The sequence below is a fragment of the Eucalyptus grandis genome, chromosome 1, assembly GCF_016545825.1.
Source record: "Eucalyptus grandis isolate ANBG69807.140 chromosome 1, ASM1654582v1, whole genome shotgun sequence".
NCBI classification, from domain to species: Eukaryota; Viridiplantae; Streptophyta; class Magnoliopsida; order Myrtales; family Myrtaceae; genus Eucalyptus; species Eucalyptus grandis.
The window spans coordinates 9,535,687-9,604,960 of record NC_052612.1 but is presented as its reverse complement, the minus strand read 5'-3'; the positions used below and the strand labels follow the sequence as shown (position 1 = coordinate 9,604,960).

Genomic DNA, 69,274 nt, shown 5'->3' with positions numbered 1-69,274 from the left:
AACTTTAATTTGTCGGCAAAGCTCTCCAAGTTAACATTCACAGATTAGTGAAACAGTTGGATATTTTTAAAACCATCAAATAAGCACAGGCGACATTTGTAAATTATGGGTTAATACCATGAAAAATTGAAAATTAGTACATTTATGATAAATTTATCTAAAATTAATTTTTTGACCACGAAAAACTTTAAACTGGTAGATTTGTAATAAATTTACCCTCAATTAGTTTGTATCAAATTTTTATTTTCAAATTGCTAAATTATATGATACATGATAGCTAATAGGTGTACTAATTTGGGGTTTTATTCTCCATTTATCATAAATGTATAAGTTTTGTGATGTTTTGTTACATTAATCCAACTTAACGAGAGCTAACGAAAGGTAAATTTATTACAATTAAACCAATTTGAATTTTTCGTGGTCTCATAAATTATTGGAATTGCCGATGATTTTGAAACAATCAAATCAACGTTAGTGATTAACTCAAATATCCATTTGTAGTTTCATTCAAGAGTTATCAACTTAAAGCTTTGCAAATACTGTCAGTAAATTATTAAGGTAGTCAACAATTATGAAAATAATTGGTAAATTCATATACGAGTTGGAAAATCAATATTCCTCTAACTATAATAAATGAATGTCGATAAATTATGGGGACGGATGATATTGTCAAAACAATCTAGTATACGTCAGTAAATGAACTCAAATAACAATTGGTAAATATTAAGAAGATTAGTAACATGAACCAGTTGGCAAACCGTGCAAATAAATTTAACGTCTTGGCGACATTAACAATTAGAACGGCTGGTAATTTCAAACAATCAAATAAACATTGGCAAACTGATTTAAATAAGAGTTAGTAAATTCAATATGCTGGTAAGCGCACATACAAATGTTGGTAATACATTCAAATAAGAGATAGTAAAGCTGAAACTGATTGGTATATTAACACACGGAAAGTTAGGGCCTATTTGGTAACATTCCCGAGAACAACTAATTCTGTTTTTTTGTTTCCAAGAGTAAAAAAAGAACATAATTTGTTTGGTAAAATTTTTGTTTCCGAGAATAAATTTAGAATAGAATCAAGAAGAAAAAAAATGTTGCTTCTTGTTCCCGAAAACAATTCCTAGAATCAATTCTATTTTTTTTTTCTTCTCTTTTCTTCTCTTTCATTTTCTTCTTCTTCTTCTTCTTCTTCTTCTTCCTTTTTGGGTGGTTGCCGGCCTTGGCCATGGTGGGCGACCTTGCCGGAGCGTCGTCGACCTGAGCCTCGCATAGCCGCCTTGCCAATCCAGGGTGAGGTCAAGCCTCGTCCAAATCTACCGAGGTCGAGGCTCGCCTAAGCCAGGGAGCCCCTCGCCCAGCTGATCGTTGGCCATCGCTATGGCCGGCGATTGGCTACCAAGAAGGAGGGAGAAGAAGAGAAAAAGAAAAATTAAAGGAAATAGAAAAAAAATTAAGAATCATACCAAACACATTTTATTCCGAGAATAGAAATTTTGGATAATTACTAAGCTCGTTTTTTTTTTTTCAAAAATTGTTCCTAGGAATAGAATCGGAAAAATCATTTTTGATAAAAAAAAAATTGTTCCTGGAACATAATCATTACCAAACGCACCTTTAGTAATCATCCAAATCAAGGCTTGTAATTTTCTAAAGCGGTTAGTAAAATTTATTGCATCGACAACTTTAAAAATAAATATCGTTAAATTATTGAATTATTTGGTAAAATGATTGGGAATTTAAAAGATATAATTACATGAGTGGTTCTTAAATCTTGACTTAATGCACAATGTTGTTTTTAAACTTTTAATTTATTTAATATAATCCTTGAACTTTTGTTACATGTTTAATTTAATCCATTGACTATATAAAATACATTATTGTCCTTGAATTTGAATCAATGAAATGATTATATTGAACATTTTTATATAGTTCATAAACTCTTGCCTTGGAACTTCATCAATAATAGCCCTTCTCGAATTAAAATTTATGAACCATATTAATTAATTAAATTCATAGAAGACATTATACATTGGACCAAAGTTGAGGGATAATTTGTGTCATTTTTCTAATTTAAAATATTCATGTCCCACATGTAATGACATGCTGGCATTTCTTGTGTTATTATTATTATTTTTTGGTTAATATCTTGAAAAAACCTCAAATTGTTACATCCATGACAAATTTATCTCAGATTAATTTTTTAACTACCAAGAACTTCAACGATACACTCATGACAAATTTACCATAAACTAATTTTTTGATCATAAGACCATGAATGGACATAGGCTTAAAACCAGGGAAGACAAAGTCAATTTCTTGTAGGTATGCCTTCCCACTGTGGGCGAACCGCTTGTTCAAGCCCTTCAGGGACAACCTTTTAGAAGAAAATTACTTCAACCTTTAGTTCAGACACAGAGATTGTAGGATGGTAACATTTCTAACTATTCGAGCTGCATTTCTCGGAGGATCCTACTAGATTGGAGAAGAATAAGTGTTTAGAAAGATATTGAGAGTTTAACAAAACACTCACTTTATTTTAAGGGACTCTGCCCAACACATTACATCATCTTTACCTTTTATAGACATTAGGAGGTCACAAACATATAATGACCAAGCTCACGGGTCCTAAAACACACAGAGGCTTCGGAAAATCTGGTAGGGAATTATTCGAAGTGATATGAATAGTGATAGTAAACAATGATTTCCCTAGCCTATTGTTATAGTAACTACTACAGTGACTTGCTATAGTGATTTGCTACAGTTAACGATCTCATTCGTCATGAGCATTGAAGTCATATGAGTCATCAGAACTGTGCATTTCTGCCAGTAGATGTTCTTCGTATTTTTGCTCAAATCCTATAAGTGAATTTGGTGAGAGAGTTGGGTATTCCTCATGTTTGCCTCGTTTGACGAGGATGCTTCCTCATGATTCCTAAAAGACCCTGTAGTGTCGGCAGGCATGTTTGGCTGAGGCCAATTCGATAGTTGTATATAGTAGGATGTGTCCATGCTTAGAGATAATGATAAAGGTCCTTGATCATAGGGGTCTTGTGAAAGAGGACCCCCCATTGTGCATAGGGGTCTTGAGAAGACTTTGCAGGGTCATCCGTGTTTGTCATTTCTTGCTCTTGTGATGATACAACTTGTCTGAATTTCTGGAATGCTTCATTGGCTTTTGGTGTAAGGCTGTAATGATCCAATGCAATGGGTACATTATAGTTTCATACATCTTCAGGAATGGTTTTATTTTCTTGGCACAAAACTCTTTGGAGTTCTCGGTATTGGTATTCACAACAACCAACAGGTCTTGGAAAAGATTTGCAAATCCGAGCTTCTGTAAGGTTCGGTTGAGGTTTATAAGATGTCGTACCTATAATTTGTGGAGCATTAGTGATGCTGCCATTGTTTTTTACAAAAGTCTATGGACGTCAGAAGAATAAAATAATGTGGATTCCAGGGTTTGGTTGGATGGTTCTCAATTCTTGTTGTAGGAGTTGCTTCCAATGAGTGGGAGGATAATCAATTGAGGAAGGCTAAGAGATTTCTATCATTTTCCTTTTCAATGTTTCGACCAAGTCCAAATATCCTGGTGAGGTTGGCAATGAATCTTCTAGTTGGAAGTTCGGTAGTTATTAAGTACTTATTGATTAAGTACCATAATAACCATCGCAACTGATCATGGAAGTTTTCTTCCTTCAAGATTAAAGGGTGTATGAACGGATAGCTGGAATTTAATCCAAAATGATAAGAATTGAACCTCCATGGATTCTAAATAGATCTGTGTGGCATTGTCACATGAGGTCTTCTAGATTTTTAGTGAGGTTGTCATTCTGGACTTGTTCAACAATCTTCTAGAGGTATTGCTAGCATGGCCAATCTCATATTCTTTCAACTTTTCATTGTGATGAAGAGTATGTAAAGCATGTCTCATGATGTACATGTTGATTTTTACTAGTGCTTTTGGTCTTGACAAGAAGTCAGAAAGCACATTCTTCTTTCTAGCAATATGTTTGGTTTCAAATGAATATTTTGAAAACCATTCAGCCTATCGAAGCAATTGAAAGTGTGGAATATGCTTTTATTTGAATTTGGTCATCTGGGGAAAAGATGCCATGTCTAATTCCACCAGGAAGTAATGGTTGATGAGATGGAATTCAAATTTTTTTATTCTATTTTTCACTGCCAAGATTTTTTTGAAAGTGAAATGATAATGCATTTTAGCCTGAGAAAATTTTCTACTCTTGTAGGCATACAATTGTCTCTTACTATCAATTTTTTCGAATAGAATGGTTACCCAGTATTCATCACTAGCATTGGTTTGGATAATTCTCTTCCCTATTGATGGAATTTGCAATAGAGGAAGAGTCTGCATGATCTTCTTAAGTTCAGCGACTGTTTTAGTTTGAGACTTTCCCCAAGGTGGGGGATTCTTCTTCAACATTGATTATAGTGGAATCAACTGTTTTGCAATGTTAGGAATAAAATCTTTAAGATAATTAATTATCTCAAAAAATTGCTGAACTTGTTTTGTTGTGAAATTCTCCTCAGGAAACTTTAACAATTTCTGAGCAATATGCGGCCCAGAGTACATGTTCCTTTATTAAGATGTATACCGAGGAATTCAATTTCTGTCTGAGCAATATTCATCTTTCTATGAGAAAACATAATCCCATGTTACATGTTTGCAAATTGCCTAAGAAGTTGGCAGTGAGATTCCTCGTCAGGGCCGTAGAGTAGGATGCCATCAATGTATATAGCTGCACTTGACAAAATTAGTTGGAAAATTCGACACATGGCCTTTTGAAATAATGATGGAGCTACATTTAATCCAAAAGAAAGAACTTTCCATTTAAAATGTTGGTTCAGAATAAATAACTTTATTTTGGGTTTGTCTTCAAGATGAATTCCTAATTACCAAAATCCGGCATTGAGATCAAATTTGGAGTAAATATGGGTTTTTGACAATCCAATAAAAAGGGAATTTTTGGAAGGTAAAGGGAATTTGTTATCCTGGAGAAAAAGTTTAAGAGGCTAATAGTTAATTACCAATCACATCTTTCCTTTGTTTTGCTTGGCATACTTATTGACATAAAAGGCTTCACAAGCCCATTGAGAGTTTGAAATCTCAATAAGGCCTTGTTGCAATAGTTTCGAGTATTCCTTCTGAGTTGAGACTAGGTGTTTTGGCTTCATTCTCATATGACTCGCCTTGGTTGGATTGATGTCCTCATTTTTTGAAGGGAAGACGTAAAGAATTCTTGATTTTTCCATAAAGGATGAAAACATTTCTGAGAGAATTTCGAATGGGATTCAGAATAGGATTCTAACAACTTCTGCATAATCGGATCTAATAGATTCATTTGGATGAAAAAAAGTATTTGAATATTGATGAACTTAGAGAATTGGTCCTTACACTTAAGACCTTTTCTAGGAATGATACGAAACTGAGAAATCTAAGTCATGATATCCCAACCAATGATCAAGTCTTTGTTTGGGAAGATTGGATTCGAAGATTTTTGTGATTATAGAACACTGGGGAAAAACTTAACAGTTACTGGGATAGTTCCTACATCAGTAGAAAAAGTATCTCCTAAAGCAGAATTAAAATATCGAATGCAAGAAGTCCAATATTCTTTAGGAATAACTTTAGTATCTAAGATTGAAGAACTTGCACTAGTGTCTATGAGAGTAATAACAATGATAGGTTTGGCAAATTTTGAGGTGAAGATTTTCATGGGAAAATGGGGACAATGGATTTGGCTTGAAAATATGTCAGGGTCTTGTTACGATGAAGTGAGGGATATGTGAAAGAGATCTTCAAAATTTGAATTTGAATAAGTTTTACTGGGAGTTTGATAACAATAAATGACACAAAGAGTTTGTTCAGATGGTTCTTCATCTATAGAGAATAGAGATTCAACATCATCATTTTTGAGTGAAATGTATGTCTTAATATTTATGTGATTTATCAGATGATTTTGACATTTTCTTCAATTGGGGCAATTTTTGGCGAAATGACTCTTTTGGTTGTAGATGAAGTATCGAATTGATTTCTTGTGGCCTCAACGATCTTTTCTTTTGTGTAGGAATTGCCATTTCTTCTTTCTTCGGAAGTGTTTAGAGTTATGTCTGAATTTCTTTATCCAGAATTTCTTAAAGTGCTTATTTTTTCTAGAAGACTTTCACAAGAACCATCACAATCTTTCTTGGAGCATTTGATCTTTAGCTCATGGTGAGAAATAGGCTCTATCAAGTTCTCTGTTGTTCGTGAGATAAGTTTTAACCATTTGACGCTTCAAACACAAATCATCAAGGCACAAATGGATCTTTGTTGTATTTCTCCCAAAGGAATATCCATAATTCTTCTTTGTTTGCTGAGAAAAGATTTCTCAACTTGCTAGGATAACTCTTTAGGGATGGAAGTCAAAAAGATTTGCTTTAGGTTTGGATTAGCTCCAATACTATAAAAAGCTTAAGCATTTCTTGATAATGTTTATCGAGATGCTTTTTCTGGAGAGAGCAGCATTTTCTTTCAAATAATTCTCTCATTTTGAGGTCATGAAGGTCAGAGGGTTTTCCAATGAAAAAATGGTATAGGAAGGTAATGGCATGGCTAAAGTCCGGTGAAAGTAGAAATTGAACATGGTCTTGTTTTGTCACTGATTGCCACCAATGTTTGAGACTTCCTGTAAACCTCGTAACAAAACCAAAAAGGACATCATATTTATCCTGATTGGTAAGAGCTTGGCATTTAACAAAGTATAGAATTCTTCAAATTTTTCTGGTCATTTGGAATAAAGAATATCGTCAATAGTTAAAAACTGTTTGAAAGAAGTAGTCATATATTGAGAGGGATTGTTGGTCGAACAATCTTTGGTTAAGAAGGGTTGGATTCCATATCCTAGTCCGGAGGGTTGGCCATAAATATTGATAAAGTTATTGGTGCAATAGGAAAGGAATCGATGACATGGATTAAGAAGGATGAAGAGGATAAGAAGGATATTGAGTCTGACTGAGTATCCAAGCTATCCGGAAATAAGATCTAATCTTTCAAAGTGACAGGATTAGGCTGTTCCTCTTGATTACCCAAATCTCTCAGGAATGATTCCAACGGATTCAATAGCATTATTTGGTTTGGCTTTTCCTTTATAACAAGCGAGAATTCTTCAAACATCTTCTCTTTTCCCTTTTCTTTCCTTATTTGATCCAATTCTTTGAGGCAATTTCGCATTTCTACCACATTAGTCTTATTTTGTTTGATGAGGGCTTTTGTGAGAGCAACAAAGATAGACGTATTTTGAGATGGTGGAGGAGGTGAATGTTCTGCTCACAATGTAATCGGAAATGGGTTGAAATGATTGAACCTTTATTCTTCAAGGAGTTGGATTTGCTTTTTGAGCTTTATATTTCCGCCTTAGGGTTTTCAAGATGATAATATCCTAGATGTTGTCCGGATTCCAAGGCATGAAGCCTCTTTTGGAAGTCCAAAAGCATCTTCTTGGTGGTTTCATCATATCTTCGAAGATCTCGTTGCACATCCACAATTTTGGAATCGATAGTTTTGAATGCATTGTTTGTGCCAAAAGAGTCTCTAATTGCTAATTTAGGACTAGTTCAACAACAAGAGTCATTCTTTGTCTTCCATGTTTGTCCACATCAATGGGAGCAGGTATTTTGGAAACATGGCGATATTGCCTTGTGGATCGATGAATTCTTCTAGAGTAAGGAATGAAAGTTTCAAACTTTCTCGAACAAGAGGAGGAAAATCTATCTCTTGGAACATGGCGATGGAAGAACTAGATGGTGTTTCCTTGGGAGCCTCAAGTGGGTAGGAATGCTTTTTTGCCCATTTTAGGATTAGCTTATAAAACGGGAAAATGGTTGGTTTTTTCTAAGGAGGAGGTGATGTTGGTGGAGTTGGTGAAACGGAGGGTAGAGTAGTGAACTCTGGTGGTAGAGTTGGAGCATAATAAATCATAAATTGGAATTTCTCACACTCACCAAGAGTATCAACAAAGGAGTTTCCGTTTAAGTACCTTTGGTAGATAGTATCCTTTGACTTTATGTGCTTCCGTTGGGGTCTTGCATTTGGGTCTATTTCATCGGGAGAATTTGTACGATAGGAACATGGACAAAAAGAATCCTAGATGCTTGTAGTAATGGACAGGGTTTCCATTACTTTGGAAATATTGAACAAGCTTTTTGAGATTTGGCTTGGAAATTGACTTAGGAACACATGGTTCAATCATGAAGAGAGTTTAGAAGATAGAAGGACTTTCTTCTTTTCCTTATCAAATTTGATGGAAACAATGCCATCATTTTTTCTAACGAATTCGAAGTGAAGACTAAAAAGCTTGTTATTCTAATGTAGTTTTTATAGTTGGTAATTCATGTCTCTGGGAGGAGCTTGGCCAGCTTTTCCTTTGGGATTTGCCTGGGAACATGAATGCAAGATGCTTGATCATTTGCATAGAGATGAATAAAGCATCTTTATTTCCATTGTGGAAATTCAAGTCAAAAGTATGGTTTTGCACTCGATAAATCATATGGTATTGCAGTGTTGCTGCAATAGAGTCAGTAGTTTAAGGAGCTCCAGTAAGCTGGACCTGGACTTTTAGAAAGAAAAGTAACTAGGGGTTTGAAAGAACGATATTGAAGTTTGGATATGAGGTTACAAAGATTGTTTCAGCATTCAAAGTGGTTTGGACAATACCAATACAAGCATGCTGGTATTTTAGGAATCGAGTATCTAATAACGCTATTCTTGCCACGATTAGCAAGCCCTTGCGACCATGAAAAGTAAGAGCAAGACGAATAGCTCCATAATAGACATGAGAATATCCCTGTTGAGTCCATTACTTGGGAAACTCTAGAGGGATTTGAAGAGTAACAAAATACTCTTTTCAGTGGCAGGAATGAGATGTTGATCGAACTTGGAGGACTGGACATACTTTTTTACTTTCTTTGGAGTTTGGCGGATGAGTTGACGGATGGAGCAGATGGGGGAAAATGATGAGGTGGGTTTAGCAAAAGCGAAATAGGGGTTCATAAGGGGAGGTTGAGTTTCAGAGATTTTGATTTCATCGCTAAGAGAGACTTCATAAAGATAGTCAATCTTAGAAGCATTTGATATATGAAAATCTGAAAAGATTGAGGAAGATGGAGATGCGGTGAGATAAACTAGTGCTTCTAGTATTTCGGGCTTTGTCATGGTGTGAAGAGATCTTCTTAGCACTGGATTCATGTACTGAGCGCATAGAATGGATCTGGTTAGAAAGGAAACCGGGCTCTGATACCATGACCAAAAACCCTAAATTAGTACATTCTTCACAAATTTATCATTTATTAACTTCCATAAAATTTTTATGGATGATGTTATGAAATCCACAAGTGAAATTCTATAAGATAATGGTCTATTTGTGAAAAATTTAATTGTATTGCTGTGATAAATTTGATGGTACATTTATGACAAATTTGAGATTTTTCGTTATATTTACCCTATGAATTTCCACGTGGACTTGCCACGTCATTATACTACGTCACCATGTGTCATCTAGGTTCATAAATTTAACATTTTTATATTTGATAAAAGCGAATGGAATATAAATTTATCACAAATATATAATATGGGGTAAATTTATCACAAACGTATTAGTTTGGGTTATTGATAATAAAAAAATTAGTTTTGGTAAATTTATTATAGGCATATCAATTTAGAATTTTTATAGTAGTCAAAAAATTAATTTGGGCTAAAATTAGGTTTTTAATACTATTAACTGTGTTTTATTTTTAATTTTTTGAAAAAGGAAAGATTTCTCTAGAGACTTTGCGAAAGAACGTTCCATGGAACGGGAGCCGACAAACACAACGGAGGAGGGAAAACGAAGAAACCTAAAATAACTGCCGCCAAAGCAACGCTCGGAAAACTGGGGAAGTCCCAAGCGAAGCGTCTCCTACTCCTGCCAAGTACGAGGTTTCTTCTCCGAACCCAACTCGGTCGGGACTCGTAATCCAGGAAGAGCGCGAAGCGAAGCCGGGGGGGCATCGAATCGACATGGCTCTGTGGATGGAGAAGGGGTCGCAGCCCCAGACCGAGAGCGAGGTCGCCGACCTCGACGCCATCGCCGCTCTCAAAGAATCCGCCGCTCTCGAGCTGAAGGTAAATTTCTCGATGCGTGCGGCGGTTGCACTTCTCGAGTTCGTGTTTTGTTTCGCACCCATCACTCGACTCCGACGCCTTTCGCGGTCGACGGATGCTTTTGTTGAAGTGGGATTGATTGGGGCGCGAACGGTGTAGTTGCAGTCGTAAATTCGAGCGAAAGTTCAAAACTTGGCTGACTTTTGTCCTTCCTTTTTTCCTAATATTAGCCTGCTTGTGGGGTAGGAGACTGTACACTGTGGCAACTTAAATTCCCTTCTTGAGTTCGTGTCTTGTTCGCACCCATTGCTCGATTCGGATGCCTTTTGCAGTTGGTGGATGTTTTTGTTGAAGTGGGATTGATTGGAGTGCGAATGGTGTAATCCAAGTTGTCAATTTGAACGAAAGTTTGAACCTTGGCTAGCTTTTCTCTTTTCTAATGTTGGCCTGTTTGTGGGGTAGGAGACTGTACGCTGTGGCAACTTAAATTGCTTTGTCAGTTGGTGACCGTGTGAATTTCTTTTACGTTGAGTTAAATTGTCTGTGATGTTGCCACCTTCTTGATCGGAATACTAGTTGGGTTTGTGGATATGACATGCTATAATCAACCGATGGTATTGGTTGAGCTAGGGTATTAGGAACAGGAACTGTTACTGCATTCCTTATTGGGTCATCACTACAGGAACGTTGTGCTATGTCAGTGTGCCTATTCAGTTTTAAGGACTGGGTTCATGATATTGATGTAGAGCGACTTCTCTATCCATGTATGTTTTGCCGTCAAGATACAGGAGTTTAAGACATAAGTGTGCTTTTTAGGGGGTGAGTTTATTGAGGAGATGGTTGACAGGAACTAATTTGCTAATGGGCTAGTGGCACCTTGGGACTGCCAAAACATTGTCATTAGATTGATACCTTCATCCGTAGTTTAGACACTGTTGCTATTACCACATTTGAAAAGCAGTTTCTTCATGTCTGTTCCACTTGTCCATTTGCTTTGCAGGAGAAAGGTAATGAGTATGTCAAGTTGGGGAAGAAACACTATTCGGATGCTGTTGATTGTTACACGAGGGCCATTGATCAGAAAGCTCTGAGTGACTCTGAGAATTCAGTTCTTTTTGCAAATCGTGCACATGTCAATCTGCTTCTTGGAAATTATAGGCGTGCTTTAACAGATGCCGAGGAGGCAATTAATCTGTGCCCAACAAATGTTAAGGTAAGTCCTTTGCAGTTATAGTCCAGGAATGTTTACTTTGTGGATCTTAAGACATGATGTGCACACTGTAGGCTTTTTATCGGGCTGCCAAAGCATCTCTGTCACTGAATCTGTTGAATGAAGCCAAACTGTATTGTGAAAATGGACTCAAGAAGGATCCGAGTAATGAAGAACTAAAAAAACTTGCAAGGAAAGTTGAGTCCAACATAATGGAGCGCCAAAGCCATGAAGCCGAAGTTTCCAACGCAGTGACAGTAGCTAAGGTAGGCAATTCAAATGTCTTCATCTGTACTTGTTCTGGGAAAATCTTCATTTTTCTACTGAGTGTTTTACTTTATGTCTTTAACCTCTATGTCTTGGTCTTGGAGAAATTCTTAGGGACTTGTTTCTGCAATTGAGGCACGCAAATTGAAGATGGGGAAGGCAATGTATCGAGAGCTTACTGGCCTGAAAAAGCCTGTGCTAGATAAAGATAACATTCTTCACTGGCCAGTTCTCCTTTTGTATGCAGAGGTCATGTCCAGTGACTTCATCGAGGACTTCTGTGAGACTGACATGTTCTCAGCTCATCTTGACTTAATATCCTTAAATGTTACATGCTTTTTTACTTGACAGTTTGTTAACTTGATTTGTCATCATGTGGCAAAGTCTATATTCATGATCAGTTGCATGTTTGAGATAACTGCATTTTATTTCCATCACATGATTTCTCATTTGGATTCTGATGCTAACACGGGCAACCACCTCTGAACTTCCTGCATCTGTTCTTTTGGTCTTCTGGACCATTTTTGGCAATGCATCCACAAAGAGATTTTTCACATAGGATAATGAGTTAGGATTCCTCCATTTACTCTTGATCATGGTACAGTACTATCTAAAACACATAAGCACTTGATAAGAATCTGTTATGTGATGGAGAAAAGACTTTGCAGAATGCTCAGTCATAGTACAGTTGTGGTGATTTTTCTTTGGGATAGCACTTTAAATGGAGTAGACAATGGTGTATTATTACACTAGATTCTTAGAAATAGCAATTTAAAATGGTCAGTAGTTGATACGGGCATCAAATGCCTAAGGGTATTATTGATCTCATAAATCTTTTGGATATAAGCTCCCAGTGTCTTGAGATCAGGCACCTTTCCAAGCTGAACTTGTCATGAAGCCTTGTCAGATCAGGAACCTCTTTAATGCCCTTCATATTATTTTCTTCTGAGTCAGTGTCCCTTGTGACTAATTGGTCTTTGGTGATAACTGATCATGGAAGAGGGTAAAGAAAGATGGAAAAGAGAAGGTTGCTCTCATCCCTTTAACATTATAAAAAGTACTTGACCTTCTTACCAAGAATTCCATCGAATTTAAAGAGAAAACAGGAGAATTTATCATGGATTGGACAGCAGTCTGAATCAAGTCACATCTGTGACAAATTTCTTAGCTGTGACTGATCTATAACCGGTTCTTAATGTACAATTAACATAATAAGGTTGCAACATGGGAGATTTTAGTGTTGCAACTGTCCTCCTACAATCAGAGGTTCTATTTCCCCTTGTCACCCCTATTTGCCAATTAGAATTTTGGGATGTGAGCACTTCCTTCATTGAATGTTTCCTTAACATTTGAACATCTTCTCAGAGGATTCTCCTCCATTGCCATGGGATACAGAAATTAAGTACACCCGTGATGCTATTGAGTTGTACTATGAGGTGAGCTGCTAGAGATTTTATGGTTAAGGTTGATACTTGTTTATCTTGTGTCTCTCGTGAGTAATCTTGCCATCTAGGTCAAAATGCTTTTTTCATTGTTTATGTAGATTGATTCTCTACATCTCTGATACTTTATGTCGGTCATGTTATTGGTGGATTACTTCTGAGCACATTGCAAGTTTCCATTTTTAGAGGTTTGATCCTAGGTAGATGCTGGGAGACAGCAAAATTTCCACTACACTGTATCTTCACACTTGGGCAGAAGTATTGGCAATAGTATACTGCAGACATATTGGAGGAGATTCTTCCATTTGTATCTTTTCCTTGAGAAACGACGTGCTGCCTTTAACTTTATTTCGGAAGTTCAATACAAGAGACTGACTTTGGTCTGCAGGCTAGTTCTGGAACTTGTTTGTCAACTGCAAAACTCCTCCAATATTTTTTAGAAGGTACTGCGGGTGCTAATGTGGAACTTCCACATGAAGATGAAAACGCTGCAGGCAGTTCTTCTAGCAACACTATCTCTGCTGGTAGAGCTTCTCTTCGCTGAAACTTTCCTGTAGTGGTGCTCTTATTTTTCCTATTAGATTAGTTTGCTTTGTAACACTTGACTTGAACTTGTCTCTTACTATTGGACTTTAAGAGTCTTTTAATTTCCCTATGGAAATATTTGGTACAAAATAACAAAACAACCTCCAATGAGGTTTTCAGATGCTTGGCTAGCATGAAAGGTTTTCATCAAAGAATAATTTGAGGGTTTTCGTCTAAACATCTAGAAGGCCAGGGTCAACTGATTGTGTGGGTCTTTCCATTGGTTATGCTGTTTATGAACATTGAGCATCAATAGTTTTGGACGACTTGTGAAGATGAAGCCATATTTATCATATTGGACTTTGTTTGCTGATGGTTGAAAGTGGTTGCATCTCATTCTTTTCATGCTTGTTGATTCATTGAAGGGGGAAGCTTGTATAGTCAGATTAACTGAACTTGTTTGGGTCATTTACTCTCACTATTGAAGTTATATTTTCTCCTGAACCTTTATGGAGTTAATGGTAATAGTCTGTTAGCAGAAGTGTATCATCTGATAATCTGATCTTGGTGGCTATGCTCATGTTTGAAGTGATCTTTTCTCATGATTTGTTGAGTGTTATTTAGGAATGTAGTCTCAAGTTCATCTTTCTTTATGGAAAGGCAGCTCTAGATAGTCCATCCTTTTCTCTCATGTTCCTTGTGTGGAGAAAATTTCAGTTGAAAGAAGTAGAGCAAGTTTATACATTTTATGCAATGCTCAATTCCCATCTAATCTCTGGGCATATTTTCAGGTGATGACTTTGCCAGTAAGTGGATCAGAGTTAACGAGAAGAGAACACTCCATGATGTTTTGAGAGAGTCTAGATTCATTATTCCGGGAATTCCAGGTGTGTTTGTATGACCTGTTGTTTCAGAGTTTAGTTTTCTGACAGAAACGGGATAAAATATGAAAAGAATCTAGATTACATAAAATGACTTGCAATGTTTGTAATATTTCTACCATCATCTGTACTTCACCTTACCTATTGTGAAATCTTTCATTTGATTACATCTTGTTATTGCTTCCTGATTAAATGTGGTGGCGACTATGCAGTGTTCTTCGTTGTTTCCAGAAGGTCCAGCTTCTATCAAGTGTTCAAATCTGGAAAGTGGAGTCCACAATGATGTTAGGTGACCATGCTTGTTGTCTCTTCAATGGAAACGTTCTTTCCTTTTTTTTTTCAATTTACGGAAATGAGTGTGAGCACCGCCATTTCTCATTTAATTTATTCATAGAGGAGAGGAACATTTTTAATATACTAGCCGGAGCAACATAGATCACATCAATGTTTCTAGTGTTCCCTATAATTTGCATCATGTAAACTATGGATGACCTTTTACGTTACTACCAACTTCCCAAGAGTGAATAATTTCTTTGGAAAGGTGTGAAGGATATAAAATTTAGGCGACAATGGCAAATCGTCGGCTCTTGTACATTTATGCATCGAATTGAGCCAGGCCCAAACAATATCACAAGATCGGGTCTATCTATATTGCCACTTTCTGTTCTCTAGCCATTGCTTCTTTTACTACTTTGTCCGTGTTTGGAATGGCTGTACATACTAAAAATCGGCGCCTGCAAAGTCAAGAGATTGCATCCCAAAAATATGGAGGGCCTTATATTTTGGACATAAAATGGGGGTCGCTTATGCAATCCTTGGTCCTTGCTGTATCATTGGAAGCGCTTGTGTTATTGGTGATTCAGCAATCGATGACTTAGGATGATATACGTTAGAAGCATCTTCGCATCATAAATTCTCCATTAGAAGGTAGGAAGCAGTCTGATCTCTATCCCTCAACAGTAGGCAGCCTAGGCAAATTTTGGAAGGCATTCTGGAGAGAGTACAGAATGCGAAATATACCAAGCTCTTGTACTCGTGGACAAGATGCTCAACATGGAGGAAAGGCTATTAGACAAATGGCAGATATATATCGGCAAAATTGCACGCAATGCCCAGGACAGGTTCCCAGTCTATCAAATGTGAACAATCACAGTGTTTATTACGATGAAGTTGGACCTAAGATGTCATATCCTACCATCAGATATTTGAATACAACGCTCTCCTCCAGTTCTCCTACCATCAAATACATTAAAATAAGTTCGCCTTAGCGCATCCACGGCATGTTAGCTCTATTTTAACTTGCTCTGAGCTCACAAGGAGATGTCCTTCCCAAAAAGTCCTGCAATTCCTTTCCCAGGATCACTTTGCTTCACAATCGACTCCCCAACTAGTACCTGCAAAAGTAATTCTAAAGTCCATCAAATCACCTGCAACTCATCTGAATACATCTATAGGTTAACATGCTCCCCAATGATGGAGTTAATCTCATCATCCTCCCTTCAATAAAATGCAAGCAGGTTTAACTCTTAATACCATCAGATTGATCTTGATCCATCAAAAGTACAACCCAAATAAGATGGTAGACCAAATGGAAAAAAAGAAAAGAAATTATCACTTGGGATTGGGGCTACAAATGATACTGACTTGCCCATGAAAAGTTCTTCCTGCTTAAACAGCAAAACACATATTTTGAGCGGGAATGAAGAAAATGCAAAGCAATACAGTGCTTACTGCCTTCACACCGGCTTCTTGTACATAGGCAATGTCATCAGGAGTAAACAGTCCAGATTCCCCAACAACCTTAAGGTTCATAATTATTGAAAAAGAAAATAGTTAGAGAGGTTTAAGATCAGGCAAGAAGCCATTATGACATATAATACTTCCACCAATACAGAAGGAGACCAGAGGGGATCTACTCTTTCTGCTTTGTAGCATAAAAGAAAGATTAGTAGGGGCTGCCTTACAATTATATCCTTCTGACGGATTAACTGGCCACGTTCTCCAAGAAGAAGCTTCTTTGTGTTGCTAATATCCACCTCAAATGTTTCTGCAAAAAAAGAGGTTAAATCAGTCATAATGACTAAAACGTGCAGGTGGTCTCATCGAATTCTACACCCTTCCAATATGATCTCATCAAATTTAACACTATCCATCCCTGTAGTAATGTCTAAATCCTGATTCACTTCTCATGGTGACTATAAATCGCATTCAAGAGGTGATATAATATTGCAGCTGAAGGACATTGCTCTCTGTCCATTCAACAGTGTGATCACGTCCTTTCTTCTTTCTCCTTGCTAGAATCAATTACTTTGTACTTTTCTTTTTTTGTGGCACTGGCTGTCCTCAAAATTCCAAGCTTATTCATTGGTTTTACCATCAATGATTTAATTGAAAATAATAAATGGAAACTAACTAGTGCAAAATTGTTCTACCTTGATACTCGCATCATGTAAAATTGACTAACTAGTTAAAAAGCTAAGTCATCAAATATAAGAAAAGCCTACCCAGATTGCGGTTGTTGATGCCAATAAGCTCGACTCCCTCTATTCCAAGGACGCGATCCATTTCCCGCTCATCATGCACCTGGAAATAAATGCAATTCTCATCAGAAAATTAGTTTGACCACGCCAGAGTCCAACTGAACCACCTGAATTAAAGGTCCAAGGGCGATGATCACACTAATGCCTGTGTTACAAGGTATGGGACATAGATCACAAAGGACTAATAAAAAAGAATATCACAGAAGTTCCAATCACAATTAAAAGAGATGACTATAACAAGGCATAGGCCTTCTGGCTACATTATACATCACAGATTTTCCTAAAAGCTTCGCAAACTTTTGAAGGATTTGGTACAACAAGAAGTAGAAATCTAATTTATGAATGACATCACGAATTTTCCTAAGCTAACTTGCAACCAGAAAAGCAGGACTAGTTTCAAATGACATAAGCCAACTCTGAACCAGAAGAGCAAAACCAGCTCGAAATGAGATAAAGCCAACTCTCAACCAGGACAGCAAAGCAAGCTTGAAACGAGAAAAATTACAAGTAGTGAAAGGTATACAAGAAAGAGAGTTATTCAAACCTCAACAAGAGCAGCCAAGCCAAGCATCTTACAAATCTTAATCATGTATCTGATGTCAAGGTCAGGCAGCACAGCTGCAATCAAAAGAATGGCGTCTGCACCTTTTACTCGAGCATAGTAAATCTGCCATGCATCTACTATAAACTCTTTGCACAGGAGAGGGCACTGCATAGATTTCATTTTGTTAAGAGGATAAGCAAAAATGAACTTCATACTGATGTAGCCATTCAAGAAGATAGCTTATCTCCAGGGACAAACCTTTACTCCTGCTCTCCTTATTGCTTCTAAATTATCAAAGCTCCCCTGCATTGGCCAAATTAAAATGAATGGGCATATATCAGCCACTGCCGTCATATTGCTAATACTTATGAACATTAAAATGCTACATCCAAAGACGTTCACCAACATGTTTACCTTAAAATATTTCTCATCAGTCAAAACACTTAGACATGCTGCCCCTCCTTTTTCATAAGCTTGAGCGATTTCAACCTGAAAAAAACATTAGCCAAAAATAAATTGTTTCAAGAGATACTAACACTCCCTACTATTCATCAAACTTCAGAGCTAGATTGCTGCCACAGCTTACAAGACACCATCAAAGTCAACAACAATCAAGTCCTTTCCCATTAAGTGGGATTGGTCGCAATGATTCTTCTCCAATCAAGGTATGTCTGTGCCAAATTCTCTGTTGCACAGCTGAAGTCAAGTATTCTGGGGAAAATTCTCATGAAAACAATGGTAGACCCTATATTGTCTTAGCTATGAATAGTGGATACAAACCAAGGCTGCCCAAAGCCTAAATAGGTGATAGATATCTGTAACTGGAACTGTGACATTCTCTTATAAAGAGATGAGGACATATCCATTGTCACCTAGCATGCATTGTTACATTGGTATGATTTCAAGTAGGGTTACTTACAATACCGTAAATAGGATAGGGATGTCGTCCATACAACAGAATATACAACTTACAGGATCAAAATCTTCCCTCAGTATTCCTCTACTTGGAGAAGCTTTTTTAACTTCAGCAATCAAACCTGGAAGTCCTGTTCGCTCATGAGCAGCTTTAAGAGCTCCAACAAAATCTCTAGTCTCAGAAGCATTTTGAAGGGCTTTCCTAAGCACCACCAGATCTTGCTTTTCCTTCAACTGAAATTAAAAGCATAAGAAACAACCAATCACAATGAGTCACAAATATTGCCTGCTTGATATACGACAAGAAAATTTATAGTGACTTACCCGGAAGACTTCCTTTTCCTTATGCCATACGATCTCCTCCAGAATATTTCGAGGAGTGTTGCCTTCATTTTGCAATCGAAACTCAAAAGGCCCAACATAGTGCAAGGGAGGTCCAGTTGGTGGCCTTCTTCTAATCCTGATCCCTTGGCTAGCAGCTACTTCATCTTGGTACATCCCTAGTTCCCAGTCCTTGGCATTAAGAGAATTTTCTTGTGATTCATTAGCAGATACAACTGTAGCAGATATATCACTGGTCTCTGACTGCATAGAAAAACAGTATATGCCTTGGCTGATGAATGTTACCATAGAAGTTAATAAGATCAATGATTTGGGAAAGATGATATGCAAATGACATAAAACTGAAGCACGAGTTCAGTGAAGATCTTCAATCTTTGTCACTTCTATATTGAACACAAGCCAGAAAATGAGATACGTGGTAAATATAGTACTTTTAATAAACAGCTGATGATCACGAAACTGAGGAAAAGATTGTTGCCTTTAAATGAAGTATGTCGGGCTTGCTATTTAAGTCGAATGGTTGTAATTTTTCTCATAGCAATTCATTACTGAATCAAGTTCTTGATATGTATCATAGTGCAGACATGAATGAGATTTTGTAATGTCAATTCACCAAGACAAGATAATGGAGCACAAACTCTCTACCAACAGCAATTTTTTTTCCCAAACCTTGCTCCCATTGGCTCTCCCTAAATTCGAGAAATTGAGAGGAAAAGTTCTTGTTTCTGAAAGTCATTAAGCAGGTAAAGCCAAGTTGAAGATAATGTTTATGTAATTCTAGTAATGGAAACAACAGAGTTGGAAGAGAATGGCAACCTGTTGAGCTCGAATACAGCTGACGGAGAGCTTTCTTTCCTTGGCATGAAGGTCCATTGCAGCAATTGGAAGTAATCTACAGATTGATGACTTCGCGGGCCTGTGCATGAGGGAAGGTACACCATAAAATGGAACCCCAGCCGTTGCTCGAAAAGAAACTAACCCCTCCATCTCCTTCTTGATTTGGCTTTCTACCTTTACTTTCCAATGACTTTATTGTTTGATTTTGGGCCTCGGCAAAACTAACTTCTGCCATACAGAAATGAAGAGAAAATAGAAAATTTCATTCTATCTATACAACCATATAGTAGGAAGGACTTAAATTATAGTACAATATTGTACTTCTGGCACAACATTATTTTCTTTCCATGCATAGGTTTAATGTATGACATGTAAATTCAGTTCATACCCGAGTACACATGCAACTAAAAAAGTTTTCACAGGTTTAGTATGAGATCACACAGTATTAGACTGAGCTGCAACCTCTTGGATGCTATTCAATATGAACTAAGTAGTATAGATCGGCACCATAAAAGTTATGACAATAGGGTAATTTATGAGTTGCATGATTAAAAAGCTTCTAGTGAATGCAAGGCTCGTACCCACTTAGAAGGTTCTCTGTGGTGGCAAATGGGTAGGTCCTATAAGCATGTGACTGAAATAACCCATTTTACTCACATCTACATATTATCAAGCAAAAACAACCTGCAGACCCCTATCAAAACCAACCCCATCCAACCCAAAGCCACCCGATTCGCTCACATTTTGAGCATTTGAGCATATCATCACGCCAACCTCTTATGCTATTGCACTGTCTTACAGATTATGAGTGTAGAAACTATATCCAGGAAACCACCTTTCCATTGGAACTTGAACCAAACATTCGGCGTGCACACTCAATTTTCTTGCATTCGCAAAGTCACCCTTTAATCCAATGAGCAACTAACGCACCATCAACTGACATTAAATTCACTCAAGCTCACTCAATCAATCATCAACCAGCAACGGTCACGGAATACTAATTCGACTGCTAAATGCACTTTAGATTCAAAAGAGCCATTTCCACCACCACTTTTGTGCTACTGGTAGCTAAACTGCAATTACCAGCCATTTTTACCATTAAAGTTTTGACCTTTAACCATGCCCAGGAGATTCCGATCAATTACACGCGCAGAGGATAAGCTCGCATACATCAATCAGAACCTATGCCTCTTCTTTCAAGAAACCCAAAAGAGACAACAAAAAGAAAACCCAATTGGAATGAAAACTTTTTAAGAACCAAAGCACCATAGACTCACCCTTAAGACAACTGCAGATTCTGCAAATTCAAGCAAGAATTGCCAAGTCTCAACGTTTGACGCAATTCTTCACGAGACAAGCAGGCGCTCTTCAATGCGGAAGATGGGCGTTCTCCAGCGACGGCGGGGGAGTTTCGGATGGGATGCTGCGACAAGTGGAGGGAGGGAAGAGAGCTGCAAAGATTATTACAAGAAGTTGTCTCTTTGTAGCTCTCATTCCATGTCAAAAACAGGCATTCATCTTCAATTGGGAAAAATTACAGGGCAGGAAAATGAAGAGGAATTAGCAAAATGGGAATAGAGAATCCTCCAGTAGGCGAAACTTATAATTACCCCCAAAAAAAAAAAAAACTCTTCAAATTTACCACATACGTGCTAATTTAATTTTAAACTTTCAGTTATACCAATTTAGTTATGAATTTATTAAAATTTAGCCAATTTTAGCTAAAAAAGAGATTAACAATCTTACGTAGCATGACAAATTTTGATATAGATAATTTTTTAAAATACTTTTTTTTTTTCGATTTTTTATTTAAATTTCTTTTTAATTGATATAATTAGAAATTAGCAAAATGAGAAACAAGAATCCAACAATAAATGAAATGGATAATTCCCAAAAAACTTCTTCAAACTTACTACAATTGTTAATTTAATTCTTACTCTTTCAACTATACTAATTTAATATTAATCTTTTCAAATTTTGCCGTTTTTGCTATAGTATGCTACAATACCAAATGGTATTACTATAGTGCGCTATAGTAACATGAACAATGCCAAACAATACCAAACAATTATACCGGGCAAAAAGGAAGGAAGGAGAGAGCTTTAGGGATTCATAGTAAAATATATAATATCATTTTCTAGGGAGGGTGTGGATAAAAAATAATCAAGAGTTCAAGGGTATGATGTATCTCTTGTTGGAGTTCTCCATGGATCACGTGATGGTGAAGTTGGATTTTGCAAAGATGTTTGTGACTCAGAATTGTCCTCTATGTCAGTTCTATAGTATTTATTTGACCAATTTTGATCAAAAACATTAATGTGGATAGTGATTGTTTTATGTGGTACAACTAATATGGATACGAATAATTTTTTAAATATTTTTTCAAACTATATTTTTAAAGTTGTTTGTAACTATTATAATGAGAAACTAGCAAAATGGGAAACATGAATCCTACAATAAACAAAATGGATAATTACCCAAAAAATCTCTTCAAACTCTTTATGTTTGTGTTAATTTAGTTTTAAAATTTTCAATTATACCAATTTAATCATCACCTTTATCACCACACTGAGTGCACGAAGGGGAGAAATTCGAATCCCCAACACGTCGCAAGTGGACTTACCCGCTTCACAGGGGTGGTGAGTTCCTCCGTGGGTCTCAGGATTTGCCCGGTATTTGTGGACTTACGGGTTTCGCAAGATCATTAAAAAATAAAATTAATCATCACCTTTTCAAATTTTGTCGATTAGGTTTATTAAAAAAATTTAATGTAAACATTGATCGTCTTATATAATATAATTAACCCTAATGTAGATAATTTTTAAATATTTCTTTCAATTTTTGTTATATATATTTTTAATCGTAGCTGTCGATGGTTGATAGAGCTTGCTGGACGCTAACAACAGTTTGCCTCACCCAACACCCAAATCTAGGCGAGCTAGGTAAGGCCTTGACCCTTGCTAGAGTCTAATACCCTGGTTGGCCACTAGTGAAAGAAAATAGAAAAAGAAGAAAAGGTGAAGAATAAAATTTAGAAATATTAAAAAATTTCCACATTAATAACGATTATGTTATATAAGATAACTAGCATATTCATTAGTATTTTCTATCAAAATTGGCTAAATTAACTTAATTGGTAAAATGTGAAAATGTTGAAGGCTAAATTGACATAGTTAAAAATTTTGGATCGAATTGGTATAAGTGCAATATGTTTATAACATTTTTTGGTAATTATCCCGTAAATGAAGAGTAAGAAAATGAGAATTTGTGGATATATTTTTTGGTTCTAGTAGCTTTTTAAATTCTTAACTTTTATTTGGGTGACGTTATGGATGTTACATTCTTATTTTGTTATTTGGAATAGATTAACAACAGAGATTGGAATTTTGAAATATCAGAATCAAAATTTTGTTATTTGTTATTTTGTTATTTTGTTACATCTTTTTTCAGAATCAAAGGTATGCTTTTCTTGTTTGTTGCTTATTTTCGTGGAACATGCATCGATCATTCTTTCTCTTTTCGTTTTAAAATTCTAAAGAAAATGTATTGCCGAATATAATATAATAAGATGTTTTCTCACTTCAATTTCGAGTTTGTAGTGAAGCAATAACCTTGCACAATATTCTTAGCCATTACTTTGAATCGAATGCAACGTGTCATGTCCTACCTTGTATGCATGCTTTTCGAATTGTATCTCAACGAGAAGACTCGACCTTTCATAAGACTTGGCATTTCTATTATTTTTGAATTCTCTTGAATTATGTTCGACACAATAGGTTGAATGTAATGGACTAAGATAATATGAAAATAGAATCATGATAATGTGAACCAAAAATTTCATTGATGGTATTTTATAAAACAAGAATAATTTCATTTGATGGGAGTGAAAATTTGGGGTGGAACTATATTTTTATACACAATTTACATAATTAATAACATAAAAAATCTATAAAATCTATAACAACTACGGAAGACATTAATTACCTCATCAAGTATTAAATTCAGTAGGGATTAAAAGTCTAATTTGTTGTGGAGTCCTGGACACGCGGGCACACGTGTCAATAATCAGTGCCATGCCAACTTGGCAATGTCTGGCAATTTTGGAATGGAAAACTGCTGAAAGGACTTAAATTGCATCAGAAGATTAATAAGTCGAGCAAAAATGTAATTAAACCAAGCGTGCGGGACTGAAAGTAAACTCTCGTAAAGTTATGGGACCAAAAATGCAAATTCCAACAATCTTAAATAGGGGTGTGCAACGGATCCGTCCGAGGCGCTGGCTAGACCAGGACCGAACCGGTTGGTTTTGGGTGGTTCTCACGGTTGGTAGTCCGGTCCCCGGTTCCTAATCTTGGAACCGGTGGCCGGTTGGTCGATTTCCGATTTCAAGGTGGAACTGGACCGAACCGCACCGATTGGATCGAATCAAATTTTTTTATATATAATTTATATATATAGAATTAATAAAACATATAAACATGATAACTTATTACAATCAAAATTGTAATTTGAGGTAGCGACCTCTTATGTGGCCAAGAGACCATTAAAATCCTTTTTGTTACTCTTTTATTTATAGAAAAAAATCTCCTTGTTAGTTTTGACGTGGGACTGAGACCTCAAGAGATCCGGTGAATCACACAAATGGAGTTTAAATATTTTGCACGTGTGATTAGTTTTGTTGAATTGTCAGGAATCGGTGGATTGATCGGCCAGAGCAGCCAATCATTTCTTTAGTTCTTTAGTGCAAAAAAGTAGAGTCGATTTTTTGGACGGGATAGGACCGGTCCGGTTTCGATCTAGGTCAAACGGTCCGGTCCACGGTTCGCAATTTTGGAACCGGTGCTCCCAGTCCGGTTCCTGGTTCCAAGGTGGAACCGGACCGAACCGGGAGCCGATCAGCCCTGATCTTAAATCCTATCGTCTTCTTCACCTTGTCGCAATCTCTCTCCCACTCTCTCTCTCTCTTCTTTCTCTCTCTACTGTAAATTCTATCCTTTGCATTCTATCCACCGTCGGGAAACGTGGGTCAAGCTCTCTCTTCAAAGTCGATACTTTCGGCGAATGGCGAGCTCGAGTCGCCTGAACGCTTCGAACCGTCGTGGCGGGCTCGCCGTTTCGGCCTCCTTCGCTTTGCTGTGAGCCTTGAAGTGTGAACTTTCCGGCGGCGGCGGCGGCGGCCATGGACGTCTCTGAAGCTCTGCCTCGCCCCAACCTTCGCCACCTCTTCTCTCCCAACCCGTCTCCCCTGCTCTGCTCGTAAGTGTCGAAGCTTCGTTCTTGAGTTTTTCTGGTGCTAGCGCCACTGGGTGGAGTGTGGATGGCGCGAGAGGTCGTCCATCGTTAGCTGTTTAGTCCAAGTTCAATTGGGTCTTCTACCGTGACGTGTTTGAGCCTTTTGCTGATGCTCTTTTTCTCTAAAATGCTATGCCTTTTGGCCACTCTAGATGTTTAGGAAGCCACACGGTTCAGCACAGAGCGACCCTATTCTTTCTCGTTTTGCTTTGATGGTTACGGAATTCGTCGAATGAGGAATTTTTCCGTTCGAGCTTCTGATATGAGGGAGCCTTTAGTGTTGTCCGAGCTTCTGATATGAGGGAGCCTTTAGTGTTGTCCGCGGTTGCCGCTATATACTTCCATGGCTTTGACTGACATTTGCAATGGGGTATAATGCTAATTACAAATTGAGGGTGGCATTTCATTTCGAAGAAATACTTTATGAGGAGCCCGTGATGGTTCCCTTGAGAAGATGATTTCGGGATGCTTTCATGGGGAACATCCTCGAGATCATACTTTCTTTGGATTTTAACTGTGGAATAAGCATGGGATTTGTATGAGATGGTAGTTGGAAGGATTGTGGAAAGTGTTTTGTTTGCTAAAAGGATATCCTTTTCCCTCAAAATGTGAATTTTCTGCCGTGTGCTTAATTTTTTTTGGCAAGTGCTATGTGTGCGTGTGTGGATGTTTTGTGGGCGCATGTGCAGGCACTTGTTAACAGTTTTGAAGCCATTGATGTTGGATTAATGCTGAACTAGGTCTATGTGCTGGCATCCGCAATATGAGAATGTTCTGGGACATACTATTCGCACAGGAAATAACAGTTTCTGTATGAGATCAGCTATAATGCATACAAGGAGAGGTAAAGTGCCATTCACATTCTTTGCTTTTCTTTTTTGCCTTTTGGTGCTGGATATTTGTAAATCTAATCTAACAAATAGTATGTTTGAGCGTTAGCAATCTATTAGATACAAGTGCTATTGTTCTTCTCTTTTTCATTAAGATGATTGCTTATGGCTAAGTATTTGGTGTTCTCTGGTGTCCATAGAGAAGAACCTTATGAATGGTACATTTGGAAGGAAGACCTCTTGTTCTTTTCGAAGTGGTGTCAGTTTTGCTCACTAGAGACATGGAAGAAATGCGGGTGTGAGCGTCCTTGATTCTGTGTAATGATAAATTGTGATCTCATAAGTTTTTATCAATCTAAGCAATTTAAAGTAGCTTTGTCCCGTTGTACCACCTTCTAAACTTCAAAATTTTCTCGACCTTGCATTTGTGGTCTATGTAGGATCTCGTGATGATTACTGTCTGCTCTAAATGTTAGTATCTAGGTAATTAGAGTTACTATAACTAAGTTACTTTGCATAATGAAAAAATTACTACCACACGAAGATAATGTTATTGGATACTTGGGCATGTTCGCTTGTGTTAAACTTAGTGGAATAATTTATCCTTTGAGAGCCTTGTTTACTAGAAAAAACTTATTAATGAAAATTGCAGGTGAAAAAGTTGCTGTTAGCTATATAGTTTCCAAGATGACATAAATGGACTTCATCTTTTAAATCTAGAGATACAACTTTCCCGATCATTTTATTTAGCTGTTTGGGACGAATACTTTAAAGACTGAGGCAGGTCTATCTCATTCCAAAATCCAGGGAAGTCCTCTATTACTTCTGAGAGCTACTGCAAGGTGGTTTGGACTGTCGAAGCGGAAGTAGCGGATGATCAACTTCTGTATCTAGCTGGTGATCTTATGGAACTAGGCTGCTGGGAACCCCAAATGGCAATACCAATGTCTCCAACTCAACACGCCAACTTATGGAAGGTTGAAGTCAAGGTAACTGTCTCTAGATAGGAAACAATGAAATTTGTTGGCAAGTGTCGAAATTGAAAGTGTTGCCTGCTTAACAATATAGAATCATAATTCTCTTTCTAAGTGCCTTGAGTGATCTGCCTTCACCTTTCAAGTTACATCTGGTGAGTTAATTGGTCTCTTGAGAGTGAGTGATGATTGATAAAGGTTAAGGATGTAGTTGTTTTGGGGGCTTTTCTTCTTGTGCTTAATTTAACTATGTTCATTTTATTCATACTTTGGTGGCTGAAAATTGGATTGAAACAGCAAACTTTCTATCTGTCAAAATCGATAGCTCGGACTTTTCTAAGTAATAACAGTTAAATCTTTTTTCATCAGATTGCCTGCGGGGTTAGTTTTAAGTATAACTATTTCAAGAAAGGAGCATCGTGGCCTCCTTATGATACCATTTGGCGGCCTGGGCCTGAATTTTCTCTCGTCATCCCTCAACATTATGAACAAGATAAGAATATTGTGGTGAGGGATTCATGGAAGGAGCTCCAAACCGGAAGTAGGATATCCTCAGCTCAATTATGGGGCTCATGGATAGAGGAAATTTACTTGCCAATTGAGCCTTTGACATCAGCAGTACCAAGAGGTATTATCGTTTTCTTGAATGCATTGTTACTGTAGTACTTCCTTATGATGCTTCTGAACACTCAAATGCTTACAGTGGCTTATCAGATGAAGATGAAATTGTCAGATGCCTAGGAACTGATCTACTAGAGGCAGGAAGATCCTTAGATGCAGAGGTCAATAATGAGAGTTACACCAATAATGAACACATGATAAGTGATAAGCAGAAGGATTATGGTTCTGCTACATTTATCTCTGAAAGACAGCAAGCTATCGAGGAGCCCTGGCTCATCTCGACTCTTCCTAGTCATATATCAAAGGACGTGGATTTTGACATACCTACAGAGAGTGGCAATGGGGAAGATGAGTTTACTCAAACAGATTCTGAAAATCAGCGTTATCAAGATGCTGGTGAGTTGTTGGCCGAAGAAGGAAAGCATCTAGTTTCAGTTGAGGATTCTATTTCTACTGTTATATTAATCAATTCCTCAATATGCACAATGCAAAGAATTGCAGTATTGGAAGAAGGGAAGCTAGTTGAGTTACTTCTGGAGCCTGTTAAAACTGATGTACAATGTGATAGCGTGTATCTAGGTATTGTCATGAAACTTGTTCCACATATGGGTGGTGCTTTTGTCAACATCAGCAACTCGAGACACTCCCTTATGGATATCAGGCATAACAGAGAACCTTTTGTATTTCCTCCATTTCATCAACAAATGAGGAAAACAAAACCAAATGGCTCAGAGAATGGAGCTTTTGAAGGTCATCCACTTAATCACGGAGATGTCCATGCGTTAGATAATGTTGAAAGTATTGATGATGTCACAGAGATTTTGTCTCAGGCTTCAGGAAAAGCTGTGCATGATGACTATGAGGAAAATGAATATGAGGATGATTTTGATGCTACGGAAACCTTGAAAGGATTTTTGAATGGTAGTCTGTTGCATACAAATGAAGTTGGTGTTGCTGCTGGTATAGAGGACGATGTTGGTGGAATCAACAACAATCAACAAGGTGAGTCTCTTAAGGGTTTTCTTCCTATGGAAATGGCAATTGCCACTAACTCTGAGAGATCTAAACTTAAAGATGCAAAGGATGCTACTCTTACATCTGCTGGGGATAATAAGTGGAGTAAGGTCCGGAAGGGCACCAAAATTATTGTTCAAGTAGTCAAAGAAGGACTAGGCACAAAGGGTCCCATGTTGACCGCATATCCTAAACTGAGGAGTAGATTCTGGGTGGGTTCTCCATCATATTTCTTTTAGTCTTAATAGACTCCATTGAGCTATTGTTTTGCAATACCTAATTTGCTTCAACCTCTATCGGTTTGCAGATATTGATGACTCGGTGCGATAGGATTGGAGTGTCAAAAAAGATTAGTGGGATGGAACGTACTCGATTAAAAGTCATAGCAAAGACTTTGCAGCCCCAAGGTTTCGGTTTGACTGTGAGGACTGTTGCTGCTGGTCATACTTTAGAGGAATTGCAGAAGGATTTGGAAGGTTTGCTTTCGACCTGGAAAAACATAATGGAACATGCAAAATCTGCTGCTCTTGCTTCAGATGAAGGTGTTGAAGGAGCTGTTCCTTGCATTTTGCATAGGGCTATGGGTCAAACACTCTCAGTTGTCCAGGACTATTTTAACAAGAAGGTCACTGCCCTTGGCACTTGTATTTTTTAAATTACGATTTGTGGACGTTATTTTAATCTAATTGCATAAATCATACTAATTATGGCAATATTACTGATCCACTTTTAGGTGACAAAAATGGTGGTCGACTCTCCAAGAACTTTTCATGAGGTATTGCTGAGTAGTTGCGAAGCATGTCTTTGGTGAAAAACATGTGCTTTTTCTTTATTGGGCTGCTAATTGGATGGAATAGCAGGGTATTTTTCCCTGTTTCTGTGAGGTTCTGAATATGGGGAAAATATATGTGATTGCTCCTTCATATATTGATCGAGCACATCTCCTGATATCATTTGGAAGCAACCTGATCCATATTGATATTGTTATGAACATATTAGTGGTTAAGATATCTCTATGCTATGAGATTTTTTATGATGAATTACTGAGTGAAACACCATCTGTACTGCTGTTTTATGTGGAGCTGAGATGATGGTCGAAAAGCAATATGTGGCAACTTATTTTACCAGTTGGTTCAACTGCTTTGTTTATATGGTTGCAACTTATTTTACCAGTTGTTTCCTGCGATGAGGATAGCCTTTGCTATGCAGTAAGTAGTATGGACTTTCACTAACCTAAAAAGTGTAAGCTGTTTTGTGTACTTTCAGGTTACCAACTATCTTCAAGAAATAGCTCCAGATCTTTGTGACAGAGTTGAGTTATATGATAAAAGAATTCCTCTTTTTGATGAATTCAACATCGAAGGGGAGATTGATAATATCCTGAATAAAAGGTGAGGTCTATCCCAACGTTACCTGATTCAGGATTTTGATATACCTTTTTTTTTTTTTTTTTTTTTTTTTTTTAAATTATTACCTTAAGTGGTTGATATACACTAGTATAACCAAAGATGTGTTGTAAGGCAGTATAAATTTATTGCATGAGCGAAATTCTGCAGATAGAGTTTTCTCCAACTATTTGGTAGGAGAGAGACAATTGCATTTTTGGATGATTTGGAGGATTGCAATTTGGTAAAGAGTAGGAAAAGAGGAAGATGCTGTCAGCTATATCTGTTACGTTTCTATGGGATAATCGGAGGGAGGGAAATCAGGGGCTTTTGAGAAACAAGAATCTGAGTTTTCAAGTGCAATTAAAATTAGATGCAATATTATCTTTGTGTATTACTGTTTACAACATATATATGTTAAAAATATAAAATACAACTACTCCATTGGACTCAGGAGCTGCTCGAGTCAAGTATTGTCGATATGTGAGCTTGACTTGGTTTGATACTTGAGGCACTTTGATCATGATGACAAATTGAGTCAAACTCAGTTTTTCAGTGTCAATGAGTTGAGCTCCGGCTCATTTGCACTGTTGATGCATTGGCCTTTGTCAATCACATCTTGCATGGCCACTACATTGTTTATCTTCTTAAAGAGGTTATCGATCAGCTGACGTGTAAGGACACTTGTAGTGCCATCACTTTTGTACAACTCTCACTTTGGCGTCATAAATTTTTTGAGTGATTATTTAAGTGTTATAACTTTTAAAAGCAGATCAATTAAGTTACATTAGCAATTTTCTGCCCAAAATTTTATGGGGTATTCATTTTTTAGTGGGCGACATTAAATGATTTAATATTAGATTAATGCCATGTAGGATGGCCAAAGAAACTGCCTATATAATTTAAGTGATCGATTTATTAAAGTCATGATGCTTAAATGGTCACTCGAAAGATAATGGCAACAAAGTAAGCTTCAGATGAAAGTTATGGCTTTTAGTGTCCTTTTCCCATCAGTTGACTGTTGGGGGGAAAAACTAGGAATTGGTAGCAGACTCGATTTCAAACTCAAATAAGATGTTGGTGTGTCCATTAAAAATAAAAGCTTAAAGTATTAGGAAAGCCAACAATAAACGTATATCAATAATATACAGGCAGAGTCGAAGGATAGGAAAGAAAGTCCAAAGATGTATGCTCAGAGTGTCATTATTTCCCCATCGAATGCATTTATACCATGAGCAATCTATTTCATGGAGAGAAAAATCACTTATGATAATCTTCCTCTTTTATGTATTCATTATTGTGTATATCATTTGCAGCCTTAAAGATATTAAACTCAATACTCATGCTTGGTTAAACTTGCTGCACTTTCTTACAATCTCAGGGTTCCACTTGCTAATGGAGGTTCCCTGGTTATTGAACAAACTGAGGCTTTAGTCTCTATTGATGTGAATGGCGGTCATGGGATGTTTGGACAGGGAAACTCGCAAGAAAAGGCAATTCTTGATGTAAACCTTGCAGCAGCTAGACAGGTGCTTTGGATACTCAACTCTTGTTGCAAGTGTTTATGTACATAATGTTTGATAAAATGAAATGTTTTCTGTTTTCTTTTGCCTATTCTTCTTTACAGTTCTTGCATAGTATCCATTTTATCCAAAAGCAAAACAAACTTCTTATAAAGTATCCTTTAAGAAAAGGAAGAGGAAAGATAAGGTGCTTCGAACTGACTTTTTCCAATGCAGTTAAAATGTTTGAAGAACGTGCAATTTCACGAGTAGTATGACTATAGAGAATAGAGTACAAAACACAATGTAAAGTTGGTTGGCTTCTATTCAGTGTAATGTTGACCATCAGGAGCTCCCAGATTTAAGATTCACTGTCTTGATCTTTTCTAGAGATAGCACGAACCTATTATGCTCGACTTGAATGCAAAGCAATGTCTCATCATACATCAATAGGAAGCCGCAGGAATCAGAATAATATCTCTCCAAAATAGAGCAAATGGAAGTACTAGAGAGTGAGACTGATATAGGAGTGGATGTAATGCAAGAGTTAATACACATATGATGTTTTTTCCATCTACAAGTTTGCTTCTCTTTTAGATACTAGTGTTCTGAGTAGTTAATCTTCATTTATGCAATTTTTTTTCAGAGGTCAAGGTATGTTAGATATCAGGGATAGTGGTTTTGGTCAAGACAAGTTTATTTGAGATTGCTCTAGATTGGAGTTTACTGAAGTGTATGTTACACACCAGGACATGCATTGTGGATCCTGCTCATGAGTATGACACTGTCAAGTAGATACAAGCCATAAGTGATTTGGCATTCCTGTTAATGTTCACATATAGTTTTCTTCACATGAATCATTTCATTTGACTTGTCATTAGTGTCTGGGCTGCTCAGTACTATAATGATAATTATTGTCGTCTTCCTACCGTTGTCATCATCAGCACAGTAAGATAGATTTCTTACTATGGTCATGCATATCTAAGCTTTGGTCCCAGCTCTGATATCTAAGAGGCATATGCTTGGTGAGTCTAGTAATATTTTTCTTTGTCCTAGTTCCTGAATCAACTACCAAAGTCATGGGTAATTATCTATGCATCATAAAGGGACGGTGTTCTATTTTGGTGAAAGCTAATGCCATAGCTTTTCTTGGTACATTTCAGATTGCTAGGGAGTTAAGACTTAGGGATATTGGCGGCATTATTGTGGTAGACTTCATTGATATGGCAGACGAATGTAAGCAATCTCTCTCTCTCTCTCTCTCTCTCTCCCTCACGCTTACTCAAGCGTGCCCCACTGATGTTTTGATAGTCCATTTTTTCCCTAAATTTAGCTCCATATGCTGAAAATAGCAGAACTTGAATTGCATTTTCTCCTGAATTACTTAGCTTTAGGAATACTGTGTCTAGCTATGGTTTACTGAATAATATTTTATAATATGTGCTTACCATGAAACTATCCAAGTCACACTAGTGATTTAATCAGTGAAAGATGCTTTTTGGTAAGGTGATATATTGAGAGGACAGTATAAATTTTCTACAGAGGAAAAAAAAAATATTTATGTTGCCGGGGTGAAAGTACTCATTTATGAAGGGGACTGAATATCAAATTTAGAACAAGCTAATTTTCTATTTCCGATTCTGTGCACCTGTATATTATCAGTAGTGAAGATTGGGTCATGTTTAAGGTGCATTGAGTCTGCTGTTTCCATTGAAAGAGTACTAGTATTTTATTGGTCATGGCTCTTCTAATCGTTTCTTATTGGGAACAATTGCTTCCTTCAGCAAATAAAAGGCTAGTATATGAAGAAGTGAAGAAAGCTGTGGAGAGAGACCGTTCTATGGTGAAAGTATCTGAATTGTCCAAGCATGGACTCATGGAGATAACCAGAAAGAGGGTAAGTTGCTTCCTTATGCTTGCAATTTTGCTAACATGCTTTTGGAAAGAAGTGCTTTAAGTATCTTCACTATGGTCCTCTTTATCATTTGGCTACAACATCCATTAGTTGATCATCCAAACAAATGCCACTCTTTTATGGTTGCATAAATTGGGTTTCAGCATCCAAAGATTTGTCTTGCTGATGTGTGTATAATGTGGGCAGGTTCGACCTAGTGTCACTTTTATGATAAGTGAGCCATGTACTTGTTGTCATGCTACTGGGAGAGTTGAAGCTCTTGAGACTTCGTTCTCAAAGATTGAGCAGGAAATTTGCCGTTTGGTGGTGAGTAACATGTCACGCCTCATGTTCTTTTCTTTTTAATTTTGAAGCATGAGAAACTAAAAATCTGTTGTAAGGCTTTGCTGCCTGGAAAAAGAAAAGGAACATACCAGATATTAAGTGCTTCCAGGGCTTTGATATGTTTCAGGAATGGAACCGTTTGAGTATATACAACCTGTATCCTGGTTTGTGGCTTCATCAGATTTTTGACTGATGATCCTTGCGTTTTGAATTTTTCGGTACAGGCTGTCATAAAGCCAAAAGCTGATCCTGAGGACCCTAAATCCTGGCCAAGACTTGTATTAAGGGTTGACAATCACATGTGCGATTACTTGACCTCCGGAAAGAAGACACGGCTTGCAATTTTGAGCAGTTCTCTTAAAGTTTGGATTCTTCTGAAGGTATGCCCCGTCTTTTAACTGTTCTTTCAACCATAATGCAATTCTGAGTAAAAGGTAGAAAAGATTGTCGTGGCAGAACTTTAAATTTCTTTTAGCTGGAACAATGAATCACATCTACTCTGGCTTACACTAAAATCAAGTACTTGTCATATGGTTCACTGGGTAGTCGTTTTAGCAATGGAAGTTGCTGATGAAATGGAGAAAAGGAGAAGCTCGAAAATTAATGCACACCTTTCATTGCCGTAGATCAAATGCTTTTATGATCTTGTCTTTTTCCTTGTATATATGTGGCCTTTAATTGTCTTGTGATGCTATAATACAAGAAACGATATTCTAACCCTTCAGCATGATGTTGGCAACTTTGACTTGGCCATTTCTATGTGTTGGATATTCATAATATCAGTGTTATGATGTATTCAAGATCCTTAAACATTTTATCTTCCAAAGAATTCTCTGAGGCCTTTTGACTTTAATGATCACTATCAAAAAGTCGCATTCTAATGTAGTGTGCAGAGTCTGTCATTAAGAGTGTCAAATCATGACAACCTTGTCAAGGATTCACAGGGGATTGACCCCCTGTCCACGTTGGTTGGGGAGAAATTCCATGGCTCACTGGGGTGACATTGCCTGGGATAGCAAAAGAAACGTTGTCTTACTGTTTTGACACCTTGCTGCATACTAGAAACAGATTCCATCTTTGTCGGGTATTAAAGATATTTGATATGATTATGGAAGGTTATGAAAGATAAATGAAAAGGGTTTTCCTGGTCTTGAACTCTCTTTATTTATTTATTTATTCATTTTTTTACGCTAATCCAATGGTGCAGGTTGCTAGAGGTTTCACCCGAGGTGAATTTGAAGTGAAGCCATTCGGCAATGACAACAAGGTGAATAAGAATGAGCATCAGGCTACCATTCCGATGCTACGGTCGAAGGAAAGAAGAGCCAAAGATTCAGGGAAACAGGTGACTATAATTCCAGTGAAGAAATGGAAAACTCGTCGATAGCACTTGCCTGGAGAAATTCCCTATCTTATATGCAGACGGAAGTCTAGCCTTCCTGGGTGCAAAGTAGAGGAGGAAAGAGATCTGTAATTAATTCATTCTTTTCGGATGACATCATGTACCGCGAGCTGATGCTAAGGGCAGCCAATGAGATCAACATAATGAATGTTTGAAGTAATGGCCATACCATGATGGCGTATGTGAAGTGAAGTGCGTTGGTCCATCGAATCGATACGGGGAAAGGGTCGGAATCATAAGTTAAAAAAATGTATATATTTTGATGGAATTTTTTTAGCAGTTTTGCTCGTCAGAGTGTTGTAATTTACATTTGTTCTCATTAAAAAACAGGAGAATTACCTTTTCAGCTGAAACATAGGAGAGATGAGTTCCTTGATACGAAGATTTAGTGCAAATTAAAATTCCAATTTTGCAAGTACACCAAAACAAAAGAAAGGGAGGAGATTGCACGATTATTGTATAGAGCGAAGTAACAGCTAAAACCGAGTGAAAGAATTGGAGACATCTCCCTCTTTATTCATTACAAAAACCTAAGCTGACAGACATCGACCAATAAGCTAGCTCAGTGTTCTAGAGAAATTCCTACGCCTTTCCCTCGGGCCTATGCAGCTATGCTGATCGGGGTTTAATGCCTATACCTAGATCCTGTTTTAACATACATTGGCGCACTACGGAGAGCCAATTGGCTTCCAAAAAATACTAGTATGATTATACAGCAGCTGTCGCCGAAGAGCAAAAATCTAGTGATCACTCGGACGAATAAAATGGGTTTTATCCAAGTTGCAAATGCGGCCTTCCTCATGCAGCATACGAAAGAAGTCTCCTTTAGCAGCAAGTAGAAAGAATCCATCCAGTGCAGCATACAAAAGAAGTCCCCTTTAGCAGCAAGCAGAAAGAATCCATCCAGAGCATACCGGACGCCGGACGGTGTGAGCCGGCAAGTATATCAACTAACAAAAACCTGAGGATGCAAAAGATCACTAAGACAACAGCACCCGAGCTCACAGACAAATGGAAGATCCTTTAAGAAACCGACACTAGGACGATATAACTGAAGCTAAATCCTTTCAACCTTCAATGCTACTCACTTACTGATGTTAATTTTCAAGATAAAGAAACAGAGATAAACCAAGAAAGCAAAACATATTCTGAGATAGTAGAAAGAAGTAGGATGGGGAATATAAGAAGCTAACTTGAAATCCATAAAGCTGGATGATTATCCACTACCAAATGGATTGTTATTTTAAGCTGACTGCCACACTGGTCTAGTAGTGTGCAATGACCATAGGAACATCAAATCTCTCAATCTAAAGTCATAAGGGATGATACGAAGATGGTACCTCTTTTCTACACATAATGCCATAGAAGATCCGACGAAGAATTCTTTAGTCTACAGCTCTGCCCAAGATGAACGTCCCCAAAAACATACCTGCACCACCATGAGCCCGAGATGATGAATATTTGCAAGGACAAAGAAGAAAACCATGCTCAATAAAGTGTAGCGGTTTAACAAAAAAGACACCTGTATTCACAATACTCAGGCCATGCACACCGAGCTTTCCCATAGTCCCAGTAACAGTCATTGTCCCTCAGAGGTCCCCGCTTAGCTGCATAATTTTCTTTTGTAAGTGCACATTCCTATATGTACCCTAGAGTGTGGAATAATAGATAAGACAAATGCATTTAAATCTGGTCAAAGGAGAGAAAATACCCTTCGTAACAAATTTGGTTTGTGCTTCAGGATGGATATCGTGCCACATCTGAAGCCAAACTTCCCTCATTAATGCAGGGGACCTCACGATATTCCTGTGATTTGCTACACTAATATAGTGTCAATATACTATAACTGAATTGCCCAGATGAGATGACATATACAGTTGATACAAAATGACTTGCACTGATTCGACATACACATGTAATGGTTCAAACAAAATCTTATGATTTATTTATGCATGAAATAGAATTTTTCACTGACAAATGAATAAGAACATACTACAGCACGCTGTACATACTCTAAAAATTTCAAATAGAAAGTAAATCAAAGGCTAACCCCCCATGATTTGATGATTACATGAAAGCCATGCACTTCGATGACATCTTATTAGCTAGGTAACAGAAAACAGAGTAAATGAATCAGTGAGACCCAAATCCATGTCTAAAGCTTTGAGAAGGATGATTTGCCAGTTTGGGCCACCCACTGGGCAAGGTTTAGGAACCTCTTTCATGAAGTTTATGACTTGTCAATCAACTGTCATCCAAACTTAACTAGAGCTAATCTATCTTCAAGGGGAGAGAAACATCAAATTTATCATAAAAAGTAGAATCTAGTTGGTACAGGCATGTCCTCTACTTCAGCTGTAACTAAAAAGATTCCATGTAATTTAAATACCAATCTCTAAAGGAAAGAATATCCTTTTTTCTTCAGTTGGCCTTGTTCAAAACTATAATGATAAATTTACTAGAAATAATCATTAATATCATTTGAGTTTTTATTCAATTATAATTTTCATGAAAAAGTACAAATTATACATTCTTAGGGTGGTAGCTGGTGACTGCCCAAAAACAAAGTGCTAGATGGTGCAATGCGCTATGCATTGAAAAACCTATTCTGAAGCCGGATATCCTTAGTCAACTCATCAATCAGTCAAACTCCAAAGGACATATCATTATGTGAAGCACCTTTATCAAGCTCCCAGACTGCTGTCGTCCTTCCTGGAATACTTTCACCATCTTCATAATAGGTTATGTATTTAACCCTAGGAGATCTTGTCATGTTTGGAACAATATCTTCATCATGGTGATGCTCCACATTCATTTCCACTTGTATATCTGAACCATCATGCTCAGACTGCAATTTCAGAATTAGAGCTAAAAATTCAGTGAGGCACATCAAATTAGCTCTTTGGTGACTACTTTATCATGCTCTAGCACGTGAGGTATGAAAAGCTCCAATGTATATTCGTCTAGCCAGGCTACATGATGACTATTCCTGTGAAATCCAACTTCGTGAGTGTAGACACGTCCATGAAATAAATCGAACTAGAGAACCACAAACTTAATATTTCACTTCAGTGTCCATCAGGTTCATGCTAACAGAATTTGGAGCAATCGAATGCAATGGTAAAATATTGAGTATTACAACTAATATCACTACCATCTGTCAAATTCTTTGATATTCCTTGTTCAAATAAATAGTTAGGTTATCTTCATTCTAATCCTCAACATGCACCAAAAGTATGATCATCTAGTAAAATTAGCAATCTCATGAAACTTGAAAATTATAGACGTGAATATAGGCCTAATTCCCTAAAAAACCCCAAACTTTAGGTTAGTCCCAATTCTGTCCCGAAGGTTTCTTTTGTCTTAAAAAAAAACCCCAACTTTATGTACAGTCTCAAATCTGCCCTGATTGGCCCTCCATCCAAACATCTTCACTAGTCATCCTGAATTTTCTCAATTGTCACATCAAGAACAGTTTTGCTTTTGAGACAATTTTCTATGTCACCTTGTTGACGTGTCTTTCTTACTAATGTGGAAATGCCACATCAAGCAACTAATGGCTATTTTAGGACAGAGGGTTAACGGGGCAGATTTGAAACTAACTGAAAGTTGGTGATTTTTTTAGACCAAAAAAAAAAAAAAAAAAAAAAAAAAAAGGTTTCCCCAACGTCAAGCAACAAATGGCGATTTTTTTTTTTTTTTTGATGGAGGGTTAACGGGGAAGATTAAAGACTAGACTAAAAATTGGTGATTTTTTTTATATAAAAAAAAAGTTTGGAGCAGTTATGGGACAAGAGTTAAAAGTTGGTGATTTTTTTCTGACAAAAAACAGTTTGGTTTTTTTTTGGACAAAAAAAAAAAAAAATTCGAGGCAATTGGGACTAAACCTAGAGTTGGGGTTTTCTTACACACACACACACACAAAAGAGAGTTTGGGATGGAATTAGGACTGGACCCAAAGTTGAGGGAATTAGGCCTGTGAACAATGTATGAAAGAAACTAAAAACAGAAGTAAAGATTTCCATGTACACTAGTCACCGTAGATGGTACCTGAGGTGCTCTTGTAATGTTTATTCTGTGACCAAGCCAATTCTTGCACCAAGAAAGAGAATTGTATGACACCTACAAATGAAACATTAGATCATTTGAATTAAAAATGCTTTTTAACTCGATGAAAACTACAAAAAGGCTTACCGTCTCATCACCGCTTGTAGCTCCTGGATTCCCCTCCACCAGATTTCCTGACCTATACAAGTGGTAAAAAGTGCATCAAAAGCACAAACAAAAGCATCACTAATAAATTCAGGCATGATAGAGTTGGGTACATCATGCAAATGATACAAATTATTATCCTAGATTTGGACATGACTGGTGTGTCTGCATACAATAGCAACATGTCTCCAACACAAGAATGCAAAAGGTATGGTTGAAAATAGTGTGATAATATCTATTGTTGTACTCTAATATTTGATTGGGAAAATCCTTAATTGCCCACAAATAACACTAGTTCAATTTAGGCCCTTCAAGGCTTAGCGTAAATCCCTGTTCTCATTTTGTGGTAATAGTTCTGCAACCGATAGAGGACATGCTAAACTTGGATATGATGTTTAGATCCAACTCAAGTGCTAATATTCTTTTTCAACAGCACGTACTTATATGTTGAGAAGTAATCTTCTTGTTAGACAAGATGACTTTCTTCCAGAGTAATAGATCTATGAGGAGTGAACTCTCTATCAAGCATCAGAATTTATACTGTTAGCAGGGGCCAGGATAAAACTAAAAAGGAAAACCAACAGGAGATTCCTGTCAGAATTGGAACACAGCCAGCAGATGCTTTTGAGTAGAATCATCACTAGTCAAAATACTAATACTCACCTTGACAGCAGTGATCCTTCAAATTCATAAATGACATCAGTGATGATCCAGTTATCGGGGTAAGGTTTTCCACTTGGTGCGAAATAGTAACCAACCTGAGTACCATTATCAACATATGTGTTGACACTCAATCCAAGTTACTATATTAGGAAGTCACTTAACCAAATAAAAATTGTCGGCATTATGACAACTCATAAGCACTGTTTACTCCGATGCATCATAAATCCTTATGTTGAGAATGCTTCATACCTCAGTCTTGGAATCTATCCCATAGATACAAAACACGTTCTTTATAGGTGGCCTCTCCCAAGGTGTAAATGGATTTAAAATAGGATCACCAGTATATGACCTGAAACAGCGAGCATCTGAAATTTTATCGAAGGGACAGGAAAAAATATAGAAGTGGTTCAGTCACTAACAAAGCAATAAAGCGACCAGTTAAGAGATTCATTTTCAACCTAAAGTTTTTATGTTGGTTATAATGAATCGTATCCCACAATAGATCAATAAAGTGACAGCTAAGAAGTCCATATGCACTTTCAGGGGAATGAAAACAAACTGCTAGGTAGAACATGAAGGCTGAAGGAATTAATTAACAAATTTATGGCATGGAAGTTGCATGCTCTTATGTCGAAGTTGAGTCTCTGTCAAGGATCACAACAAGACCAGGGGTTGTATAGGGCAGGCGTAGTATGTCTGGATGGCAATGTACGACCTACACAGAAGCTGCAATGATTGAAGGTATAGCGGCATTTACACCTCGAAAGGCAAAAAGTCTACTCAAAGTGAAAAGGGCATTCCTCCGAGTGCACTAAGGAACATTTCAGGTTCTAGATTATGACACAGAAGGACCAAGATACTGACTGCATATATCACTATGAAGCATTTGAGGGGCGACCCTGAGAAAGTAATGTCATAGGGTGAGCAATAAGACAAAGGAACAGAAAGGTTGTTACTTCTAAAATTAATCATAAAGGGGAACTGTGTACATCGGAATAGACCGAGGGAACTTACTCACTTTTATTATGCTAAAGCCATAAAAGAATGTTTGTTTATACTTACTTAAGTAAAAGTAAAAACTACTTTTTTGTTTTCCCACTAAATTAAAAATATTATTTAAATCTCAGAAAATCATGAAAAACTTATATGTGAATTACGTGTCGACGGTTAAGTGTTACGAAAAATTTCAGAAGTTTCAGCTTTAAAAAGGAAAGTGCATAAGTCACTAGATTTAGATTAATCAAAAAGCAAAAAGTAAATGGCAATTAGATAGGAGTGTGGCAGATGAATAAATATATCAAACTTGTCTTTCAATGAATCTAACGTAAACAAAATACCATTCGTCTTTGTTGAGTCTAAAAATTCGTCTTCATTGGAGAATAATAGAATACTTACTTTTGCAATTGGTACAAAAGTCTCTTGCTATCTGGATCATAATCCTCAATTGCTTTGAAGAAGGTCCCATCCGATATTTCCCTGGCTGAAAAGGATAACTGAGTAGGAAGGCCACATTCCATATTTGGCAAATTGACATCGGCAATGTCTGAAACTGATGGATAGGCATCAACTCCTGCCAAAGAAGAAAAAAGCATAAGAGCCTGTGCAGTTTCACCATATTATTAAAACAAGACTTTCAGCTCGTACCACGATTGGAGGGTATTTCAATGTTTATTATATTTGTTGGCCATCCAGAATAGTTTGATCGATATTCTTGTTCATCACATTGATATACATGATGACCTCTGCTGCTTCCAGAAAAATGCTTCCAGTGTGCCTCATCTGTCCGACAATACTTCGAAAATGGCATCATCCACAGAGAAGAAGCAAATGAATTGAACAACAATCTGGCCGTCCCCTGATGTCTCACATGAAAATAACATTATAAGAATTTAAGATCTATGACAAAAGCCACCATGGTACAAATCCTTACATGTCCAATTGTTCTTGTTTTAACTTTAGTTAAGCATATGAGCAACCTTGTATAATATGATGATATATCTAGAGACATATCGAGTTTTGAAGGCTTAAGAAGCACAGAAATAAGGACTACCAAAGCAATACAAGCATTATCATGACTTAAAAATTTCAATTTAAACTTCATGAATTATTTCAAGATATTTGGATTGAATTCAAGACATATGCATTAGCATATAACCACAAAGTACAAAGAAACTGAGAAGGGCAAGGGCTGTATGTACCTAAGATGTCATAATACAAAGTACAAAGAAAATGAACGAGGAGCAATAGGTTCCTTTTTGAGAAGTACAAATCCATATTAATAAAGCACTCTATACTTGACGGGAACAAAGATCTAATTTACAAACATGTAGAAAAGAAGATCTGGGAACACAAATATTATGGTTACATTTCTGTTAAACTTGCATCATAGAAAGGATCAATGCTTAATAACCAGCCATTCCATCATTATAGGCTGAACCAAATTAAAAGTTGTCAAACACACAATAATTAGGAAAGACAAAAACATGTAAAGGAAAAGCTAACAAGAAGCTTTTATATGCATAAAAAAACACGTTGTTTGTATAACAGTCCCGCCGACTAAAAGAAAAATGAAGGCCGACCTCAGAAATAGGAAGACCGAATGTATATCCAGAAAGTGTTGCCTCAATTGTCTGAATTGAACCAAGAAGCGGAGCCCCTGCAATGGAGCACAAAATAAAGCCAAAGATGTATTCTTCTCTGCTTTCAGACTGCTATTTAGACAGATAATTAGCTTTCTGTGAGTTGACCATACCGACAGCGAAATAGGCATGTATGTGTTCATCAAGCCACTGAAGATACTGTTTTGGAGCAATTTCTAGCTTTAACCATTCAAGGAAGTAGCGGAAAACATTATTTCCCAAGGAATGTGCAAACACTAATGAGGGCCCTCCACGATGTTTTAGTGCAGTCTCAAATGTCAGCCTGTCACAGCAAGAAAACATTATTTAGGGCATGTTTATGGTGGTAGGTGTCCGTCTAGCGTAGCCACAGCTGTGCTGGATGTGCCATTGTCCATGTGTTTGACAACCCATTGTAAAATGGCAACAATTCAAAGTTGGGTGAAGCAGCAATTCAAAAACAGCTCTGTGCTGTTGCAGTTGTGGAGGTGCTGCCGCCAGGCATTTGAAGAAAACAATGCAAAAGCAGCAAGGCCCTGTGCAAAAGCCATAGTTGCTGTGCAACACCTATACTAGAAAACCATCTAAGAGTTTTTCTTCCATGCTGTATTTGCATTTAAAACAGAATTTATATATAATAGCATTGGAGTAACTTAGAATTTAATTAAAAAAAGGAAAATGAAGAGTTTGCCAAAGCCAGTAGAAATAGACTTTCGTGATATCATCATGACTATACATACTTCAGCTTGTGAAAGTAGAGATCTCTCTCCTCAAGCATTGATGGTGACAATCTCCAATCATATGGAGCAGCAATGATAGCATTCGCCTCAACCCCAAATTCAATGCACCACTTTACCCAGTCCTTCCATACCGACGAAAGAGGACCTATAGAAAAAAAAACTTTCACAAGACCGTTCTTTACTACCAAAAGCACATAACTAACATGACGAGAAAGTTAATAGGCACAAGGATACTGCATGTTGCCAAAGCACAAAACAAAAGCTCCAGCAAAATACCTGTAATAACACCAGGATCAAGTTCTGTAATTGCAGAAAGACCACTATCCGGCCGTGATTTACATTCAGGATGATCTGTTTGATTGTAAGGGTCTAGAAGCATGCACTTAAGCCAACAGTTTACAGCAGAAAGAAGCTGCAAAAAGCATTTCAAATTAACTTTCAGCTTATGGGCCTTTTAAGCACTAGCATATGGAGAATATCCAAGCTATAAGTGTTAAGAGGTCAAGAACTTTGGTACAAGATTTAGTTTCGTGTCCAACAATTAATTCACGACAGAACAGCAACAATTGAGAACATGAGAATAACAGAACATATAAATTTAAGAGGACAGGAGGCAGAAAAATAGAATTGCCTGATTCCGCATACACACAATCAAGTGTGACAAAGAGATCTGAATCATTCAACTCTAAGATTGGACTATAACTATAAATCTGCACATCAATCTTAGAACTAACTGATTTACATTGATCCTAGAGGAGAAAAGAGACAGATTTCACAACTGAATAAAGACGCAAGAGGAAACTCATTGCAATGATATTTTCAAGCTAATAGTTATGCAGGAATCACAAAGCATTACAGCAAGCCTCATGTTAGCTGCTTGGGCTATCCTTGGATGCTCATCCCAGCAATTTGAGACTGACCGCATAGAAGAGGGGGAGAAGAGGAACAGACAGGCAAGCAAATTTTGCTAGCTCGGCAGTTAGCTCGACAGAGTTCGCTAGTCTATGAAGCGAAGAAGACAAGGCATCACCCATCAATCAGAGGAGCGACAACATCTATTATTCTCATCACAGTCACTCCTGAATTGTGTCTAATTTTCTCTCTTCTGCTTCTAATCCCTATATTAATCCACGGAACACGATTCACAGGTTTTCCAAAAGAATGCCGCCACGTACTGAACAAAAGCCTCATTCAAAACACGGAGTGCATGCTCAATTGCTGCATAATAGAAGCCGAGCCTCGCTCATTCCGCCTCTGGCGATTCTAACAAGGAGCAAGAGATCAATAAGTCTAAGCCAAAAAAGACACTTCTCACAGTCAAACTTGTCTCAACAACACCGAGACACACAAGGAACAATCAACGAACGGACGTGCTCAGAAGAAAAATGCTCGAAGGCAGCGTATGCACACGACAATGAACTACACGGCAGAATCCGCGACCGGAGGTGACCTTGGTGGTGTCGAGCCAGACCAAGTCGAGCGGGTTGAAATCGAGCGGCGAGTAAGGGCAGTCGAGGATGGACCAAGCCCGGAGCTGAGCGGAGGCGAACCCCGGGATGATGATCCCGGAGAGCCTCTGCCTCTGCTTCGACCGTATCTCCTCCTCCGTCGACGCGTCCGCCGCGACGGCGGCGACGACGACGGCGCTGGCGGTCGCCAGCAGCAGGACCGACGCGGCGAGGAGGAAGCGGGCCCGAGCCCCCGGCGCCACCGCCGCTCTCATCTGGCCGCGCGCGAAGCCGAACCGCGCGCGCCGCCGCGCCGGAGATCGTGGGCGGAGGAATCGCGGGAGTTGGGAGAGGTTGGTTGGTTTGGTTGGTTCTACTGAGAATCTCTGGCAGGTTCCAGCTGACTATTTGACTCGCGCCCGATTTTCTTTTTCAGTTCGCCGGCGCTCCGGATTGGCGAGTCCCGGTTTAAAAAGGCTTCGGGTGCCTTTTCCGTTGGTGACGTAAGCAAACCACGCCGTGCATGTATATAAATATATATTTTTTCTTCCTGAATTTTGGTTCGATATTGTTTCTAAAATTTGGCGTGATATATAATGCGTCGTTCTCAAACTTTTAATTTATTTAATGTGTTTTGAATTATTCATAAATATACAATTCGGTTCGTAAACTATATGGAAATGATCCAAATGAAAGGATTATATTGGATATTTACCAATAGCTTAGGGATTGTATTGAACAAATTAAAAATCTAGTGATGGCATTGTTTGTTGGGTCAAAGTTTAAGATTGTGTTGCACAAAATAAAAATTTAGGGAGATATTACATATAAGATCAAAGTTTAAAAACTATATGCACTAAATGAAGAAAAAGGTAGCTCAAAGCATTTTCTTTCTTTTTTTGGTTTGATCATGTTTCGCCAGTTTGATCCCGTAATGAAATAATTTTTACCGAGTATTAGTTTCGGCTTTTATTTAGTAGAGACGAAGGTTCTGTACTAATTCTAGAAAGAGATATCAATGTAATGCGAATATTGAATTTCCAATTTTAAAGGGTACCGTACGACGATTAATCTACTAACTCTAGCACCCAATTCAAATTATATCGGAATCCAATCAACGGCACAACCCTAAGATAATTTGACACAATGTCGAAATTTAATCAACAACAATGTGATTGGATAGAAGACACAACGCTGGAAATTAATCGACGACACTGAACTAGAGATATATTGTCAAAATTCAATCAAAGATGCCGCACTAGTATATAAGCACTCGCCATAATCTAATCGACGATGGGAATCTAAAAGCTACTACTAGAGAAAACTAAAATAAGATAATGCATAGATAAAGAAATGATATTTGATGTGTTGTTTGGGAGCTTTTTGTTGGACTACTAGGGTATTTATTGAGAAATTTTGTAACAGAGCAGTTGTCCATCTTCTAGTAAACGCTTCCAACTTTAGGCACGTCCCTTTTTCTCTGTAACTAACTCTCCCATTTCCTTTGTAACTACCTTGATCGTGCTTGGTTTATCGACACCAATTTTATGACTGGGTATTCGGGTGTTAACCACTTTTCCAACCGCGCATTTCCTTGATGCTTAGAGTATTTTGAAAGTTTTCATCCAAAACTTGCCGTCAGCATTATTTGGATGGCAATCTAATATTTGCTGTCATATTTCAACAATTGATCACGTGTAAGCTTCCTACCTTGCTGTTGATCATTGAGCCCTAATCTTTGGACTCGTTGATAGCTAATCATATGTTAATATCCCAATGATGCGTACATGCGATTTCGCCTGACTTTTATCAGCCCTCGTGATCGACACAGGATAGCACAGCCAATTTGAGTGTCGATAGGTCGGAACTTGGAGCATATGATAAGCAGCAACTTCCCAATAGAAAAGTAGTAAGAAGATACAAATTATTATTAGTAATTATGTGACGCTAATTTGCATATAAGAAGTAACCATGAGTAGTTTTTCATGACCCAAAATAGATTTGACCTCGACTTGTCTACACTCAATCTTGCATTTAAGTGCGATCGGATAATCTCAATCGTTGCACAATCTTCATGCGCGATAGGCGTTGCACTCATCCGTCATCACGAGAGATGGAGCCAACCACCTGGAGAAGGAGAGCACCGGTGAGGGGCACCTAACGCGAATCTCCCTGCTTCGAGGACCTCGGATGGCCACAACGAAAATATGAGCATTATGGTGAAGGATGGGAGGGGTTAAAAGTGCATTGACATGAGCCTCGTTTGGTTCTATTTAAATGTGCCTAAATCTGCTATAATTCCTTTGATGGTTCTCTTCGCGGCTCCGGATTGGAAGAGAGGTCTGCTAAAGACGGGATAGCATAAGGTCTTCTAGACTTTTTCTATTGGATAGGACAAGGTTGGATAGGATAGGATAGGATGTAGGTTGGATTAGACAAAGATGAGAGCTCTAATATCTTGTGTAATTTTGGGTCAATATGTGGATATCCAAGTTGGATTGAATGTCAACTTCCTCCTCCTCTACGCCGATGCCTGATTGAATGTCGAGCATTTAGATCTCGAGTCCTTGCAGACGTCCAAGCTACCATGAGCATCACTATTGTGTGAAATCTCCAACAACCACCTGTCCCTCCGTCTTCATTGCTAGCCTGCAATCTTCAGCAACCACCAACCCGGCTGCCACCTCTACCCTCGCTACTGATGCCGAGGTCGAGGCCCAGTAGAAGGTGCGGCGAATGAAGGTAAGGCTGCTTGCGCAATGAAGGTGCGTGAGAAACGGGGAATGACGACTGTCGCTCTAGATCTGGCCATGGTGGGGGACGTTGACAAAAGAGGAGGACGATAGTTGGTGCTCTAGATCTGGCCATTGTGATCGAGGTCAAGATTAGCTACCACTTGGCCGAGGTCCAGTCAACCTCCCCTGAGTTGAGCTCAGCCATTGAGGAGCTTCAGATCTGGTCATGGAGCCCTCTGTGGCTGAGATCCAGTCAAGCTTGTTACCATGACGAGCCTTGTTGGTGTAGACAAGCCGAAGCTCGGCGAGAGGCTATGAGGCGGCGGAAAATCTGTGAGTGTTGGCCATGTGTGGGTAGAGGCAATAGAGAAGAGAGATGGGTGAGAGATATATTTTATTTACCTTTATCCCAGCTCTCTGCAGATGAAAATATTTTATCTTGATTATATTTCTCTTATATGTGACTTTGTCATGTTTTAAGTAGCAATAGAACATTGGATATGATAGAAATTCATCCATTCTGATTTTATCCTTGCTACCAAATGGAGGGGACTACTCATGGGTTTCTGTGGCAACAAGTTATTCCTAATGTTGACGTTGTGATGGAGTCTCTCATCTTTGTAGTAAGATTGAGTTTGCTAGTAATATCGAGTTTCGGACAACCCAAATGTCAAAACTTGAAAAGGGATACTTAAATGTCAAAAGTTCGGAAATATATACTTAAGTGCCAAAATTAGAGTAAAATAAATCAATTAAGTGCCACGGTGAGAAATTCTAACTAAAATGCCGACGTGGCTCTTTTTTTTTAGCGAGACAAGTGCAAAATGACGTGTTTTGCACGCTTATGTGGCTAGATAAGTTGAAAATGACATTGTTTTGCCTTGAATTTGAATTTTAATATAGATATTCATGAAACTAAATTTAAAACTAAATTAAAAAAAAAACTGCAAAAGGCGTTCGGTCGGGGTTATGCAAGCTTTTGTTGTTGCCTTCCCACCATCACTAGGAAGGGTCGATGATGGTTGGGGGAGGGTCGACCGGGGTTTCCGAGCTTTGGCCAGGGGCCGATAAGGGCCTACAAGCCCTCGCTCAAATCTAGGGCGAGGGTCATGGCCCTCCCTCAGATTCGACTCAATGGCCCTTGTTGCTAGTCGGCTAGGGTCACCGACCACTAGCCAAGGTCTGTCAACCTTGGCCGACCTTCCCCCTAATGTCTTAAAATTATTTATTTAGTTTTAAATTTATTTTAATTAATATATATTAAAATTTAAATAAGAGGCAAAATAACATCATTTTGGCTTTTCTTTGCTAACTCAGCTTATTAAAAATAAGCGACGTAAGATATTCGGCACCCTTTGTGGGAGTTAGAACTTAAATGTCCTATTTTTCAAAGAAAGTGGCATTTAAAGTGTACATTTCAGAATTTTTAGCATTTAAACGTCCCTAGTGCCAAATATTAGCACTTGGGTTGTACTTTTGCCTAGTAATATCTCTTGTGCTCAGTTGCAGAGGCGTGAGCCTTTTCTCTAAGTTTGATCAAGAAATGAACTGAACTACACCCATTAGTCATGTGAAAGACAGGTCCTTTCTTCTCCTCCTCTATACAATAAGTAAGCACGACCTAGTAATAACCAAGAAAGAAAATCAAAGTCGGCATCGTCAGGACCTAAGTTGAATATGGATGCCGACGTTGGTACCAATCAGCAGAAGGACAAGGGCACGAGCCTTATTTAAACTGCAGAACCAGTCAAAAAAGACACAAGACCTCGATTGTTCAGCGACAAGACCAATGCTCTGAAAAGAATGGAAGGACATGATAAATGGGTAGCCCCCAGAAAAGCATCCCCTGGTTCATCTTTTATAAAGACCACATGTAAGGATGTCTTAACTCTTTCAGCCATCCATTGACAAGGATCATGTCCACCATGGAGTCTACCTCTAGGTTCCTGTTCAGGGATCACCAAGACATGGACGATTCCATGCTCTCCGACGAGAGCACCAGTATCTCTTCAAGCGAACAGTGTGATGATGATGACGACGATCAGCTGCAGTCCATGACCGCCAAGGCACGCGTGCATTTCTAATCTTGGGGCAAAACATTATGGGTTGTATGAAACTGTATGCAGGTTATATGTTTGGATGAATTTCCTCGATCTTAATTTTTCTTCGATGCTAGGGTATAAAACATCTCTGCTCGGAGCTTCTCGAGCTAAAGGCGGCATCTGATGAGGAGTTTCACCAGAACATCCTCTCTAATTATTCAACCTTTGTTAGGTAATTCGTTTTTGACAAATTTGCCTGGATGTACTCAACCAAAGAAGCTTTAATAATGTTCAGTTGATTAATCTAGCGTAATAACGTTCTTTCTTTTGTGTGTGTGTGTATGAGATACCATACTCATGAGATATGCTCTTAAGATAATTCTTGATTATGATCATTCATTATTTCGAGCCTAGTAATCAAAATTGTAGTGACGCTTAATGTAGAATGTTTTGATTTCGCATATTGAAAACATGGAATCATCACTTTGTGGACGTAGTGATAATTCTACAATGTTTGATCTTTTATATCCATCATGAACGTTAAATTTAGGTTACTTTCTGTACCATCAGATACGCCATTTGAGAGTAGAAAGATTGCCTCAAATTCAAAATAACTTAAAGACTTAGCACAAAGAAAGAACCTTAAAAATAACAAGTTACAATAATTGTGGTCTCAACTCTCATTCTCATGTAATCGTTGGAAAATTAACTAGTTTTGTATATTGTGCAGAGTATTTGAGGAAGTCGAAGGGACAGAGAGGCAACTGGTTCAATTAAAAGGTCAAGCTTCAAATCAAAAGAGACTTGTGCAGGAGTTCGTGGATTGGTTGGATCTAGAATTGTCAATAGAAGACACAGTGCAGCCGATCGCCGTTGACCACAAAGCTGAGGAATGGTTCCTATTGAACAAGCTGCAGGCCCGCGCCATCGATGTCATAGAGACTCTTGACATTCTCTTGATAGAAAATAGAGTTGATGAAGCTATCGACATTCTTGAATTAGAGGACAAGAATTTCGCGATGTTGGACAGCAAAATGAACTCTTCACCGAACAATTTACAGTCATATAAGTCCATGATCTCTGAGAGGAAGGTCAAGCTCGTGCTTCAGCTAACACAATTGGCTCAGAATAAAAGAATAACCGCACCGGAACTTCACAAGGCATTGGTTGGTCTTGGAAGACTTGGCAACAGCAATCTTGCAATCCAGTTGTCGCTTCAATATCACCATAAGCGTATCGCAGCTGGAATGCGCAACCTGCGACAATCGAAATCGTTGTTGAATGAAGTATACATACGAGAACTCTCAAAGCTAGCCTTCTCTTTGATCTCTCAAGCAGCAAGGAGCTTTGCGATGCTGCAAGGAGATGTATCAGGATATGGTCTCGAATTCATCCAATGGGTGCATCAGGAAGTTGAAACTTTCGTCGCTTATTTTGATGAATATATAAAGTCAGTTTCCGAAATAAGTGGCAGCCTGTCCATTGCTACACAATCGATGCAATTCGCTTTATCCTATTGCTCTTTGCTAGAGATGGATCAACAGTTGGTATTGAGGCCGCACTTGATTGAGCAAATACAACCTCACATGGAAGAGGTATTAGCAATTCATGTAGACCATTTCAAGAAGGTGGTGGACATAATTATGGCTACCGATACTTGGATTCTTAGTAAGCACCTTGTTTCGGGGATTCTGGCTGGAGGATATTCGACGATGGAAGTCGGTCATCTGCCTGAATATTGTTTTCTTACGAATAGCGGTCGTAAATTAATAACACTATTACAGGTATGATAATTTTGGTTGATTACTCTATGCTTATTTCTTATTGATCAGTAATATGACTTTATTGTGCTTTTCGCATTCAGAAAATTGAGCTTATTTGGTTCCTCGTGATTAAATCTGCATCCTAAGTGATGGAAAGGTGTACTGGCAAATTATAAAGTAATCTAGCCATTATGATGCTCTTATGGAACTTGCGTTGATCCATATGATATTTAGGGTTAGATTATGTACTTGTGATCATGGTAATTGTCTATATCCTGTACTAGTCACAATGTTTTTATTTTCTCTTCAAGGCTGTTGCAGAAGAAATTTCACCTTTAGTTGCTGCTCAGATGGAAAATTCAATCACTAGAGGACTCACAGATCTATTCATACACTATGCTGTGATGCTAAAAAAACTTGTGATCAGCGATTGCCCGAGTTCCATCAAGATATTGACCGGACAAGTATCTGCTTTGGTGAGTCTCTCGACTTTGGTAGGCCTTTTCTCCAGAATACTCAGGAGTAGTTTCCAAACCGATGGCAAAATAACTTGTCGAAGTGAAGGTGATGAGTATGACGTGTGTTTATCATCTACTGAAGAGGCATATAACCGGCTTCGAGCCTGTTTCTGTCAGCTGTTTATATCTAGAGTTGCATCTCTGCAAAGCAACGGGCAAACTGTTTCAGAAATCGATGCCCGAGAAGAGAATCACTCCATCGATGATCTGATGCCTTCAGTTTTGTTTCAGGTATCTTATGTGTAAATCTTTTTAGCTGACTTTGAGGTTACCGACATTTTATCATTCTGCAAAACCATTCGAATTCAAGCGGTTTCGGAGATAATTATCATTATCGAACTGACTGGAGAGTTCTAATGTTCATCATCTTATCTTGAATCCCCAGATGCTGTTCTTGGAGCTTAGGAAAATAGAAGAACTTGCTGAAGAAGATACATTCGACCATAGTTGGGTAATGGAGCTCTTGAGGGAGTTGACAGAAGCGATATTTTCTTGGATGTCGAATGATAAAACGAACTTGGACGATGACGATGTGACAATCGAATGTACAAAAAGTTCGCCACAGGTATGCCTGTTCCTCATCTTAAGAACCCTTTTAGTAAAAGTGGAACCCTTTCCTTACTCTTCTTAATGTCTGCTATGATCAATGGAGCATGAAAATATCATGTAGTTGCGAAAAGCAAACATTTATAAGCAAAATGTGATAACACTGTCGGGCCAATCTATGTCTCGATCACTCCTTCATGTCGAAGAACGATTCTTCCGTTTCACTAAAAGGAAGTTGGTAAGTGGTAAAAATATATTGGTTAAAAGGGTTACAGATTTTTCGGTGACTTGTTGGCAATTTACCGACACTTATGCAAAATTACTAATTTTCTTTTTTTATAGTTCACAAATTATAAACAATTTTTATCTTCTACTATCTTTTATTTGTCTCTTATCAATGCCTTACATTTTTCAATCCTCAAGCGAATTTACTGATCTTTATTTGAGTAACTTACCCAACTCTTTCTTGATTTCATTACCAATTAGTTTTGAGTTGTTTACCCATTTTTATTTGTTTTTTTTTTTTCTAATTTATCAACTTTTGTTATGGTGTACCGGCTTGCATTTGACTCTAACAAACACTGTAATTTTCTATTTTTATGTTAATTTTCCGGCATTTATTTGGTGACTTACCAACTCATTCTTGATTAAGCAACAAAATAGAAAAGTTGGTAAACTAAGGAAAAAAAAACCACATAAATGTTGGTAACTAACTCGAATGAAAATCTCTAACTCAAAGTTAGTTGATAACTTAATGAGAGAAAAGTTGACAAATAACTTAAATTAAAGTTAGTAAGTTCATGTAATAGTTGGTAAATTTAGGGCTGAATTAAGAAAGGTAAATAAAAGTTAGTTAAGAATAAGAGAAGTTTATCATTAAAAGAAAATAAACATGGTAAGTAACTCAACGGCAATTAAAAGCCCAAAACTAATGGGTAACTTAACTAGTAAAAATTAGTAAGTCACTCTAATTAATGCTGTTAATTTCTAAAAAACTTGGTCAATTGCATTGCTAAAAGAAGTAAATAAGATTTTTAAAGTGAGAAGAAACAACCTCGGATGTTGACGATGACATTTATAAGCAATATATGATAAGATGATTTTTTTTTTTTTTTTTTTTTTTTTTTTTGGGTCAATCCTACACTACTCTTATTCTAAGATAACACGGTTGGTTGGGTTAGTTTTAATCTCTTGATCAGTCCTTATAGTAGAATGATTCTACCGATTTTATTAAAAACAAATCTTTCTTTTTTAGGTGCCGCTGAATTTTTGAAAGAATTGGTAAGTATAAAAAATTTGGGAAAATTAGCAAAAAATCCAAACCTATTGTATGATGGTTAATTCATTCTAATTTTTTTTTAATTTTGCCAATTTAATCCTAAATTATGTAATGATTTTCTAATATGAATGGCCACATCAGCGATTTTTGACCAAAGTTGGCTAAAAGGACTATATCAAAAAATAGTTGAAAAGGTTAGGACTTTTTGGATAATTATCATTCAAGAAAAAACTATTTAATAAAAAAGTTACCAATCACCTGATTATCCAACTAACTTGTTAGTATCATACCGATATGTTTATAAAATTACCGACTTTTTTTTTGTAAGGTTTACAAATTATGAGTTATTTTTCATCTTTTACTATTTTTCATTTCTCTCTTATCAATGCCTTAAATTTTCCCATATGATGTAAGAATATGATAGCTCTTAGAGGGAGCATATAGAGTTTGTTTGTCTCTTTATACTTAAGGCTTTGCACGAGCGTTCATCAACAGTCGCTTGTCTACCATTATGAGTTATTCTCATCTCTAATACTAACTCGGTTTTGGTATTATCGTAATCTGCTTGAAGCAGCTATTTATCTTGGACGCGCAATTTATAGCCGAAATAGCGAGGCGCGGTGGATACTTTTCTCAGAATCCCCCGGCTTTGATGGATCTCTTGACGTCTGCATATCTCTCAGCTGGATTGGATCCTCAAAGGTGATGCTTGATCACGAGATCAATCGGCACTAATTAAAAGTGTCATCAACAAAGTTGTTGATTTCATGTTAAGCTATACATCACGGCATCCATCAGGAGGGCATGTTTCTTAGTTATCATCAGTTCCTTCATTTTTATTCCGTTGTGTTTCTTTCAAATAGGGATTCGACCAGCGATTCCTGGGCCATTGCAGCCGCTGGTAAAGCAGTCGAAAAGCTAATGAAGATCGAGAAAAATGATGATTCGATGAGACAATGCAAGGATGCTGTTGAAGAAGATGATGATCAACTTTCTGATAACCAATTAGCAAACGAGAGCAGCCCTGGAGTCGATGACTCTACATGCATCATAGCGGACGATAGTTCAATGTTGGAAGAAAATTCGAGTGTCGGAGATGCTTCGGAAGTTTCGATTAGTGCTCCAACTAATGAGTTGGAAGCAGATGCCAACCTACTAATCGAGTGTACTCCTTTAAGCAAGGAGTGTGCACCGGGGAATGAGGAATCTAATGTGGCAGCTCATGAAGTATTGAGCTCTGGGAAAGCTATGAACGCAGAGGATCTCGAGGGTATGGACGATGATAAGCTTAAGCCGCAACAGCTTTTTGTTGGATTATAATGTCTCAGTTGCTGTTTTCTGTTTTTTTTTTACTCTGTTTTCTGCTGTTTTCTGTTCTGTTTTCTGCTCTGTTTTATACTGTTTTTTTTTTTTATTAAAAAACAGCCAAGTTCATTTTGTTATGTATTTAGTGTTTTTGTTATTTTCTAGGAAGTTAATAGCACGTTTGTGTGCAGTTATGTGTTGCACGTACGTGAGCAGTTTTTGCTTTGTATTTAGTGGTTGTACTCGACAGTTTTTTTTTAAGCACAAGACGTACGCAAGTTTGTGTTATGTTTTTCTCTGTGCTTCTCTTCCTCATTCAAGAAATCTATAGCTTCTGGTTTTCTGTTTCTTGTTTACTGTTTTGATCAGTACAACAGTGGTATCAGAGCGTGTATGATCTTGAGGGACTGTGAAGTGAAGCAAATATCGAAGTGTAAATAAGTTAAAGGGTGATGGAGACAGGGTCGAGTGGTTTCTCTGCGATGGCTTCTCCAGTATTTACTGGAGAGAATTATCAAGCATGGGCTGTTAAGATGACGGCATTCTTGGAGGGTCATGATTTATGGGAGGCTGTGGAGGATGATTATGAAGTTGCTCCACTTCTAGACAATCCGACCTTGAATCAGATAAAGTACCATAAAGAGAGAATCACAAGGAAAGCCAAGGCAAAGTCATGCTTGTACGCTGCTGTTTCACCCACTATCTTCACAAGGATCATAAGATGTGATTCTGCAAAGGCAATATGGGATTTCTTGAAGGATGAATACGAGGGAGATGAGAAGATAAGAGGCATGAAGGTGCTGAATCTCTTGAGGGAGTTTGAGAGACAGCAGATGAATGATTCAGAGTCAGTGAAGGAGTACTCTGATAGATTGGTTGGGATAGTTGAAAAAATTAGAGTTTTAGGGACTGACTTGAAGGATGAAAGGCTTGTTCAGAAGATCCTGGTGTCTCTTCCAGAGAAGTTCGAAGCCACCATAGCATCTCTGGAAAATACAAGAGACTTAGCTGATATAAAGCTTGCAGAATTGTTAAATGCTCTGCAAGCACAGGAGCACAGAAGACTGATGAGAAGAGAAGAGTTTGTAGAGGGTGCGCTGCAAGCTAGAGTGAAGTCAAATGATGGAGGAAAATGGAAGAAATTGATTCAGTCTAGAGAAAATGCCGGTGACTCCAAGTTTGTAGCAAAAGAAGGAAATTCTGGTGGGTCTAGCAAATGGAAGATGAACAAAAAGTCTTGTCAATACGTGGTGGAACTAATCATAAGTTTTTAGATGTTGAAGAAAGCGATGCTAGATGCGAAGATGTCACAAGTTGGGTCACATGGAAGCCATCCGCAAAGAAAAAAATTACCAGCAAGCGGGAAAGCCCGGGTAGCAAAGTGAATGAAACTGAGGAAGAGCATTTGTTTGTAGCTTCTTTTTCTGAATCTTCTGTTGGGAATGATGCATGGCTGGTGGATAGTGGCTGTACCAATCATATGACTAGCAATTCGAAGTTGTTTATGAGTCTAGACAGTCGGTCGGGTCCAGTCGAATTGGCAACGGACAGTATATCGAAGTGCAAGGGAAGGGTACAGTGGCTATTGAAGGAGATCAAGAGGTGAAGCTGATCAATGATGCTCTCTTTGTGCCAAATATTGACCATAATCTGTTAAGTGTTGGTCAATTAGTTGAGAAGGGCTATAAAGTGAAGTTCGAAGGGAAGGAATGTCTTATTAATAATGCAGATAGCAAATAAGTGCTAAGAATTCCAATGGAGGACAATAGTTTCATGTTTAAGCCACAAGAGATGCAACAAATGGCTTTAAAGTGCAAAGAAGAAAATGCAGAGATATGGCATAAAAGACTTGGGCATGTTCACAGGAAGATCATGTCGTTTATGCAAAGAAATAGCTTAGCAGATGATTTGCCAAGTTTGGAGGAGGAATTTCCACAGTGCAAAACTTGTCTTCTTGGCAAGCAAGCTAGATTTCCTTTCAAAGGAGGAGGCTGGAGAGCATGTGAAAAGCTGCAATTAGTCCACATAGATCTATGTGGACCTATGTCTAAGTCTTCTCTAAATGGTAGCAGGTATTTCATTACCTTCACTGATGATATGACTAGGATGAGTTGGATTTATTTTTTGCGAGCCAAGTCTGAAGTTGCTGATGTGTTTGTGAAGTTTAAAGCCTTAGTTGAGAATCAAAGTGGAAAGAAAATTAAAATGCTCAGGTCTGATAATGGTTCTGAGTATATTGCTCACAAGTTTAAGTTGAATTGTGAGCAAGCAGGAATTGTGCAGCAGTTCGCTGCTCCCTATTCACCTCAACATAATGGGGTCAGTGAGAGAAAAACAGAAGTATTATGGAGATGGCTAGATGTATGATGCGGGAGAAGATGTTGCCTAAGAAGTTCTGGGCTGAAGCGACTAATCTTTGCAATGTTCTTGTTGAACAGATTGCCCACAAAGGCCTTAGAGAGGTCAACACCTTTTGAAGTCTGGTATGGTGTTAAACCTTATGTGAAAAATTTGAAGGTTTTTGGGTGTTTGTGTTACACTCATGTTCCTGAGGTCAAGAGGGACAAACTGGATAAGAAGGCAGAGCTTGGAATCTTCATTGGGTATAGTCTCCAATCAAAGGCTTACAGAATTTTTCACCCTATGACAGGGAAGGTGATTGTAAGCAGAGATGTTGTTTTTCTAGAGGAAGATGAGTGGAATTGGATGGAAGGAAAGAGTGCAGAAAAGCAGCAGTTCGAAAAACAACCTGCAACAGATGTAGAGGTTGATGAAATTATAGATGGATTGGAAGACAGTGTGGATGATTTACCAGTGAGAGGCACAAGGTCACTTGTTGAAATCTATGAAAGAAGCAATGTGGCAATGCTCGAACCATCTAACTTTGTGGAAGCTAAGGAGGATCAGAGGTGGATTGCAGCAATGCAGGAGGAGATTGCAATGATCCAGAAAAACCACACATGGGAGCTTGTTGATAGATCATCCGTTAAGAATGTGATTGGGGTTAAGTGGGTGTTTAGAACAAAACTTAATCCTGATGGTTCTGTCAATAAACACAAAGCTAGACTGGTGGTGAAAGGCTATGCACAAATATGGGGAGTAGACTATTTTGAAACATTTGCTCCTGTTGCACGACTTGATACAATAAGGCTACTGTTAGCTATTACAGCAGAGAATGGGTGGCCTATATTTCAGTTAGATGTCAAGTCTGCATTTCTGAATGGAGAGCTTGAGGAGGAGATTTTTGTTGAACAACCTGAAGGTTTTAGTATCAAAGGGCAAGAAGATAGTGTATACAGAGTTGAAGAAAGCTCTATATGGACCGACGCGGCTCCAAGAGCTTGGTATGGGAAGATAGATCGATATTTGCAGGATTTTGGCTTTGTAAAAAGTTTAAGTGAGTTCACTCTTTATGTCAAGAAGGTGAATCACAGTGTTGTAATTCTGTCACTTTATGTAGATGATCTATTAGTGACGGGGAATGATATGGAATTGATAGAGAAGGTGAAGCAAGATCTATTTGCAGTTTTTGAGATGTCAGACTTGGGAAAGATGGCTTATTTTTTGGGTTTGGAAGTCAAACAAGCTTCATATGAGATCTTCATCTGTAAAAAAAAAAATACATGAAGGAAATTCTAAAGAAGTTTCAAATGGAAGATTGTCGAAGTGTAAGCACTCCTATGGCTGCTAAAGAGAAGCTGCAGAAGAATGATGGAACAGATGCAGTAGATGCTTCTATGTATAGAAGTCTGATTGGGTGTCTTATGTATCTTACAGCAATTAGACCAGATATTGTATTTGCTGTGAGTATTTTATCTAGGTTTATGAGTAGTCTTAGTCAGTTACATTTGATTGCAGCAAAAAGGGTCTTGAGGTATCTCAAAGGAACATTGTTCTTTGGTGTGAAGTTTAAGAAAGGTCGAAGTTTAATTTGCAAGGATTTTTCGATAGTGACCGGGCTGGTTCGGTAGATGACATGAAGAGTACGTCTGGATATTGTTTCAGTTTTGGTTCCGCTTGTTTCTCATGGTGTTCTAAAAAGCAAGATATTGTAGCTCAGTCTACTGTAGAGGCTGAGTTTATAGCAGCTACTGCAGCTGCAAATCAAGCTTTATGGCTGAAGAAGATAATTAAGGATTTGTGGTTGAATTCCAGTGATTGCATTGAAATTAATGTGGATAATCAGGCCGCTTTAGCAATATCTCAGAATCCAGTTTTTCATGGCAAAACTAAGCATTTCAAGGTTAAGTTCTTCTTTCTACGTGAGGTGCAACAAAGTGGCGAAGTTAAGCTGGTTTATTGCAGATCTGAAGATCAACTTGCAGACATGTTCATAAAACCACTTCAAGCTGGAAGATTTGAAGTATTAAGAAAGAAAATTGGAGTATGCAGCAGCAACTGATCCAAGGAGGAGTTTGTTGGATTATAATGTCTCAGTTGCTGTTTTCTGTTTTGTTTTTTTACTCTGTTTTCTGCTGTTTTCTATTCTGTTTTCTGCTCTGTTTTACTCTGTTTTTTTTTATTAAAAAACAGCCAAGTTTATTTTGTTATGTATTTAGTGTTTTTGTTATTTTCTAGGAAGTTAATAACACATTTGTGTGCAGTTATGTGTTGCACGTACGTGAGCAGTTTTTGCTTTGTATTTAGTGGTTGTACTCGACAGTTTTTTTTAAGCACAAGACGTACGCAAGTTTGTGTTCTGTTTTTCTCTGTGCTTCTCTTCCTCATTCAAGAAATCTATAGCTTCTGGTTTTCTGTTTCTTGTTTACTGTTTTGATCAGTACAACACTTTTGAGGTAGAGACCTCGGATCAGCATGACCAGCTTGATGAGAAGGAAGAGACGAACTAGAGAGATGAGGTTTCCGCAGGATCAGGACCATTGGAGCAATGATATATTAGGAAAATGAATTTGCATATATGCTGAGTTTCTTGAGGTAGAAATTGATGTAAATTCACTCCAGTGCAGATATACGTCTGAAATTTTTCATACCTTGTATCGATTTAAACCGAGAATGAGAGCAGACAATCAATAAATCTCTGATGAACTTTGTGGGGATCTGTACTGAGTTATCCGTTTTTCTTTTGTCCAAAAAATTGCTCATATAATGGATACTGATCACATGATTGTGCATGGAACGTAAGCCTCTTGGCAAAAGGCGTTCTTGTATTGATACTTGGAGAATGCAAAATGTTTCGCGACAATGACAATTATATGGTCCTATTCATATATGCTTATGTTAGTCCCTTGATTAAGTCTCTTGAATAGTTTTGTGTAACGTAAAACAGCTTACTATCATCCATGGCCTTTTTTTCTTTCCATGAGTGCCCATTCTGATGACTTAAACATCTTTTAATCCTCCATAAACCTTAATTTGCAAGATTCAAATGTCTCTAGGGGATATCATGTACTTTCGCTGCTTGTCCATGGTTTCATACTGCCGGTAACAGAAGATTAGTGTACAAGCATGTATTGAAAATGACCAGGAATCTCAGTTTTTATGAGTTTCGGAGCAACTAAATCATTGACAAACATGATAATTATAGGGGAATAAGAGGATAATGTTCGTCAACTCTCTGTTATAAAGATGACATTGTATCACTCTTATGAATCCTTATATGTGTGCCGGAATTTTGTCGTGTTTTCATCCGACAGTCATAGCCTCCTGATTGGCTGGATTCGCAGGCAAAGCTTCCTTCTCTTTGTCAAGGGTTACTTCCTCGTTGTAGACATAAAACTTGGCCACGACAAGGAACACAAGAAAATTGAGAAACGTGAGGACCGCCAAGAATGCGTAATAGTAGTCAAGGTGGGAGATATTAAGGTTGTCCAAGATCCAACCCTTGTGGCTGTGTTCCATGGTGACTCGCGAGACCGTCTTGAGAAGAAAACTACTTAGGAAGTTCCCCATCCCTAAGCTACTAGTGCAGTAAGATGTTCCTAGACTTTTCATGCCTTGTGGTGCTTGGTCATAGAAGAACTCGAGCTTTGCCACTTCAACGAAGGTGTCGGCGACTCCCATGAGGGCGAATTGTGGCAGGAGGATGAAAATGGTGAGAGGGACTATTTGGAGCTTACCATCAATGCCGTTCTCTCTGGCGATGCTCAGCCTCCGCCTCTCAGCGAGACAAGCGGTGATCATTATGATTATGTGGAGGACGAGGCCTACCCCCATTCTCTGCAGCAATGTGATGCCTCTAGGGTTCTTGGTGTAGCGCCTGATGGCAGGGACGAAGAACCGGTCATAGATGACGATGCTTACGAGCATGAAGATCGTGACAAACGCGTTAAGGCACGCGGGAGGGATCTCGAAGTGCGGGCCCATGTGTCGGTTCAGGGTTGCGCCCTGCTTGATGAAGAGCGTTAGCCCCTGCGCATACATGGTGCTCGGGATGAGCGTCACTGCTAGGATCGGGAGCATTTTGACCATCTGCTTGGTTTCCTCTACTTGGGTCACCGGACATAGCATCCACGGCGAGCTTGAATCAATCTTCACCGCGGCTTTGTCAAGAAATCTGCGGATACGACGTGAAATTGTCATGGTTAATTTCGAGGAAACTATATAATGACAAGCCATAGAGTTAGGGACGTGTAAACCTCAAAAAAGTAGAGTGATCAATCCGGAACTTCTTCTATTCGGCGTATTGTTCGAGGCTGAATTCATAAAGCTCCTTCGGATCAGTCGGAACAGGCAACTTCCACTTCCGGATCGACGCCAACAGCACTTGAGCAATCCTTGTGAACGGGCTTCCTGAGGGCACCTTGTGCCTATAAAATGGAGTGCCCACCAAGAACACTAGGACTGATAATGCAAGCCCCAGCGTGGGAAGGCCATAGCCTAATGCCCAACCCACGTTATCTTGTACATAGATCAAGACTGTGGTTGCGAATAGTGTCCCGAAGAAGATGCTGAACATCCACCAGTTGAAGAACGAGAGCTTCTGGGCCCTTTCCTTGGGTTCGAAGTCGTCGAACTGGTCTGCGCCCATGGTTGAAATGTTGGGCTTGGTACCGCCTGTCCCGGCGGCAATTATGTAGAGGGCCAAGTAGAAGATGCCTATCTGGAGGGCCGAAGCATCCTTGTCGCATTCCTCTTCTTTGATCGCCGGGCCGCATGACGGAGGCCTCAACGATGGCACTGACACTGCCAGTGTTAGGAGCGACATGCCCTGCACATTTCTTAATCGTGTTACAGATTGAATTTGTATGAGTACCTACACAAATGTATCGGAATGCATCCGCAATACCGTGACATAAAGGACGGATGCGGAAATGAAAGTCCAGAAACGTCCGAGATATGCATCAGCTATGTAAGCGCCGAGGATGGGCGTCATCCAGACCGTCCCGACCCAGTTCGTGACGTTGTTCGAGGATGTCACGGTGCCTTCGTGGAGCTTCTTCGTCAAGTACACCACTAGGTTTGACGCAATCCCATAGAACGCCATTCTCTCAAATGCCTCGTATCCTGCACACACAACGATAGAACGAATTAAGGTGGATCAAATCATAGATTCTTTTCTCTTTCCCCCACCTTGTAACGAAATCCAGTACGTTTGAGGACTCAGTAAACGAGAATTACAGACGGAAAATTTGAGTGTGTCCCGAGGTGATGTATCTGTAGGTTTACTCTCTCTTTTCTGCCCAAAACAAGAAATGGCACTTTTCTATAATGAGCTACTTATCTGGCTGCTTTGGCTAATACACATCGAATTGAAATCTAAAGAACTCGAAAACATTACGACGTCCCACTAACCAAGCCTCGATTCCACACACAAAGGCTATGCCACCGGCTTTGTCCTTACCTACGATGAAGGAACAAGCGTTCCATCGACCGGTCTTGGATCTCAGGATGGGTCTTCCTTTGAGGTCCACAGTGCCATCTAGTGTGTAATCATCTTTATCAGCACTTCCTTTCTCTTCAGCCTTTCCTGTCATCATGTTTCGAAGGGAAATAAAGGAAGAGCACCGAGAGTTTCCTCTACAAATCGTGTTTGTTCAACTTGCTATGCTCTTTAAAAGGTTCGCTAATCATGGTCGATTGATGATTACTATCAATTTTATAATAATCTTTAAGAGATCCTAGTCCTTTAACTCTTGCTGAGGGGAATGTACATATATAAGTTTCCTAGGATTCCCCCAGGCCGAGAAATTGTTGTTTATTTTCATTTTTTTCAGGCTTGAGGTGACATTATATAATACCATACCGATCTTTTAAAAATAATCCTCGTCATTGAATTGACGATATTACTGCACGTCATTTCAAAAGAAAAAGATCTTTTTCTCGAGATGTGAACCGGTTCTCTTATTTTTTTGGTTGTACTTATCGTTTAGATTTTTCTCCCTTGGCGAAATTGCGTACGAATAATCAACAAGCCTTAGTCATTCTCAATGACATTGACATCATGAATGAAGCTACCGATGAGCAACAAACACTAGGCGCATTTTTCTAAGTATTTAACCCTTGTTTTATTAATGAAAAGCGACCCTTTTAAGGGGGGAAAAACTAACGGAAATTCTGCGTGTCTTCTAGCGATCATGTTACATTAATTAAGAGATGGATTTCGCCGTCTCTGTCTTTTAATGAGGAGACGTATTGTCTCCGTCGTTGTTCTTGCCAGAAGCATGCGTGACAGGTAGCAATAAATGACCTTATCTTATTGTTTCCCTATGAAAAATTTTCAGGGGTAGTCTTGGAGTCGAATCAACTTTTTGCAGTTTCCATGTGTTTGAACGAGTGCCTGTTGCTTAGAACTTCAGCTTGAGACATGGAGAAGAGACAGTCGAAAAGCGACCTGCCCGGTTATTATTATTATTTTTGTGGTAAAACCTACCTAACTTCAAAGAGATACTTATAGGCCAATTATTGGTGATTCACATATAGTAAGCATCACACCAACGATCCACAAGATGGGATTTACCCACAAGATGCCTTTTTCTTTTCGTCTCATTTGCAGTCTCCGAGCGAGGTGGGTACCATCGTTTCTTAAGATGTGACAACGAGCGATACTAAGAACCTTCAAAATAAAGAGGATGTAATTGCTTGGATCATCTCTAGAATCCCATAAGTGTAGTTTGATGTTCACTGGGGTTGGTATTGGTGAGCGAGTGCTATTAGTACTCTAAGGTGCAAAGTAAGATGGGGGAGTTTTCATAATTAATTCTTCAGTGAGGGAAATAAAAAGGCCACAATAGGTCCACAAAGGAATTCTATTCTAGGGTTTGATCCCAAATCTATGCTGGGTTATGTATTAGGAAATGGGCTGGAATGGCCATTCCTTGGGTCGATTTCAATCCTTCACGATGACAGAATATGCCACCAGCCTGTTTGGTTTTGGTCTAGTATAAGGTTGTAATGTAATAATTATTACGCTGTAGTGCAATAGAGCTGCAATAGTGCTGCAATAGTGATTGCATAGTTGGATATAAGTAATGTAATCCTAAAATTTTCTTCCAGGTTCACCAATATCCTGGACTTTTTTTTTTCTAGTCACAATACTCTAAAATTGTATCCGTGACAGAAAAGTGCCTCCTGTTAGACTTCTGTCCGTAATGGCCTTTAAAAATATGACGCGGCATTACGTCAATTTTTACAATTATGGACAGACTCTGATGAAAAATATATGGGATAATGGTGTCCCACAGCAAAAGGTTTAAGATTTCTGGTGGGAATTCGTCTCACATAAAAATAGATGTATGCCATAAGGCGACATGTGCTTATTTTAATCCTTTGATCAGGTCTCTTGAACAGTCTGCTGTAATGTGAGAGTTTACTTTCATCCGTGGCCTCCTTCCATCATATACAGTATCCACTTTGATGACTTCATCCACCTTTCAATCCTCCACAAACCTCAATTTTAATGATTTCACATGTCTCTAGGGAATTCCATGTACTTTTATTATTTGCCCAAGGTTTCATGCTGCCACAAACAGAAGATTAATGTACAATCAAGTGTAAAAACTTACCAGGAATGTCATTTTTAATGACTTTTGGCACGACCAAATCGTGGACTAACTGATCATCATAGGGGAATAAAGAGAATGATGCCCGTCAAGTATATGTAATAGCGCTTTAACAGTATTGATCTTACGAATCATTTTATGTGGATACGATGTTTTATCGTGTCTTCATCCGACAGTCATGGCCTCGTGATTAGCTGAATTAGCAGGCAAAGCTTCCATCTCTTTATCAAAGGTTACTTCCTCGTTGTAGACGAAACACTTGGCCACGGCGAGGAACACGAGAAAATTGAGAAACGTAAGGACTGCCAAGAACGCGTAGTAGTAGTCCAGGTGGACATGTTAAGGTTGTCCAAGATCCAACCTTTGTGTCCGTGTTCCTTAATGATTCGCGAGACGGTCTTGAAAAGAAAACTACTTAGGAAGTTCCCGATACCTAAACTACTAGAAAAATAAGAGAATCCGGAACGTCTGGAGTGCCAAAACTTGGCACGGAGGGACACTTAAGTGTCAAAATTTCGGAAATGTACACTTAAGTGTCAGTTTCGGAGTAAAGTAGAACACTTAAGTGCTATTCCGGCCAAATTGCCGACGTGACAATTTTCCGACGAGTTGGGTGCAAAACGGCGTCATTTTGCTCGCCGACGTGGTGACAAATTGCAAAAATGACGTCGTTTGTGTACGATGTGTAAATAATTAATATAAAAATTAATTATATTAAAATTTAAACTTAATTTATTTAAAATATTCTAAAAATTTAAAAACCTAAAATTAAAAAACCTAAAAATAAAAAACCTAAAATTAAAAAACCTAAAATTAAAAAAAGGGGCGGGGGAGCCTAAGGGGGCGGCGAGGGCCGAGCCCTCGTCGCCGCCGCCTCCCCGCCGCCGTTGAGAAGGGCGGTGACGGAGGGGGAGGGTCGGTCGGTGTTGTCGGCCCTTAGAGGGCCCGCGAGCCCTCGCCGCGATTCGGCGGCCCTCGCCACCGGTCGGTCGGGGCCGCGACCCGGCCGACCCCCCCTCCGTCGTCGGCCCTTCTCGGCGGCGACGGCGGCAAGGGCTCGGCCCTCGCCCGCCCCTTTGACTCCTCCCCCTTTTTTAAATTTTAGGTTTTTTAATTTTAAGTTTTTTAAGTTTTTTAAGTTTTTTAAGTTTTTAGAATATTTTAAATAAAATTAAGTTTGAATTAAATTAAATTAATTTTTATATTAATTATTTACATATCGACACAAAACGACGTCATTTTTGCAATTTTTCGCCATGTCACGCAGCGTAACGACACCGTTTTGCACCTAACTGGCTGGAAAATTGCCACATTGGCAATTTGGCCGAATTTTGGCTAGAGTGGCACTTAAGTGTTCTACTTTACTTGAAACTAGCATTTAAGTGTACATTTTCGAAGTTTTGGCACTTAAGTGTCATTTCGTGCCAAGTTTTGGCACTTGGGTTGTTCTTCCGCCTAAAATAAGACGTTCTTAGACTTTTCATGCCTTCAGGCGCCTGGTCATAGAAGAACTCGATCTTTGCCACTTCGACAAAGGTGTCAGCGACTCCCATGAGGGCGAATTGTGGCGGGAGGATGAAGATGGTGAGAGGGACAATTTGGGACTGATCGTCAATGCCGTTCTCTCTGGCGACGCTTAGCCTCTGCCTCTTGGCTAGACAAGCAGTGATCATTATTATTACGTGGAGGACGAGGCCTACCCACATTCTCTGCAACAATGTGATGCCTTTAGGGTTCTTGGTATAGCGCCTGATGGCAGGGACGAAGAACCGGTCATAGATGATGATGCTTATGAGAATGGTCAATTCAAGACCAACCCAATGAGCTTAGTCCGGTTTCAAGATTAATTCAAGATCAACCAATATTTTTTTTGTTTCATTTTTTATACTCCTTGAAAAGGCTAATCTATAATTTCAAATTATATATTCATCAACAATGTGGCATTATGCAACCAAACTATAAATACCAGTACATATTCAACATATTTAAGATAAGGCAACGATAGAAATTTCACACCTGCTAAAAGCAAGAAATCATGAAAACGATTAAGACCACTTATAGAGATACGGGACAAGATGGAAAGTTGAGTGGTGAGCGGGGAAGTTGAGCGGGGCGAGTGTTAAGCGGCAAGCGAGGAAGTTATTTCTTTCGATTTTGGCAAATTGACGACTAAGAGGAAGACAAAAGAGAACTAGTACTGGAGGAGAATGTCGTGAGGAGTTGTTTAATGCTGTTTACGCCATTTTGGATGCTGTGAGGAGCCGTTTAATGTTGTTGATGCTGTTTGACTTAGGGTTTTCTCTTTAAAATATATAAACAAATTATAGATAATATTATAGATATATAATATACAAAATATATTTTAGATATATTATATATAATATATATAGTTAGGGTTGGTCTGGGTTGGACCAACCTTAAATTTTTAAGACCAAGGACTAACCTGCACAGTACTGATCCACGAATCCCAGGATCAAGAACAGACCCAATCCCCTTAGGAACTGGACCAGGACCGGTAGGGTTGGGTCAGTTCAGGGTTAACTATAGATTGATGCTCACCCCTAAAATGGGCCCATAAAGGAATTGCTAGTCTAGGGTTTGATGACAAATCTATGTTGAGAATGTATTGGAATAGGGCCGAAATGACCATTTTTTTGTTAGGACGTCCAAAAAGTTGTAGACCACGGTGACTAACTCAGTACTAATTTTTTTTTTTTTACTTTGGTCGGTACTAAACTTTTTGACGATTTGCCAACATAATCATTTTGATGAATATTTACTAGAAATCATTGACATGGATGTTAGCCGGCTTATGTGGCATGACTAGTGGATGATCGATTATCGGTGGACAAATTTTGCAATTTTTCAAATCTTTTTGAAACTTTTTATAATTTTTTTTTTTTTTTTTCTTGCCCTTCTAGGAAGATGCACAATGGAAAGAAATAGAAGAAGAAAAGAAACAATATAAAAAAATCAAAATTTTTAAAAATTACAAAAATTATCTACATCAATGTTGGTAATCTTACGATCTTACAACATTGTTACAAAGGACCACTGTCATCTACATTAGTTTCGATCAAAATTGGCTAAAAAAAAATATATTGGCAAATTGTCAAAATGTATAATATTAAATTGGTTAAATTAAAATATTTATGACTGAATTGACTATTGTACAATAAGTTTAGGACTTTTTGGACAATTTTCCTTTTAGGTCTATTTTATTCCTTTCTAGTGACAAAATATTCTATCAGCTTGTTTAGTTATGGTAATAAAATAAAACTGTAATAAAATAACTATTACGATGTAGCATAATAGAGCTACAATAATGACTGCACTTTTGGTTTTAAGTAACGTAATCATAAACATTTTTTTTTACGAGGGACACTAATCCCTAGACTTTTCTTTTCATCTCACAACCACCCTAGGATTATATCTATGACCCAAAAATATCTTTCGTTAGACTTCCCTCCATAATAGTAGTAAAAAATTCGATGACGTGTTGTCCAGATACTGCCACATCGGTTTTTAAAGACTATTATGGATAAAATTGTGATGGGAGGTATTTTTGCGTTCTTGGTACAGTTTGGGGAATTGATGTTTTTAGAAGGGTTAATACCCTGAAAAACCCTAAACTGGTACACTCGTGACAAATTTATCTCAAACTAATTTTTTGATCACAAAAAACCCTAAATTGGTACACCTTTGACAAATGTACTCCAAACTGGTACACTTGTAACAAATTTACCCTTTGTTAGTTTCCCTTAAATTTTACAGTCAAATTATTATGTTAAATGATATGTGACAGTTGACTGTTATACTAATTTTGGATTTTACTCTCCGTTTATCACATTTTACAATTTTTGTGATTTTTTATGGTATTAATCAGATTTAACATGAGGTATATTTATTACAAATGTACAGGTTTGAGATTTTTGGCAGTCAAATAAATTAGTTTGAGGGTAATTTTGTCATAAATATACAAGTTTAGAATTTTTTATGATTAGTTGGGATAAATTTATCATAAGTGTACTAGTTTGAGATTTTTCATGGTAAAAAAAAATAGTTTTAGATAAATTTGTCACACATATACCCGTAGAGGCGCAGCTGGCTCGAGCTCTCTCCCCAAGGGGAGAAGTTCGAATCCCAAAAGTGTTGTTAGGGATTCTTAACTGGAGTACTGTAGTGGTGGCTCTTTCAATTGCTTATGGGTTTCTTGGGTTACCAAAAAAAAAGAAAAACTCTTTCAAGGATACTGCATGTTGTCAAAGCACAAAACAAAAGCTCCAGCAAAATACCTGTAATATAACCAGGATCAAGTTTTGTAATTGCAGAAAGACCACTATCCGGCCGTGATTTACATTCAGGATGATCTGTTTGATTGTAAGAGTCTAGAAGCATGCACTTAAGCCAACAGTTTAAGCGAAAAGAAGCTGCAAAAAACGTTTCAAATTAACGTTCAGCTTACCGGCCTTTTAAGCACTAGCATATGGAGAATATCCAAGCTATAAGAGTTAAGAGGTCAAGAACTTTGGTACAAGAT

At 38.2% G+C, this 69,274-nt stretch overlaps 5 protein-coding genes and 1 pseudogene across 15 annotated transcripts; 3 read left to right on the top strand and 3 right to left on the bottom strand.

Annotated features, from left to right (window-relative positions):
• The first annotated feature begins 9,861 nt into the window (after positions 1-9,861).
• Positions 9,862-15,046, top strand: LOC104437082 (tetratricopeptide repeat protein 4 homolog). The gene is made up of 8 exons (XM_010049970.3): positions 9,862-10,165; positions 11,145-11,357; positions 11,429-11,620; positions 11,736-11,936; positions 12,977-13,057; positions 13,452-13,587; positions 14,380-14,475; positions 14,682-15,046. The coding sequence occupies exons 1-8, from the start codon at positions 10,061-10,063 to the stop codon at positions 14,750-14,752; spliced, it is 1,095 nt and encodes a 364-aa protein (XP_010048272.2). The 5' UTR covers positions 9,862-10,060; the 3' UTR covers positions 14,753-15,046.
• A 491-nt stretch (positions 15,047-15,537) lies between these two features.
• LOC104437063 (indole-3-glycerol phosphate synthase, chloroplastic) lies at positions 15,538-21,211 on the bottom strand. 8 transcript variants are annotated; one of them, XM_018873840.2, is made up of 12 exons: positions 20,925-21,211; positions 19,822-19,875; positions 19,627-19,726; positions 18,793-19,053; positions 18,526-18,702; positions 17,968-18,042; positions 17,812-17,856; positions 17,554-17,718; positions 16,974-17,052; positions 16,434-16,516; positions 16,201-16,269; positions 15,538-15,863 (listed from the first exon to the last, which is right to left on the bottom strand). In XM_018873840.2, the coding sequence occupies exons 3-12, from the start codon at positions 19,681-19,683 to the stop codon at positions 15,780-15,782; spliced, it is 1,095 nt and encodes a 364-aa protein (XP_018729385.1). In that variant the 5' UTR covers positions 19,684-19,726; positions 19,822-19,875; positions 20,925-21,211; the 3' UTR covers positions 15,538-15,779. The 8 variants fall into 8 exon arrangements, with proteins under 8 accessions (XP_018729385.1, XP_039166560.1, XP_018729392.1 ...); XM_039310626.1 differs by having other exon boundaries at positions 18,793-18,981; XM_018873847.2 differs by having other exon boundaries at positions 19,822-19,872.
• A 3,374-nt stretch (positions 21,212-24,585) lies between these two features.
• On the top strand, positions 24,586-35,198 carry LOC104437049 (ribonuclease E/G-like protein, chloroplastic). 2 transcript variants are annotated; one of them, XM_010049923.3, is made up of 14 exons: positions 24,586-24,903; positions 25,680-25,783; positions 26,577-26,758; positions 27,113-27,371; positions 27,458-28,590; positions 28,686-29,003; positions 29,112-29,153; positions 29,645-29,769; positions 31,145-31,292; positions 32,429-32,501; positions 33,050-33,162; positions 33,367-33,486; positions 33,729-33,884; positions 34,712-35,198. In XM_010049923.3, exons 1-14 carry the CDS (start codon positions 24,827-24,829, stop codon positions 34,889-34,891), a joined length of 3,030 nt encoding a protein of 1,009 aa, XP_010048225.2. In that variant the 5' UTR covers positions 24,586-24,826; the 3' UTR covers positions 34,892-35,198. The 2 variants fall into 2 exon arrangements, with proteins under 2 accessions (XP_010048225.2, XP_039162484.1); XM_039306550.1 differs by lacking the exons at positions 24,586-24,903; positions 25,680-25,783; positions 26,577-26,758 and having other exon boundaries at positions 27,230-27,371; positions 27,447-28,590.
• A 168-nt stretch (positions 35,199-35,366) lies between these two features.
• On the bottom strand, positions 35,367-45,010 carry LOC104437031 (phospholipid--sterol O-acyltransferase). Of its 3 annotated transcripts, XM_010049895.3 has the most exons (16): positions 44,590-45,008; positions 43,416-43,551; positions 43,140-43,284; positions 42,534-42,703; positions 42,361-42,437; positions 41,426-41,636; positions 41,177-41,351; positions 40,031-40,130; positions 39,782-39,876; positions 39,101-39,152; positions 38,957-39,028; positions 37,586-37,754; positions 36,618-36,722; positions 36,429-36,513; positions 36,247-36,335; positions 35,367-35,867 (listed from the first exon to the last, which is right to left on the bottom strand). In XM_010049895.3, exons 1-15 carry the CDS (start codon positions 44,860-44,862, stop codon positions 36,254-36,256), a joined length of 1,947 nt encoding a protein of 648 aa, XP_010048197.2. In that variant the 5' UTR covers positions 44,863-45,008; the 3' UTR covers positions 35,367-35,867; positions 36,247-36,253. The 3 variants fall into 3 exon arrangements, with proteins under 3 accessions (XP_010048197.2, XP_010048214.2, XP_010048206.2); XM_010049912.3 differs by lacking the exons at positions 35,367-35,867; positions 36,247-36,335; positions 36,429-36,513 and having other exon boundaries at positions 36,640-36,727; positions 44,590-45,010; XM_010049904.3 differs by lacking the exons at positions 35,367-35,867; positions 36,247-36,335; positions 36,429-36,513 and having other exon boundaries at positions 36,640-36,712; positions 44,590-45,010.
• A 4,237-nt stretch (positions 45,011-49,247) lies between these two features.
• LOC104455635 (exocyst complex component EXO84B) lies at positions 49,248-54,790 on the top strand. The gene is made up of 7 exons (XM_010070398.2): positions 49,248-49,388; positions 49,499-49,596; positions 50,095-51,148; positions 51,439-51,876; positions 52,031-52,210; positions 54,045-54,172; positions 54,334-54,790. Exons 1-7 carry the CDS (start codon positions 49,248-49,250, stop codon positions 54,788-54,790), a joined length of 2,496 nt encoding a protein of 831 aa, XP_010068700.2.
• Positions 54,791-57,081: 2,291 nt separating this feature from the next.
• LOC104455624 lies at positions 57,082-62,709 on the bottom strand (annotated as a pseudogene).
• Between the last annotated feature and the right edge of the window lie 6,565 nt (positions 62,710-69,274).

Bases quoted from the DNA above. Each gene is read 5' to 3' on its own strand.
- LOC104437082 (XM_010049970.3), top strand. From the start codon at position 10,061: ATGGCTCTGTGGATGGAGAAGGGGTCGCAGCCCCAGACCGAGAGCGAG. The intron at 13,058-13,451 runs GTGAGCTGCTAG...TTTGGTCTGCAG, and splicing joins CTATTGAGTTGTACTATGAG to GCTAGTTCTGGAACTTGTTT. The intron at 14,476-14,681 runs GTGTGTTTGTAT...GCGACTATGCAG, and splicing joins CATTATTCCGGGAATTCCAG to TGTTCTTCGTTGTTTCCAGA.
- LOC104437063 (XM_010049942.3), bottom strand. From the start codon at position 19,797: ATGGAGGGGTTAGTTTCTTTTCGAGCAACGGCTGGGGTTCCATTTTAT. The intron at 17,857-17,967 runs GTAAACATGTTG...TGGCCAATGCAG, and splicing joins CTGATGAGAAATATTTTAAG to GGGAGCTTTGATAATTTAGA. The intron at 16,517-16,973 runs GTAGGCTTTTCT...CTTTTTTTGCAG, and splicing joins CATCAACAACCGCAATCTGG to AAACATTTGAGGTGGATATT.
- LOC104437049 (XM_010049923.3), top strand. From the start codon at position 24,827: ATGGACGTCTCTGAAGCTCTGCCTCGCCCCAACCTTCGCCACCTCTTC. The intron at 27,372-27,457 runs GTATTATCGTTT...GTGGCTTATCAG, and splicing joins GACATCAGCAGTACCAAGAG to ATGAAGATGAAATTGTCAGA. The intron at 33,487-33,728 runs GTGAGTAACATG...TTTTCGGTACAG, and splicing joins AGGAAATTTGCCGTTTGGTG to GCTGTCATAAAGCCAAAAGC.
- LOC104437031 (XM_010049895.3), bottom strand. From the start codon at position 44,862: ATGAGAGCGGCGGTGGCGCCGGGGGCTCGGGCCCGCTTCCTCCTCGCC. The intron at 43,285-43,415 runs GTATTTTGCTGG...TTTTTTCTATAG, and splicing joins TGATCCTGGTGTTATTACAG to GTCCTCTTTCGTCGGTATGG. The intron at 39,153-39,781 runs GTGAGTATTAGT...CCACTTGTATAG, and splicing joins GAAGGATCACTGCTGTCAAG to GTCAGGAAATCTGGTGGAGG.
- LOC104455635 (XM_010070398.2), top strand. From the start codon at position 49,248: ATGGAGTCTACCTCTAGGTTCCTGTTCAGGGATCACCAAGACATGGAC. The intron at 51,877-52,030 runs GTATCTTATGTG...TTGAATCCCCAG, and splicing joins TGCCTTCAGTTTTGTTTCAG to ATGCTGTTCTTGGAGCTTAG. The intron at 54,173-54,333 runs GTGATGCTTGAT...TCTTTCAAATAG, and splicing joins GCTGGATTGGATCCTCAAAG to GGATTCGACCAGCGATTCCT.